Source organism: Rattus norvegicus, chromosome 9, assembly GCF_021556685.1.
Source record: "Rattus norvegicus strain SHRSP/BbbUtx chromosome 9, alternate assembly SHRSP_T2T, whole genome shotgun sequence".
Classification (NCBI taxonomy): domain Eukaryota; kingdom Metazoa; phylum Chordata; class Mammalia; order Rodentia; family Muridae; genus Rattus; species Rattus norvegicus.
This window is the reverse complement of record NC_141542.1, coordinates 32,949,612-33,021,700: the sequence shown is the minus strand read 5'-3', so window position 1 is coordinate 33,021,700 and position 72,089 is coordinate 32,949,612. Positions and strand designations below refer to the sequence as shown.

At 44.5% G+C, this 72,089-nt stretch overlaps 3 long non-coding RNA genes and 1 pseudogene across 7 annotated transcripts; 3 read left to right on the top strand and 1 right to left on the bottom strand.

Annotated features, from left to right (window-relative positions):
- Window positions 1–14,131: 14,131 nt before the first annotated feature.
- LOC120094841 (uncharacterized) lies at window positions 14,132–22,301 on the bottom strand. The gene is made up of 3 exons (XR_015629040.1): window positions 21,705–22,301; window positions 17,609–17,713; window positions 14,132–15,101 (listed from the first exon to the last, which is right to left on the bottom strand). It is a non-coding gene; the product is annotated as an uncharacterized LOC120094841 (long non-coding RNA).
- Window positions 22,302–37,117: 14,816 nt separating this feature from the next.
- Window positions 37,118–63,353, top strand: LOC148003641 (uncharacterized). Of its 5 annotated transcripts, none has more exons than XR_015629036.1 (6): window positions 37,118–37,231; window positions 48,770–48,900; window positions 50,422–50,674; window positions 60,300–60,406; window positions 60,828–61,663; window positions 62,387–63,353. It is a non-coding gene; the product is annotated as an uncharacterized LOC148003641 (long non-coding RNA). The 5 variants fall into 5 exon arrangements; XR_015629035.1 differs by having other exon boundaries at window positions 60,300–60,615; XR_015629038.1 differs by lacking the exon at window positions 60,300–60,406.
- Window positions 52,421–54,169, top strand: LOC148003642 (ATP synthase F(0) complex subunit g, mitochondrial pseudogene; annotated as a pseudogene).
- Window positions 63,354–63,559: 206 nt separating the features above from the next.
- LOC120094840 (uncharacterized) lies at window positions 63,560–70,676 on the top strand. The gene is made up of 3 exons (XR_015629039.1): window positions 63,560–68,886; window positions 69,196–69,410; window positions 70,352–70,676. It is a non-coding gene; the product is annotated as an uncharacterized LOC120094840 (long non-coding RNA).
- The last annotated feature ends 1,413 nt before the right edge of the window (window positions 70,677–72,089 follow it).

The following is a 72,089-nucleotide window of genomic DNA, read 5'->3' as shown; positions in this document are numbered from 1 at the left end:
CATGTGGAGCATGGAGGTCAAAGGGCAACTTTGGGTATAGTTTCTGCCTCACTGCATACCCTAGCATTTGGTTCTCTTGTCTCTGCCTCCCCCTCTATAGGAATGCATCATTACGTCTGGCTTTTCACGAGGGTTCTGGAACTGAACTTGGACTTATACGTGAAGAGCTTTTAGCTGCTGAGCTGTCTTCCTGACCCCATGTCTTTCTTATGGGTGCTGTTAAAAAGGAATCCCTTCCATTAAAGATGGCTGACAGGCTGACTAGTAATGTGACCGCTAAAGAACTTTCTACTGCTGGCCCCGGATGCTCCTCTTCCCAGTCAATGTCCCAGCTCACCGCAGAAGATCCCAGAGACAGAGTCTTCAAATCCAAAGAACACGGAGGTTTGATGAACTCTGTAGATGGCATGGATCCCTCAAATCTCCCTGGCCCGTAGACAGTAGGAGAGGGGGTAGATGTAGATGAGGTGAAGACCCAAGCCTCTGGTCAGAAATGTTAGGATTAGAGCAAAGCACTTGGTAGATAACTGGGAAACCACTGTGATCTTCACTTGGAAGACCGTGGGCCCATTTGTGAGCGGTGTTACTGGAAGTAGCCATTTTCTTTTCCATTGTGAGGTTGATTGCCCTAGGACCGACATTGAGATAGAGTCCGAGGAGACAGACCCAGGAAGAGTATGGTAATAACATTTTATTTGAGATTCAGAAGGCTGGAGTCACACTTAGCCCTGTATGGGACGACCGCATCACTCTCTCCAATGCTCAGGGAAGAGAAGACAGGAAGAATGTAAAAGCCATTTTGGACTTGATATAGCTGTTGCCTTCATGTGGTTACCTGCAGGCAATTGAGCTGTCGGCATTCATCAAAGTGTGTGGGAGGGTCCCCTGAGGTCCCGTCCTTCCCCGCAGGACTAATGGAAGTTCATGTTTGCCAAGGGAGTAGCTACCATCGTCTGAGGTGGTGTAGACATTGACAAGTTGCCCATGCTCCACCTATGCTCATACAAGCAACTTGCCTTAGAAGACTGAATAAGTCACAGCCAAAAGGAGACGTGAAAGGAGGAGGGGCTCTTCGTTAAGACGAAGGGTTTCAAGTGGGAGAGAGGGGAGGATAAGACTACTAGAGTTCATCATACACATGTATGAAACTGCCAAAGATGAGAATAATGAAAAGCAGCAGCCGCTGTCTCCAGGAGTGAGTCGGAGGTGGCCGGCAGGAACCTGGCGCTTACCAACAGAAAGGGTGGAGACCGGACACCTGACAGCGACGTTCTCTTCCCTCCACTAAGTGATTTTTACAGTTTGCATGTTGATTCGGGAGACCGTTATCCTGGGACATGCTTCAGGATTTCAGACCAAATTTAAAGCAAGTTTTATAGACTATTAGATACTCCCCAAGAGATGGACTTCAGTCAGGACCATTTCCCAGAACTTCCCACCTGAGAGTGGCCTCAAACTGTTTGTTGCAGGGGCTAATAGGGCAAACCTATAGGTCGCTGTACTGTCCCATCATGCTTTGTTATTTCCAAAGAACTACAATTCTCAGCATCAGAGGAGGGTTCCTGGGCAGGTGGGGCTCGCAGGTTAATTTTGGGTATTACAAGACAGATACCAAAATATTATCTACGATGCTATTTCTTCTTTTCTTTATTTATTTCCGATTACACATGTTTGCGTGTACATGAGAGAGCAAGTGCCCACAGAGGTTAGCAGGAGGTGTTGGGTATCTTGGAGATGGAGTTACAGGCGATTATGAGATAACATGTAGATGCTAGGAACCAAACCTCGGTCCTCTGGAAGAGCAGTCGGTGAGCCAGATCTCCAGCCCTATCAACCTGCTGGCTTGTTTTTTTAAGACAAAGCTTTTATTTTTATTTTTAATTGCATGTGTGTGCGTGCCTGTGTGTGTGTATGTGTGTGCATGTGTGCATGTGTGTGTGTGTAGTATGTGGTGTGTGTATGTGTGTGTGTATGGGTGTGTGTATGTGTGTGTGTATGGGCGCAGTATCCAAAGAGATCAGAAGAGAGCATTGGATCCCTTGGAGCTGGAGTTACAGGTAGATGTGCCTCCTTGGAAACCAAACTCAGGTCCCCTAGAAAAGTAAGAACCGTGGACTTCACTGAGCCATCTCAGTAGCCCTTGCCTTAGCGCCCACCCAAGTCCTTGCATCTAGTCTTTCTGTAACCATCGTGGTATAATTCACAAGTCACACATGCTCACAGAAGTCTTTTTATCAAAAAATATATTCATTGAGAATCCTGGCTATTTTCTGTAACTAGCGGGTCGGGGAACCAAAACAACAACAAAAAAGAAAAACAAAAAGAAACAAACAAAAAACCAAGCCAATAAAAAAACGTGGGGTTGGGGATTTAGTTCAGTGGTAGAGCGCTTGCCTAGGAAGCGCAAGGCCCTGGGTTCGATCCCCAGCTCCGAAAAAAAAGAACCAAAAAAAAAAAAATAAAAAAAATAAAAAATAAAACGTATATACTCAAAAGCCAAGAAAAACAAAACAAGCCCCCCAGCCCTGATTATTCATCAAGATAAGAAAGAGAAACGCCCAACTCCTGCCTGCTGTGATTGGCTTGGTGAAAAATAAGAGTATTTTTTCTCTCAGTCCTTCTTTTGCGACCAAATGAATAATGAATTGATTAAGCATTTGCTAGTGGGCATGCCCCTGCAGGGAGCCAAGAAACAAACATGTCTCCTATGGGTATAACCCAGCCCTTTCAGTTTCATCACAGGATCTGAAGTGATTGAGGGCTTTTGCTTCCCACTTAACCTGCTTCTTTCCCTGACTGATTCTCTGAACTTCCCAGGGCTCTACTGGAAAATTCGAAAGACAGCTTTGCTTTGCCTTCGGACTTCCACCTGAAGGAAAGGTTCAACGGTTGTTGCCGCCACAGCCCTCAGGTCCGGCTCCGCCTCGCAGAAAAGTAGACATTTGACCTCTGTCTAGAGCATAGACAAGGCAGGAATATGCCCTCACTTTTGTCTTTTCTATGGGAGAGGCCTCCTTCAGGGCACAGCAAAGTAGGTCGCAGGTTCCGAGATGGGCGTTTTCAGGGGGAAACAATTTTATTTGAGGTCTTGGCAAGGAGATGAGAGAAGGAGGCGTACCACCTTGTGTAACAAAAGGCATTTCCCATCCTTAGACACACCCAGATGTACACCCCCACTCCCGTCAATCCAGCTGTGCTTCCAGGCACCCCACAGCCTGCGTCTCATTTCCACTATTTCCTCTGTCTATCACAGGGAAAGCCTCACTAAGCTCCTTCAAACACAGTTCCTGTTACTAATTTTGCCCCAAAGGGCACCACAGTGATTGACTTAATGCTTCCCTGCGGCTGACTCTCTGTGTCTGGGGTCAGGGTGCGGCTGGATGGATTTTCTTTATTAAGGATGGTGGGAATCCTCTTTTGAGCTTTGAAGTCTCGCCTTCGTTTTAAAAAATTTTTATTTTATGTTATTATTTTAATAACTACAAAGGGACAGGAAGTCTCTTTTTACTCCTCTGGGGCCTGCCGTTCTCCAGGGGCATGGAAAATGTACATGCTGTTAGCCCCCCAAGCCTGGGACCCGGGCTCTGCTGGGTTGTTTTTCTATCCCAGCAAAAACATCTGCGTGCAAGAACAGCAGCTGGTCTGCCGCTGCCAACTGCACGTTCACAGTACCAATGTAAGCGCTTTCCTTAGAGGTTAAAACCCCCAAAGCGCTGTTTATGTTTGGAGGAGAAGAGATGCTCCAAAAATAGTTAAGTGGAGAGTTTAAAGTCTCTTTTTCAGATGTTCTGCGGCACACTGACCCGGTGCACTGGTTCTTAGAATCTGTGCTCATCCGCAGGTTTCTGTGCCTTTCGCCTACAATTCCTGACTCAAGAATCTGTGTTTATCATAAATCCCCAGATGAGAGAACCACTGGTCTGGTGTATTTTCCCCCAGTCTGTTATTGGCTGCAGAGTGTAATACAGATACAGGGTTTGTTACCAAGGAGATGAAGGTCTCATAGTTTGTTGCAATTTCTTATTACCCCAGTCTCTAGAGCAAGCTACTTAACCTTGCTGGTCTCTGTTCCCTCCCTTGGTTGACAATCATTTCTATGGAGATAATTTATATCAGGATCCTAATCATCTTGTTTCATGGAAGGCTCATGTTTATAAAACGTTGACCTCTCTCCCTATCCAATCTTTTTTTTTTTCTCGTCATTTAAAGAGTCAGTTTAGGGGCTGACAAGATGGCTTAGTGGGTGGAAGGACTTGCCACCAACCCTGATGATAGGAGTTCAGCCTTTGGGACCCACGAGGTAGAAGGAGAGAACAGACTCTCTGATCTGCACACATTTAAATTGGCACATGAGCCCCTCCCCCTCAAATAAAGTTTCACACACACACACACACACACACACACACACACACACACACACACACACACTCTCCATACACATTAGGAAATGCTGGGGAAAGATAACAGATTTATGCATCTCTCTCTGTGGACTGAATTGGTGACTGTGGGTGGGGATGGGCCCTGGCTACTGGAACCTCTCAGAGCACAGTGGGCCTCTGGGAATTGTAGTTCTCAGTCTCCTGGTACCATTCCCCAGTCTAGCACAGGGGAGCTAAAAGTCCAAATAACAACATTATTGTCTCTGGTAAGGACTTGGTCGTGGTGATATCGTGGTAGGGGTTTGTGGATTCCAATGTGTGCTTGTTCGGTCAGTCTGTCTGCCCCTTGGGCTCTGATTTTTTTTTTAATCTTCTATCCAATAAGGTCCTGTCTTGTTTCTTCAGATCCCAACCTGTTTCCCGTTTCCTTGAGGAAGCTTTGAAGTATGTGACTGGATGTGGATGTTATAAACTTGTACTGAGTTCTGTACGAGTCTTTATAGTTTCATTTGATTACAATCCAATTAATATAAGTATCCTCCCTGAATGGCAAGATCTGTGAAGGCCAATTCCATGCTTAATCTCTCCCCTATACCTGTGTGGTGTGAGCATCCTGGGATGGCTTTCTTAAATTTTGACTTTCCATGAGACAGAGACTATCCTATGAAAGTGTGCAAGTCATAAGTGTGTGAGATTATAAAAAATAGCAAGTGCAAATGAACCACGTTTTCTTTATCTATTCTCCAATTGAGGGACATCCGGGTTGTTTCCAGTTTCATGCTCTTACGAATAAAGCTGCTATGAACATGGTTGAACGAGTGTCCCTATGGTAGGGTGGAGCATCATTTAGGTACATGCCCAGGAGTGGTCGTACCTGGATCTTGTGGTAGAACTATTGCCAATTTTCCGAGAAATTGCCAAATTGACTTCTGGAGTGGTTGTACAAGTTTGCACCTGCAATGGCGGAGTGTTCCCCCTTGTTCCACATCCTTGCCTGCATTGGCTAACTCTTGCGTTTTTGATCTTAGCCATTCTGATGGGTGTAAGGTGGAGCCTCAGAGTCATTTTATTTGCACTTCCCAGGTGACTGAGGACATCGAACGCTTCTTTAAGTATTCCTCTGACATTGGAGGTTCCTCTGTTGAGAATTCCATTTAGCTCTGTACCCCATCTTTAAAATTGGGTTATGTGTTTTCTTGATGTTTAACTTCTTGAGGTTTTTTTAATGTATTAATCCTCTGTCAGATGCAGGGTTAGCGAAGATCCTTTCCCGTTCTGTAGGCTGCTGTTGTGTTCTATTAATGATGTCCTTTGCGCAATAGAAGGTTTTCAGTTTCATGAGGTCCATTTATTGATTGTTGATCTTAGTGCCTGAGCCATTTGTGTTCTGTTCAGAAAGTTCTGTCATGTACAAGTGCCTTCAAGGCTATGCCCCACTTTCTTTTCTATTATATTTAGTGTATCCAGTTTTATGTTGAGGTTTTTGATCCATTTGCATTTGAGTCTTGTACAGGATGATAAATACAGATCTATTTGCAGTCTTCCTCATTGACACATCCAGTTAGACCAGCAACATTTGTTGTTCTTTTTTCCATTGTATGGCTTTGACTTCTTTGTCAAAAATCAAGTGTCCATACGTGTGTGGGTTTATTTCTGGGTCTTCAATTCAATTCCATTGCTCAGCTATTAAAAACAAGGACATCATGAAATTTTCAGGCAAATGGATGGAACTAGAAAAATGTCATCCTGAATAAGGTAACCCAGATCCAAAATTATAAGTGGATGTTAGCCATAAATATACATACAACATCCTCACAGTATAATCCACAAGCCCAGAGAAGCTAAACAACCAGGAGGACGCAAGGGAGGATGCTTAATCTCACTCAGAAAGTGTGTCAGTCAGGGTTTCTATTCCTGCACAAAACATCATGACCAAGAAGCAAGGTGAGGAGGAAAGGATTTATTTAGGCTACACTTGCACGTTGCTGTTCATCACCAAAGAAGTCAGGACTGGAACTCACAAAGGGCAGGAATCATGAAGAGGTATTGCTTACTGGATTGTTCTCCCGGCTTGCTCAGCTTGCTCTCTTATAGAACCCAGGATCACCAGCCCAGGGATGATACCACCCACAATGAGCCCTCCCACCCTCGATCACTAATTGAGAAAATGCCTTACAGCTGGATCTCATGGAGGCTTTTCCTCAAGGGAGGCTCCTTTCTCTGTGATAACTCCAGCTTGTGTCAAGTTGACACATAAAACCAGCCAGTATAGGAGGGGAAACAAAATAGTCATTGGAGGGGGATGAGACGGGGTGGGGAGATAGACAGTGAATGGGGGATCAAGCGTAGGAAGAGCAGGGGAGAGGCTGCCAGGTGAGTGAATGAAAATTTGTGGCAGGCGTGGGGGGGCATTTCTAGGATGCACCAGAGACCTGAGATGGGGGAGGCTCCAGGAGACTATGCGAGGCCTCTAGCTGAGATTCCTAGCAGTGGGGGATATGGAGGCTGAAGTGGCCACTTCCTGTAGCCAGGTAGGACTCCCAGTAGAGGGATAAGGACACCAACCCACCCACAAAACCTTTGACCCAAATTTGTCCTGCCTATAGTAAGTACAGGGACAAAGATGGACCAGAGATCTAGGGAACGGTCAACCTATGACCAGCCCAACTTGAGACCCATGCCATAGGCAGGAACCAATCTTTAAGAATTAATGATACTCTGTTATTCGTGCAGAGAGGAGTCTGGCATAACTGTCTTCTGAGAGGTTCCACCTAGCAGCTAACTGAAACACATATAGAGACCCACAGCCAAACCTTAGACAGAGCTTCCGAAATCTCGCGAGTTCCAGAAGGGATAGGAACTCCACAAGAAGAACAACAGAGTCAACTAACCTGGACTCCAGAGACTGAACCACCAACCAAAGAGCAAGCATGGGCTGGACCCAGGCCCCTTGCATATATGTAGCAGAAGTGCATCTTGGTCTTCACAAGAGTCCCCGAACAACCGGAATAGTGACTGTCCTTGACTCTGTTGCCTGCCTGTGGATCCTGTTCCCCTAACGGGGCTGCCTTGTCTGGTCTTAATGGAAGAGGCTGTGCCCAGTCCTGCAGTGACGTGATGTCCCAGAGTGGATTGGTACCTAGGGGGGCCTCCCTTTCTCAGAGGAGAAAGGGATGGAGGGAGGGAGGGAGGGACTATGTGAAGGAGTTACTGAGAAGAGAGGAGGGGAGCAAATTGGATGTAAATTGAATAAATTAATTAATTAATGGAAAAAAGTAGCAGGTTTATGAGGGAGCCATTTACATTGGGTTTTCTGGAATTATAACGAAATACTTGAGGCTAAGTATAGGAGAGAAATAGAATTATTTTATTATAGTTTTGGAGATAAAAGTCCAAATAATAGCATTATCTGTGGTAAGGACTATTGTAAGTGACATTGTGATAAGAATTTGTCAATTCCTATGTGTGTAAATGTGTACAGTGTGTGTGTGTGTGTGTGTGTGTGTGTGTGTGTATGTATATATGTATGTATGTATGTGGGGTGTCTATGTTTGAGATGGATGTGGATGTTCTGTGTGTATTTGTATGTGTGTTGTGTATGTGGAGGTTATGTGTGGGTCTGTGTGTGGGGGATATGTGTGAAAGAAACAAAGAAACAGAGGCGGGGAAAGGAAGTCAGGGTCAGACCTATATGGGGACAGTAAGGATCCCCTATTTATATTTACCTTGTAAGGGTTAAGGTGCCCATTATTTTTTAACATTGCCGCCCAGGAACCGACTCCTAATCCATGCCCTTTGGGAGACACATTCAAGTCATATCCAATACACAGTGCCATGCTTTGGCCAGAATACTGATAAGACCATCCACATGTTAGAGGGGAGTAGCTGACAGTTCTGGCGTCTGTATCGCAGTATAGCATCAGCTAGCATACAGTGCCCTACTGCCCTGAAGATGCCCTGTGATTGGACTGAAAACTTGATCCAGATCGGTAGCCTTTTGACCCGGTTCTCTGTGCCTTATAGATCATGAGAACTATAGCAAACAATACTAACGACGTGGTTCTTGTTAGCGAGGATGGGCTTATAAGTAAGAAGCTGCCAAGCACATCAGCCCACTGGAGCCTGGCATAAAGCGCACCGCAGGAGTTCCTTGGTGTGTTTGGAATAAAGTAATTTGTTACAGCTTTTTTATGGAGGCACAGGGAAGCCTGAGAAGCTATGTGGTTCTCACCAGACCTCTTAGCCCACTCATGTCATCACTCACTCTGGCGAGTGGTACAGCCCTGGGGGAGTGGGGGGGGGATCCGTTTCTCTGTCTCAGCAACACAGGCTCAGGCACTTCCTGATTCGAGTTGTGAAGCCAAACGGAAGTGATGCGTATAGCTTTCAGAAAGAAATTTGAAGAGCCAATACGGGACCTTGGCTTTCCCAGTGATCATGACAGAGCCACAGGCTGGTATTTGTTTTCCTGGTGTGACTGAATCTGTCCTAAGAGCAACACTTCTTTGTATGAAGATAAGAAGTTACTGAGGCAGGATTTCAATCCAGACATGGCTGGCTTCACCCAGCTTAATCAAGAAGAGAAAACAACTGGCCGGGCTTGTTGGCGGCATACGTGTGAGCCCAGCACTTGGGAGGCAGAGGCAGGAGGATAAGGAGTTGAAGATCAGTCTTGGGTGCGTGCGTGTGTGTGTGTGTGTGTGTGTGTGTGTGAGAGAGAGAGGGGGGGGGCAGACAGACAGACAGATGGACAGATGGACAGACACCTCCCTTGGGACCAGGCTCCTGTCACAAGCACTGACAGTCCTGATGCTTTACAAATTGTTTCAGAGGCCTTCCAGAGATACATAGGAAAGCTTTGTGATTATTTTTAGAAAGCCAATGTAACATTGTACCAAAATCTTATAAAGATAGCATTGAAAAGAAGAAAGCCAACATCCGATCTCATTGAAGAAGTAACACATCCTACAACATTAAAAATTATGTAATTCAGCACAACATTAAAATATACCAAGTGATAATATCCCCTTTTGACAATCAACGACAGCGCCTTACCCCATACACATTATGACTGTGTACCATGTTAAAACAGGACAAAGCAGGGGTTGGGGATTTAGCTCGTGGTAGAGCGCTTGCCTAGCAAGCGCAAGGCCCTGGGTTCGGTCCCCAGCTCCGAAAAAAAGAAAAAAGAAAAAAAAAACAAAAAACAGGACAAAGGGGAAAAGAGTGCATTGCCTCAGAAAATGACCCAGCAACATGTGCTGATTACTTACATATTTTTCTCTCCTTGACGAAAGCTAGCTAGCATCATCTGGGAGAAGGGAGCAATGTCTGTTGAGAGCTTGCCCCGCTCAGGGTTGACCTGTCACGAGGCGAGTCTGTGGAGGCATTTTCTTGCTTTAATAATTGATGTGGTGGGGTCCGCACCACTGAGTGTGAACATGCACTTGAGACCGGAGAGCAAACCAGGAAGCGGCACTCCTCCATGGTCTCTGCTCCAGGCCTGCTCTGAGTTTCTAGCCTGAATTCCCTTCATTACAAACCATGTACTGTAAGGTGAAGAATCAAAACTGAAAAAAACAGGCACCATTTCCTCCTCAAATTGCTTTTAGTCATGGTGTTTGTCAGAGGAGCCGAAAGCCAAGTGCAATGCTGCATTTAGTGGGGCTTAGCCACTAGTGTGACATAACATAGTCTGACTCTAACAGACAGCTACTTTCTTTGCCGAAGAACAATGAATACTGTTATTTCAAACTCTGAGTCCGGGTTTGCTTGGGGTAAAAAAACCTTAGAAGTCGAGATCCCCCAGGCTCAGTGCCACTCTCATACCTGAGTGCCAGGCACAGCTGCAGACATCGCAAAGTATGACTTAAAAGATACATGCTTTAAGGAGGAACACTGAGAAAACAAGTTTAAAAAGTGTTAAAATAGCAAGAAATTCCACATACGCATCAAAATTTGCAAACAAGGGACAGATACACAGTCACACAGACACACAGACGCACAGACACAGTCACACAGTCAGACACACAGTCACACAGACATACAGACACATAGACACACAGACATACAGACACACAGACACACAGATACACAGTCACACGGTCACACAGACACATAGACACACACACAGACACACACACAGACACATAGACACACAGTCACACAGACACACAGACACACACACAGTCACACAGACACACAGTCACACAGACACACAGTCACACAGACACACAGTCACACAGACACACAGACACATAGACATACAGACACACAGTCACACAGACACAGTCACACAGACACACAGTCACAAAGACTTACAGACACACAATCACACAGACACAGTCACACAATCAGACACGCAGTCACACAGACATACAGACACACACACACAGACATACAGACACACAGACGCACAGATACACAGTCACACAGGCACACGGTCACACAGACACACAGACACACAGACACACACACAGTCATAGTACACAGACACACAGACACACACACAGTCACAGTCACACAGACACACAGACACACACACAGTCACAGTCACACAGACACACAGACACACACACAGACACAGTCACACAGACACACAGGCACACACACAGACACACAGACACACAGTCAGACAGACACACAGACACACGATCACACAGACACAGTCAACAGACACAGTCACACAGACACAGTCACACAGTCAGACACACAGTCACACAGACACACAGACACACACACAGACACACACAGACACACAGTCACTCAGTCACACGGACACTCAGATAGATATCAAGCACTGAGTTTCTTTCTTTTGCTGAAGCACTATGTAGTCTCACAGTGTAGTCCAGGCTGTCCTCCAACTCATTCTACTCCTGACTCAGTTTCCCAAGTGCTGGGGTTCCAGGTGCACTGCCACCTTGTCCCACTGAAATATTAGTTCCCGAGATTGTCCTTATTTAGTGAAGGACAGTGAGACTTCAGCGATGGAGAAGAAGGTGAGTGTGTCTGCCTGACTTGCTGCCTTCAGACAGCCTATGGCTCAGTGTTATGCTATGAAATGTCTCCCACTGGCTCATGTGTTAGGTCTCCAGTTGGAAGCACGTGCAAGGCTCTAAACTCAACCCTCCAAACTACAGTAAAAATCATAACGATAATAGCAATAACAATACTCATCCTCAGTGGATTTTTCCTCGTAAATGCATTAGACAAAGTCTGACTGTCTTTTTTTATTATTATTTTTATGTTCATCCCCAGAGCAACTTAGTGTTAGTGAGAGTGCTATTAATGAAAGAAAAACATAGTGTCTAGGCTTCGGCGTGGACACTAGCTCTTTTTTGAAAAATGTGTGGGTGTGTCTGTATGTCTGTGTGTGCATGTCTGTATGTGTGTGTGTGTGTGTGTGTGTGTGTGTGTGTGTAGGTGGCATGTACATACTATGACATATATGTGGAAACCAGAGGACAACTTGCAGGAATTAGTTCTGTCCTCGAACCATGTGGGGTTCTGGGAATTTGAGTCAAGCCATTAGGCTTAGTGTCAAGTGCCTTTGCCCATGGAGCCATATTAGCCCAGAGAACCAGGTTCTTCTTCCACATTTACAAGACACCAAAGCTAAGGACACTGGAGCCATATTAGCCCATAGAACCATGTTCTTCTTCTACATTTACAAGACACCAAAGCTAAGGACACTGCTGAGTACATTTAAAACGCTGTAGAGCCAAAAACTTGGCTTCCTGTGGATTTTCTCCTGCCATCCCTTTCTTCTGCCTTTGGGATCCTTTCCTGATGATGTGAAGTTGGTAGAGAAGCCCACCGTGTGGACAGGAATGCCTCTGAAATGTGTTTCCAGTTCTGAGTCGTAGTGATTGAGAACAAAGGGAATTGTCATACAGTTGGGAGTTCTTTGATAAGGTTTGGTTGTAACAAAGCACCAAAAACTGGGCTAGGGAGATAGTTTATCAGGTATGTCCTCCCGAAAGCCTGAGTTGGATCTCTGGAGTCCACAGAAAATGCTGGATGTGGAAAGGCAGATGCAGTGACGGGACTCTGTAACTTGGGCATTCCCGGGGTGAGAGGGGAAGCGAAGGCGGGAGAATGGCTAGCTCTGAGGCATGCGGTACAGCAACAGGAAACAGGGAGACTGCCTCAAAGCAGGGTGGGAACTGACCTACACAAGGTACGTTCAAGCAGACATTACACACACACACACACACACACAAACACACACACATACATACACATACACACGCATACACACACCACACACACACACATACACACACAGACACACATACACACCACACACACATACACTCACAGACACACACATTATTAAAGCTGATAACAATTATTAGACTAAGTAGAAGGAACAAGAGACTACTGTAGCTAACACAATCCAATTCCCAATTTACCACCTACTACCTACATTCCCTATCTGCAGTGTGCTAATTTTGAGAGGGAAGAACGTCCTCCTCCCAGAGTGCTTATAAAATATGTGTCTCTTCCTCCCAATAGTGGTTTTCTAAAAGGAACTCAACTCAGAAGATACTCTGTTTCCCTCCTTTTAAGCTTTCAGAAGACTTCCTTTTGTGTTATTTTTTTGAGACTGGGTTTCATGTAACACAGTTGACCTCAAACTTTGGATCCCACATCCTCTACTTTCTGAGAGCTATGATGACACCACCATGTCTGCTTTACACGGTGCTGGGGACAGAACCCAGGATTTCCTGATGCTAGGCACGTGGTCTACCAACTGAGGCCTATCCCTAGCCCTTGGATAACAATGTGTGCTGCGAATCCTTCTACCAAAGAGAGTTTATAGTGTTAGCTTCCAGATTACGCTGGACAAAGAGTTCTAGGGAGGTATCCTTCTGCTTCTGAGTGTGGGTATAGATGTTGCAGGACGGTAGGATGTAGTCAGAGGAAAGGATTCTACCTCTCTGAAGGTCTCACTATCCATCAATCTTGCTGCTATAGCTCTTACCCTGTGGCACAAGGACATACCCTCCCACCCAATTTTGCAAGCCAGACCCCAAATCATTGTAATGAGGCTGTGAAGGGCAGCTAGCAGTTGCCTCCTGAGTTGCTCCGGATTCGTTAGAGCTGAACTATTTCTCATCTGTAAAACTCCCCTTAAAAGTTTATTTATTTTATATGAGTGCATTGTAGTTACCTTCAGACGCACCAGAAGAGGGTGTCAGATCCCATTACAGATGGTTGTGAGCCACCATGTGGTTGCTGGGAATTGAACTCAGGACCTCTCTGTAAGAGCAGTCAGTGCTCTTAACCGCTGAGCCATCTCTCTAGCCCCTCCTATGAAACTCTTTTGCCTATATTTTTGTCTTCTAGTCTTGTGGCCCTAGCAAGCCATTTTTGGAGCTCATTCTTAGTCCCACTCCCATATTCTCACTTTAGATTATCTGAGATGTTCAGGGCAGCAGTGAACCTCCTTGAAAATTTTTCTCTCTTCTCTGATCTCTAATGGGGTGCAGATTTCACCTTCTAGTCATCTGGGGTTCAGGTCTTGCACTCTCTTTCATGCAGTTCAACTCCCACTTAGCATCCTAAGTAAGTGATTACAGGGAAGGGTTTTGAGCTCCTTCGGAAGTCTGTGCTGCAAGCATAGATCTTGTGAGTAGATATTTAATCATCTCTTGTTAAATCCATGTATGAATGAAGCTCTTCCCGTGTATTTCCCAACCTTCTCCCTACACCATTGAAAGGGAAAAAAAAAAAAAACACCAGAATTTAAATTCTTCACAATTCCCGCAAAGGGGGGGACTTGTTTTAAGTATGAAATTTCCAAGACTTGAATTCATAATCAATGTCTGATGTAACCCAACATTCCCAGAATCACCAGTTGGGTTTTCCACAGGAGTGTGCATTCCTCTTTTATACAAATGTATGGTGGTGGTGGTGGTGGGGGTTACAGGATAGGCAGAAGTGAAATATATTTGTTAATTTCCTGTCACTGCGATGAAACACCGTGATCAAGGCAACTGACAGAAGACAAAGTTTATGTGGGGTTATGGTGCCCACGGATTAGAGTCCACAGCTTGGAATGGAGGCTGCAGGCAGTGGGAGCAGAAACTGAGGGTTCACATCTCCATCAGAGAGAGCATGTTGGGTGCTTGCTGTAAGGCATTAAACCCCAAAGTCCAGCACCCAGGCCACACCTCCTATACCTCCCTAAACAGTGTCATGTACTGGGGACCATACATCAGACATCCGAGTCTGGGGAGGGCATACTCATTCAAACCACTACAGAGAGCTAATTTATTCTGTACACTGTTCTTATGGAGGAAGCTGACAAGTACCACTGTTTTCACTCCCACACACAGTAGGGCTGCCACGAATAAAATGCCTATACTTGCTATCTGCTTTCCCTGTTTGTGTCCTTCCATACTTCGTAGAACTTTCCTCTTCCTGGCTGCACATTTCCCTGCTGCCCCTTGCTGTGAAGGGGGGGCTCAGTGGGACTGGATGTGTGTCTCACCATGAAGCAGGCTCAGTGCTATGTGTCTCATCCCACGCTCCAGAGATCCTTCCTTGTCCCACTCCCCATCAGGAGTTGCCGTATTGAGCCCAATCTGGTAACTCTGGTTTCTTCTTTCCAGAATATTCTAAGGCATGCAATGATGACTGACTGGCTGCGGATGCTCCGGGTGTTTTCCCATACCAGCCTCTCTTGTGGTGACTCCATCAAACCCAGGTCAGCTTCTGTAATCGAGAGGATCCACTTAATTAACTGTAATTAGTCTCCCTTCATTTCCAATAAATTTCTTCCCAAAACACCACTTGAGAGACACACAGCTTCCTATCAGTTAAATGCCCCCCCCCTTCACCCCGTCTATTTAATTCCAGGAACTGAATTTACTCAGAGACGTCATTGCCCAACTTCATGTCTAAATGTTTTAAACTCAACCTTTTCAGTCTGGCACTATGGGCTGCAGAACCCAGCCCTAGTTTCCATGGTAGAAGATGTCTGTGCAAACAGCTCATCTGGGCTCCGCAGGAGTTAGAATTAGTGCCTGGACCTCATGGCCTCTTCTTCTGGGATCAGCCCCTTCCCCACCAACAGTTTTGCTAGACTGAGCAACTTGGGCTTGAACATCTCAAGCCATTCTTTGAAGGATGCCTCCTCCTCTCTTTTAAAGACTCAATGCTGCTGGACTAATCTGTCAGTGAAGCGATATTTAACTCTCTGACTTACAGAAGAAAAACACAAGTTTTGTATTGACCCTTTGGGAAGGATACATCTTTAAGAAATTATGGGAGAGAATAGTTTCATTTAGAAAGAATTTAAGTTTTTTTTTTCCCCTCTCGGACATGTCATGGTTTAATATCAGTTATCCAGTTTTCTTTGTGCTACTCTCAGAATTCTTCCTGAGAAGCTGCTTTAATCTTTTGCTTTGTTTCAAAGCCTGCACTAGACTAAACCTCTTTCTCTCTCTCTCTCTCCTCTCTCTCTTTCTCTTTTGTTTCATTTGGGAATGACTAATTAGTTTCTCAAGACCCCAGACCAGTGGGTAATATCCACAGACTCCCCTACAGAGCCTTTGCCTCCCAGTGGGTTGTGCAGAGGAGGGAAATGTTTTCGAAGTCACATCAGCTTGAAGAGCAAGTTGGTGTTCAAAGTTGCTCTTTGGTTCCTTCAGGGAAAAGCTGTAGTGTTCCGAAGTTCAGGGAAGGAGGGTGAGGAATATTTCCAGCCAGAGAAGAAAGTAACATGAGGGGAGAAACTGCTGAGAGCTGTAGAACTCCAATCACATGCCTGAATGTCTTCTTTTCATTTCATCTCTGCTTATTATTTTTGTATGTGTATGGTATGTGCACTTGTGTGTGTGTGTGTGTGTGTGTGTGTGTGTGTGTGTACACTTATGCCTGTGAATTCAAGTGTTCACATTTTACTTCACATATAAAGAGGTCAGAGGATAACCTTGGGTATTGTTCATTTGTTCGTTGCCTTTCACCTCCTCTCTCTCTCTCTCTCTCTCTCTCTCTCTCTCTCTCTCTCTCTCTCTCTCTCTCTCTCTCTCTCCTGCATACACCACACTAGTTAGCTCAGGACCTTCTGGGAATTCTCCTGTCCCTGCCTGCCCTATCACTGTAGGAGACTGGCATCACAGACATGCTCTGACTGGCTTTGTATGGGATGGAGGAATATGAATCCTGTTTCCAAGATGTCTATGTGGCAAGTGCCTTACCCACTGAACTAGGACCCAGCCCATTGTACTTTCAAGAGACACCTACAAATCTGATTCTGCTCCCCTTCTCTTGTCTACAACGTGCCCTCCTCTTGATAGAGGCACTGAAATGTGTCACTAGGGACCATCCAGTTTGCTCTGAATGTCAGCTCATGGCCCCTTCTTATGAAACATTCCAAACCAGTGTCTCTCAATACCACGGTTCATTGTTTTCTGACTTCTGTTTCCTTCCTTCCTTCTTCCCTTCCTTCCTTCCTTCTTTTTATATTTTGCTCTTTGGGGGCTGGGCACTTTCAGAATTGTCTTTGCCAACTCTTAAGAGTTTATCTCCAGATCTTTGCATTGAGTTAGACAAGCTCTTTTAGGGACAAAGCCCTACAGCTTACTGGAAGGCTGCAGGCTTGTCAAAAGAGAGTTAGTGTACATTCAAAGTTAGTGTTTCTTTTTATTTCAGCTGCAGATCTTTGGAGAACAACTTAGGACAGAGCAACTAAGACCATTGAGTCCATTGGACCTAGGTAACCTCGAGTAAACTGGGCTTATTAGAATTTCAACTGAAGGCCTCAGAGGTTAAGGACTCGCTCTCAGAGACAACATAGGTTCAGTTCCCAGCACCCACATAGAGCAGCTCAACTGACTATAACTCCAGTTCCAGGGGATCTGTCACTTCCTTCTGGCCTCTGGGGTTGCTACATGCACACCTTGCACATACAGTCAATCACACACACACACACACACACACACACACACACACACACACACACGAATAAAAACAAATCAATATTCTAGAATATGAACTGAGCATGCCCATAGGTGATTGTGTCCATTAGCTTTCCTCTTTGGACATGTTCTCTGTCACCTTTAACTTGGGGTGCTCAAACATATCCCACCCCTCTATGTATCTTCCCTAGTTTGGGGAGAGCATATCTGACTGTCCCCAGTAGTCTCCTACTTGCTGCAGGGAGCAGATCTTTCTTCATTCTTTAATCTGCCTGTTGTGCTTACTGGTTTCCTACTCACCAAGAGACTCAGGTACAGAGTGATCTCCATCTCTCAGGGTCAGCCTGCTGCCTCTCTCAGTTATTGGTCTAAGAAACCAAGGCCTTCCAACTTTTCAACCAGCAGCTATGAGTAAAAGGAATAAACGTTGATGCTCTTTGCAGTCTAGGGATTCAGATAAAATGCTTGCCTTATGCATGAAATATTTTTAAGCAGTTGGTTGGTTCTGCCCCCTGAAGCAATGTTTCTCCAAGAAGAATTCTTTTAAGTATGATTGTGATGCTGACAGCACCTCGCATTCCTACCATTCTTTCTAGCAAAGCCCTTTTAATGTTTCCTTTCACTTCACTATCTGGGAGATGAGTTAGCTCAATGTTAGTTTTGCCATTTACATGTGAGGCTCAGGTAAGACTATCGATGTGCCCAAGGATCCAATACCAGGAAAGGAAATGGAATCAGTACCTAGACCTTTATTTCAGGACTCTGAGCCCTGGCCTCTACTGTGGTCAGGAACATAGTTCAATCATAAACTAAGTCAAAAGCTCTCCCACTGCCTGCCCAGTATAAGGCAGTTAAACTCTCACAAGGCCGTGGGGCAAAGACACTATCACAAAGGTCTTGGGGTAAATAAACACAGACAGGTTGATAAAGCGTGGGAATCAATCTCTAAAGGAGGTGCCGTAATCTCTCGTTGGTGGAGGGTTTACCTGAACGAACAGGTTTGAAGTTATTCCTGAAAGCATATTAAACCAGAAAACTGTTTGGCAATCCGGATCAAAGACTTTAATGAGACATGATCCACAGTAATTTCCAGCAAATCACTCAATGGCCCTGAAGTTATTTTCCTTGTCTGTAAATAATAGGGTCCGGGGGAGGATTCAGTGGTGCTTTGTAAAATGCCAGGCACAGGGCACATTCAGTAAATATTGCCAGTGATTTCGGAATGACGGTGATAACATTTTCCCGTGTAAGAGGAAATAATGAACACGTAGATTTAGCAACAAGGATGTCGTGTGTCGTGCTTTAAAAAGTCACGGTGAAAAGTTGGAACCAACTTGATGTCCAGCAAGGGGGAGTTGCAGAAGAGGGTTTCCTGATATTTCTAGGTGCTAGATCACTAGATAGTCACGTAAAAGAATAAAAGGAAATAAATATGTTATTGCCCATCAAAATGGTCATAGATTTGTTGATTTTAAGACAGGGTTTCTCAATATAGCCCTGGATCTGTAGACCAGGCTGGCCTCAAACTCAAAGATCCATCTGCTTCTGCCTCTCGAGTCCTGGGATGCAGAAGGCTTCCACCACTGCTGCCTGGCCATAAATTTTTAAAATATATTTTTCTATTAATTCTTTACAAGTTCCATACACGTGTACAGTATATTTCGACCATAATCACCCCTACTCCTCTTCCCAACACCTTTCAGATCTCCTACCACCATATTGCCATCCCTTACCAAGTCCAATTTGTACAGTTCATATATGGGTGTGGAGTCATGCCATTGAAGTCTGGTTGCCTTGCCAGAGGCCACTCTTAAGCAAAATGGCCTCTCCCTGACCTGGAAGTCCCTCAATTGTTAAAAGCTCCTCAGCGAGGGCTGGAGACTGGGGAGCCCCGTGCCCCAGCGATGCTGACTTGGTCTTGGGCAGCTGCAGTGAGCTCATGAGGCAGCGTTGGGGGAGGGGTGTGTGTAGACATCCCTTTTTGTGGCCGAGTATTCCACAAATACTCATTCTCTGCACTCGGCTGTGAGTTTTTAAAACACATATAAAATATGAAATCCTTATTTTTAAGTTTGCTCCCTTTTTTTTGTTGTTGTTGTTGTTAAACACATACATCTTATGTATAGATATAGAGTAGCTTTAAAAACATTATGGACATTATGTCAACAAAACTGACATTTCAGGGAGAATTGGAAATGCTTTTTTTAAAAAAATGTTTTATTCTTTTTATTTAAACCATTCCAAAAACAAAGGCAAGCATCATGTAAAATAAAATTTTGGTTTTTTTTTCTTTAAGTTTCTGGCTTTCTCGTCTCTGTGAGTTCCTTCAGTCTGTCAGCTGTGTACTACAGGGCACCATAAGCAGACCTGATCTATTGAATAGTTGACCGGTCGCATTCTTTTCAGTGTTGACTGTGACCAAGGCCCTGGTTCTAAGCACTTGATGTACAGATAAGCCAAATGAACAACAATGCCCTTCAAAAGCTTAAATGCGGGAGCTGGAGAAATGGCTCTGTGGTTAAGAGCACTGGCTGCTCTTGCAGAGGACCCAGATTTGACTCCCAGCACCCACATGGCAACTTAAAACCATCTACAGCTCCAGTCCTGAGAGATCTGACACCTTCATCTGGCCTCTGTAGGCATCAGGCACACATGTATACTTACATAGGTGCTGCATACCTGCAATGCTAGGTATATATACATATATGCAAGCAAAACACATACACATAAAATGCAGTCATTTTTTAAAGCTTCAATTTGAAGCTAGGCATAGTGTTTTTCGGATTCTAGTGTCTGAAGCAGGAGGGGGATGAAACTGAGTTCAGCCTGGAAGAAGACCCTGTTTTAATTAAAACAAAATCATGCATTTAGTGACCTGAACAGCACAATCACAAGAGAAGGAGAGTAGACCCAAATTTCTAGAGAGACAGCACTCAGTCCCTCTTCTGAGAATCCCTGCAGACTGTCCTCCAGCGACATCATCGACTTCCATCGATTTCATCAGAGGCTGCAGCGCTGGCAAAGTTCACAGTCTGCTCAGAGGTAACCTGCTGTGTCAATATTGGTAATTTGCACTTCATGGTGAGTCACTTCCAGAGAGCAGATTATCTACCCTTGAAGGGGAAAGGGCTGGGAGCGAAAGTGAGCTGAGGAAGACACAGGTGGAGGCATCAGGTTTCAACAGCTTCCGGCCTCCACAAAGGAAAGGTCAGGAATGTGTGCTGGGGTGGACTGGAGCCCAAAACAGCCATCGTGGAGGGAAAGCAGAAAAGCAGGGTCAACCTTCTCACGTTTTTCCAGGTAGTCATAACTAGTTATTCTAGGTCTGGAAACAAACGCTACCTTCTGTCCTCCCCATTTTCTTTCCTTCTCCCCTGGCTTCTGTTTTTATAGCTCAGGAGCAAACTCATCTATTAGGAGTCGTTTTCATGTGATCTCTGTCTAAAGTTGGATCCTCCCCACACCACACCCCACTTGACCTCCCTCCCCCTACTCCCCAACTGCCAGTTGGGGAAGTTCTCTGAATTCTCACGCGCCCTTAGCACATGACGTTTCTCTGTTACACCAAGGCACTGGTTCATTTTTACACTGTGTTGGAGAACCCCATTTGTCTTACAAGACTAGATGATCATTAAGGTCTGGTCTCTATCTTTGGGTCTTGATATGACTTAAAAACATGAAGAAGACATAAAAAAATAAAACAATCATTATTTGACTGGAAAGATTGTTCATCATTAAGGACACTAACTGTTCTTCCAGAGGATTCCAGTCCAGGTTCTATTCCACACCTACAAGGCAGCTAATGACCATCTGTAACTCCATTTCCAGGTGATCCACTGACATGTTTTGGCCTCTGTGAGCACTGCACGCATGCAGAACACAGACATGTGTATAGGCAAAACACCCATACGGATAAAATAATAATAAAGCGCAAAACTTAAAAAGGCGCTGTTTGTCGTTCATGGTGGAACAGTTTGGCCAACTTTAAGGGTGAAGTGTTTGTTTGCAGAATTGAGCAGACGAGTAACCAACAGCAGATTCGCACCACGTGAGTTCCTTCAGCACCACGTGATTTCCACACAGATTGCCGGAACAGGTAAACCAGATCTCCAGACACTGCAGTCCCTCTCCTGTCCCTCCCTCTGGGTCATAGGACTTGGACAGAGGTGATGTCCATGATCTGAGAGAACTTGAGACACAGGGATGGTGTTTAACGAAATAATAACAGAGGTTGGACTTGGTGATTGGACTGGCCAGACCAGGCTGATGTGGTTGTAATTGTCTAATCCTCTTGTGGGTATAAAAATAATCATTGATTTCCCAAGGGAAGGGGACAACCAGGAGAAAAGAAATAGGCATAGATGATAAATGTTCCAGATTCTCGTTAAGTGCTTACCAGTAAATTGAAGTCCGTGTTTCACGGCGTACTCCACAAAGTCATTTCTCCCCAGCCAGATTCAACAAGTCTTTGAAGTCTTCTAAACTCCAGCAGGGAGACAGTGTTGAGCCTCTAGCATGCTTATTTATAGACTACTAGACTACATGAGAGCTGCCCTTAAAATTGCTGGCGTACATTCTCTCACTTCCTATCACCTAAATAAACTTCACCCACGGTGTGGGTTCTCTAATCCCTTCCTCATCCCCGCTGTATCCTCTACCCTTTCTTATTTCCCTGGCAACGATACACCACTGAGGGAAGGACAGAAGGCTTAAAGAGAGCACCAGTAAACTGTCTGAGTGAGTGATGGCTCGGCGACTGCAGGGGGTTAGCTCTCACTTGCCTTTTTGAGTATTCCTCATCATTGTCTCTTCCAGTGTCCTGGGTTGTGAGGTCCTCACGTCTATCCACACTATCCAGACAGGGAGGACATGTTTTTTAAAAGCTAGCCCAAAGAGAGAGCAAAGAGCTCAAATTAACTCTTCCTAAACCAGGAAATTCGCTCTGCACTAATTTTTTTTTAGGTAATTTGCATTTGTCTGCCTTTATTATCACTGTTTATTTCCTGCATTTTAGGAGTTCCAACAATACCAGATACCAATCAGAGAGAAAGTGGCAAATGTCATCATCTAAAGACGGCCTGGCTTAATGTTTCCCACGGCAGTGTGTAGCCCCAAGTCAGAGAGAGCAGTTTTTCCCTTCTGCTGTTTTCTAACTCTGGAGATTTTTTTTTTTCCTTTCTGAAGCCTTTATTGTTGTTTAGCTTCTCATCAAGACAGGAGGCGTTAGAGGCTGCACAGCTACAGAGTGCTCTGTGGGGATTCATTTGTTTTGTTTTGGGTTTGGCTGTTTAGAGAAGGCTAGCTTTGAACTCAGAGACCCACCTGCTTCTCCCCAGTGCTGGCCTTGCAGGTATGCAGCGCCCACATAGCCGGCCTCCTTTACTGATTGTTTGATAATTACACAAAATAAAAAGAAAAATGGAAGGCGTTTTCTTTCTTCAGCCATTCAGTTCTGTGTCCAGCACTGATCTAGGCTTTCTTTTGGAATACTTGAGTGGAGAGACCAGAATACCTCGTACCTGCTCGCTGGGCTCTTCACAGGAAGGTGTACATTTCAGTATTTGTTTGGCCAGTTGCAGATCTTACTGCTGATTTTGTGATAAGAAAACAAAAAAAAGGACAAAACCCAGGAAGTTCCTGGTGTTTCTCGGATTCACCTTATCATCTGTGTTTAAAGATTGGTGGGGACACTCTGAGCTATTTGTACTTTGCCAGATCTCCAACTCTGAAAGCGGGGTTTTAGCTGGCCGGTTTTCCTCCCTCACCCTCTGCCAAGTGCTTGGCCCTCTAGAGAATAATTTGTACTTTTTGTCCCCACATATTAAATACAAATAAAGAGAAGAACATGCCATCTTGAGGCATTGGAGTCTATTAAGGATGTTTCCCGCAATCTGGACAACTCCACACCTTTGTTCTTAATACGTAGCATTATTTACTCAAGAAAAATGGAGGCACCACCCACGTCAGCCTCCGAGTCTTGAGAGGGAGGCTCTGAGATAGCTGCCAATATTTTTTTTTAAAACTTCTTTCTAACACCCCACTCCGTCTCTCTATGTATGCATGTGCATACACTCGTAGGTACACATATGACTGTAGTACCTGTACAGGCCAAAAGATGGCATCAGATCTCCCTGGAGCTAGAATTATAAATGGTTGTGAGCTACCCTATATTGCTGTTGAGAATTAAATCTAGTTCTCTGGTAGAGCAATACTCACTCTTAACTGCCCAGTCATCTCTACAAACCAACTGTTTTTTGTTTGTTTGGTTGGTTTGGTTTGGTTTCTCTTAGATGGAATCTCAGACTAGGATTGAGGCTTGCTGAGTGCGGTAGGCTATCTGGCAATCAGGCCTCAGGAATGCAAGCATTTACCTCAACTTCTGATTTCTTCTTCCGTCCTTCCTTCCTTCCTCCCTTCCTTCCTCCCTTCCTCTTCTCCTTCCTTCCCTCTTTCCTTCCTTCCTTCCTTCCTTCCTTCCTCTCTCCCTTCCTTTTTTCTTTCCTTCCTCCCCTGTTTGTTCGTTTGTTTCTTTCTTTGTTTCTTTGTTTCTTTTTTCTTTCTTTCTCGCTATTGCAAGCATGATAAGGTCTAAATGAAAATGACCAGGGTCAGTTTCTGCTTTGTCCCGTGACAAGGGTTCTCCCCAGTCAACCGCACTTTGCTCACAGAATTCCTACTCCACTGAAAGGAATACACATTTCCCTACATGCAGAGCTGCACAGTGGCAGTTGGTCCCATCGTGTGCCCAGAGAGTGAGAGATGGGTAACCTGTTATCCACCTCCTACATAAAGATAGTTTCAGTGATCTTCCAAGTGTTTGTCACTCACCCAGAAAAACTACAAAGCCTCACTACAGAGCATCGGAAAGGAAGACAGAAATATCCAGAGAGGAATTCCAATCACCTGTTCCAGGCAATAGCAACCGCAGAGGGAAGCTTTTTCCTCTCCTCAGCCACAAGCTAGGCTTTCGGATTTTCACATTATGTTTTATTTTGTGTTCTACCTACTACACATGGGTGTAAGCTTGAATGAGCTTCTCGGTTCCCTTCCCACAATACAAGAAATTTCTCAAACAAGGTGGTCACACCAAACTCACGATGGCAGTGCCTGCACCTTTTCTGGGTGTTGCCTATTGTCCTTCAAATGTCCCCAAGCCTCCCAGGTACCAGTTCAGGTTGTTCAGGTGAGGTCCCCCTAATGCTGGTTCCCACTGAGCTCCTACTTGACCCTATTCAGTATTGTGTCACAGTTGACCTTTTTCTTTTCTATACAGGTCATTCCTGAGGAGCCCGAGAAGAGTCCGCTGCATGACTGTTGAGCTCCTGTGTTCACATTGTGCCTTATGGAAAGATGCTTCAGCTGCTGGACCTGAGGCAACAGTTCTCTCCAGCCTGTAACCATTTGTTTTGGCTTTTTGTCAAATCCCCTGGAGCAACTTGCCCTCAACTTTTTGTTTTTAATTCCCTCAACTCTTCATTTATTTCTTGTTACATTTTCATCATTTTTTCTTACTTGTTAAGAGAAACCAAAGAATTGATTCACCTATATATTTGTTTTCTCAAATATTCCTCTGGGACTAAAGTAAAACTAGCCTACACCCGTAAGAGAAAGATGGCTCTTAGGGCCTCTGGGCATCTTCCCATTGTCTTGACTGGTGTGCTCAGAAAGTTTGAACTATGACCCTAGGACACGGTTGATTTTTGGCTCCAGTGTTTACTCGTGAGCCAATCTATCCATTATCAGCCCAGCTTTCAGATTCTACAGCCCTTCTAGCTTCCCTAACATAAAAACATAAGCATTATATGCATTTATGAAGTATCATGCTGTGTTCCAATAATATTTACATAGTTTGACCTCAGTTGTGCCCTTAATACTCTTAATACCTGTCTTAGAGTTTTACTGCTGTGAACACACACTACGACCAAGGCAACTCTTATAAAGACAACATTTAGTTGAGGCTGGCTTACAGGTTCAGAGGTTCAGCCCATTATCATCAAGGTCCATCATGGCAGTGTCCAGGCAGACATGGTGTAGGTGGAACTGAGAGTTCTACATCTTCACCTGAAGGCTGCTAGCAGAAGACTGACTTCCAGGCAGCTAGGATGAGGGTCTTAAAGCTCACATCCACAATGACATACCTACTCCAACAAGGCTAGACCTTCTAATAGTGCCATTCCCTGGGCCAAGCATCACCGTACCTTAATTAGAAAAATGGGAGCTGCCCCTCTTTCAGCTGTCTTAGTTGCTATAAGAAAACTTCTCAGACTTGTTCATTTACAAATAATAGAAATGAACACTGACGATTCCAAGATGACCTCAGTGGTATCAGTGAAGGAGAAAGAAACTCGTGTGTGCTAAGCAGAAGGAGCTGCCAAACTGGACATTGATGGGGAGATTTCACCCCCAAAGGTATTGCTGCCAGATTCCAGAAGCTACAACTGGATTATAAGTCCATCAGCATAACAAGAAGGTGCCCTGCTTGGCCTTGATATAGGGCTGGCATCTGACCTACCTTTCGACTACTGCCATTCTTAGGAGGAATGACACATGAGCAGCAGCAACACAATACCACTGAAGAGGGACCAGTGTCGTGGGCACTCTGCACTCCTGTACACAACAGCCCGCACCACTCCCATGTGTAGAGAATTCACTTAAGGCCCAATTTCTGACACAGAACTATTACCCATTAAAAGGTGATGGAAACATGTGAAAAGAGAGACAGTGAAGGAAGGAATTCAACAGGAGATAATCATATTGGGGAATTATGCCAGCCTGGGAAAAACAGAGGACATTTTTTCTCTTATTTGTAGTTCTAGATTTTATATGAACACAAAAAATTGTATATGTATATACAACACAAAAATAGAGGTATGATCCTAGAGGTATGATTCACAGAGGTGAGCTGGAGAGACAGAGAGATGCAGAGACAGAGATGCAGAGGACCAGAGTTTGATTCCAATCACTTATATTTGGTGGCAACCAATCTCCTGGAACTCAGCTCTAAGGAATGTTGATGATGTTTCTGGACTCCTAGGTCATCTGTACACACACACACACACACACACACACACACACACACACACACACACACACAACTAAAAACAAAACCAAACCTCACAGACCTGTGGAGAAACCTTATGACCCAAGAGTCAACTCCTGAAGCCGTCAACACAACCTCCAGCAATTCGCCAATGAGCTTCAGGTTCACCCTTGTCTGAGCTCACCCTTGTCTGAGCTCAATGATAACTCGTTAAGACCATTTGGTTAGGTGTAGACAGCAATGCATGTATAGGGGCATACATATCGATGGATGTATGTGTATAGAGATACGAACTTGAATGTGTTCTTTGCTTGAGCTCCACTTTATTTACCAGGTCAGGATCTCTCACTGAATGTGGAAGAGGGACTCTCAGTTAAAGAGTTGACTCTGTCAGACAGGGCTGTGAGCACGTTCATTGGTACATTTTCCTGACTGATAATTGATGGAGGAATTATCTGTGGGCAATGCAATCCTCAGACAGGTAGGCCTGGGCTGTGTAAGGAAAAATAGCAGAGGAAGGCAAAAGGAGCAAGTCAGTAAGCAAAATGTCTCAGTGGTCCTAAGTTCCTGCTTTCTGTTCCTGCCCAGTCTTCTCTTGATGATGGACGATGAGCTGCTAAGATGAAATAAACCGTTTCCTCCTGTGGTGGTTTAAATATGCTTGGTCCAGGGAGTGGCACTATTGGGAGATGGGGACTCATTGGAGTAGGATTGGCCTTATCCGAGGTGTCTCTGTGAGAGTGGGCTTTGAGTGACTCCTCCTAGTTGCCTGGGAGACAGTCAGTCTCTCCTACTTGCCTTCAGATCAAGATGTAGAACTCTCAGCTTTTCCAGCACCATGTCTGCTTGGATGCTGCCAAGTTCTCACTGATGATAATGCACTGAACCTCTGAACCTGTAAGCTAGCCCCCGTTAAATGTTGTCTGTCATAAGAGTTACTTTGGTTGCCATGTCTGTTCACGGCAGTAAACCCTAACTAGCGAAGACATCTACCAAGTTGCTTTTGGGTCATGGTCTTTAACCCTGAAACAAGAAGCAAGTTCGAACAATAGGAAAGGCCACTCCCTCATAAAAGGCACCTTCTTTGACTTTTGACATGGTAGAAGGAAGTCAGTTGTTAGGGCTGGGTTTCTTTAGGGAATTTGTGTCACTCATAAGAGCACAGACCTCAAGGCCTATGCCTCCAAATGCTCCCTAGTGATTAGGCCCCAGTACACAAATTTTGGAGGAGCATTGATATTGGGACCCACAAACGATGTTTGTCAAATAGGTATGCAGTGAGATATGTTAGTCTGAAGAGCAGATTCTGGCTATTTTCTTATTATTAATAGCAGAAACTTGAACATGAACGTTGACATGAACATACACAGCTTCTTGCACACTAATCTTACATTTATTTGTAATATTTTGTAGCCTAACTTTTCTGAGCTTTAACTAAATATTCCTTGGGCTAGCAAGAGCTCTACAGGATCGAACTGGAGACTTGGGCTTGCCTTTAGCCCGTATGAAGTCAGATGAACCATTTACCTTTGCCTTGCAACATGTAGCAGTTACAATTGGGACACCATAAAGGACAATTAGTGATCTAGATAATAAAAAAAATGATATTATTAGAAGAGGGTTTTCATCTCTTAAAAATATTATTTTTATATATTTTTAAAATTGTGTGTATGCCCATGTCTTAGTCAATGTGCCATTGCTATGAAGGGACACCGTGACCATGACAACTCTTATAAAAGAAGACATTTAATCAAGGCTTACTAAACTCAGAGTTTTAGTCCACTATTAACATGGTGGGAAGCATGAAGGCAGACACGGTGCTGGAGGGGAGCTGAGTTCAACATCCAGAGCTCCTAGCAGCAGGAAGACAGAGAAGCATGAGGCCTGGCTTGAGAACCCAAAGCACAGCCCCGGTGACACACTTCCTCCCAGAAGGCCACATCTATTCACAGAAGGCCATACCTCCTAATTCCTGTCAAGTAGCACCACTTCCTAATGCCCAAGCATTTGAATATATGAGCCTATGAGGGCCATTTTTATTCAGACCAACCCAGTAGGCTTGTCTCTCTGTGTGTATGTACTTTTGAGTGGAGGTGACCAAAAGTCCAGAAAAGAACATTGGAAGGTAGATTAAAGCAGGTGTGAACCACCAGACATGAGCGCTGGGAACCAAACTTGGGTCTTCTGGTAGAAAAGTATATTCTAACAACTGAGTTTTTTCTCTAGCCAGAAGAGTTTTAATTTTTGTGAGATAAGACACTTGGGACAAAATATTCACATCATGTCTATGATATTGAGTGACGGTCAACTCATTATTCTCTTTTTGCACTGTTGATAAGAGTAGCATTAGATCAAAAGGATTTGAGTAGAAGGAAAATTACTTTTTCAATGACTATTTTCTAATTAAAAAGAAAAAAGAAGTCTAGGGGTGAGGGGTTGGAGAGATAACTCAGTGGTTAAGACCTCCTCCAGAGGTCCTGAGTTCAATTCCCAGCAACCACATGACGGCTCGCAACCAACTAAAATGTGATCTGATGTCCTCTTCTGGTGTGTCTGAAGACAGCTACAGTGTACTCACATTCATAAAATAAATAAATACATCTGTAAAAAAGAAATCTGAAATAAAATAATCCTGAAGTTTGTCTTACCTGAAATGTTCATAAATTTTTAATAGATCAGTCCTCTATGTAGTGATTAAGACTACTGGCTTTTATACCCAAATGTCTGGGCACCAAGCCTATGAACCAGTTGGGTGTCCAGGGGGGATTAGCTCTGAAAAATGGAGATAATAATAAATAATTTGCAAGGTGCTAGGCAGGATTTAGTAATGGTTGCCATTTCTTGAGCAAATGCTGCTGCAACGTATTTTCTGTCATTAAGCACTTATCTTCAACAGTAGTGGCAAGAGTGTTTTGAATAGATTTAAGTCCATTCGAGCCTAGAAGTCTTTAAGATGTGCTTTGCCCTACTTAGCGAAGTCTACCCAGCATTTTGGGTCTGTAAAGATTTAGGGGACATGGCGAAGACAACAGGTTTAGGCTTGAAATAAATAGTTCATAGGAGGGAGGGTATTTCAACAGAAGGTATCTGGCCACAAACCTTAGTTAAGAATTGAATTTGTTTGAATTTGTTAACAAGCGCCTGCTAGGTGAAGTCAGCTGGAAAACTGTAGCTTAAGGCCATAATTAAAGAGTAACTCTAAAACAACAGGAGATTGGAGCTACAAAGAGCAGATGAGAATGCCAAGTCTCTCAGTAAGACCTGAGAGTACGTGGGGTTCAGATGGAGAAGAGGCGGGGAACATTGCATTTGTGGCCCTGGGATGAACCAAGTGAGAAGGGGATTTGGATCAAGCAAACAAAGAGACAGAAGTTCATGGCCAGCTAGGGAATCAAGAAAATGTGTGTGTGTGTGGGGGGGGGGGAACCCTGAAAAGTCTGTCATTCTTTTTTTTTTTTAATTTAAAGATTTATTTACTTTACATGAGTACACTGTAGCTGTCTTCAGACACACCAGAAGAGGGTATCGGATCCCATTACAGATGGTTGTGAGCCATCATGTGGTGCTGGGAATTGAACTCAAGACCTCTGGAAGAGCAGTCAGTGCTCTTAACCACTGAGCCATCTCTCCAGCTCCATCTGCAATTCTTGCTTATGCACAAGAAAGCAAAGTTATAGGACAAAGTGTTGCCCTTTAAGACAGGATCTCCAGAACAACAGGAACTCCCAGTGGGTGTGCAGGCTACCTGCAGTTCAGCACTTGAGAGGCAGAGACCGGATGCCTCCGGGGCAAGTTAGGTAGCTGATCAGCCAGAATTGATAAACTTCCAAGTTCAAGGAGAGATCCTGACTCAATAAATAAAGTGGAGCCCAAGCAAAGGACACAATACAATTCTTATCTCTATGCACATACATCCACAGATATGCATTCCTGTCTACACCCACATCTCACACACATACACATGCCCAAAGGGAGGGCAGGGATAGAGAGGTAGGAGTAGACAGTCACAATCTACTGGGATGGAAGCCTCCATGGCACAGAAATAGGGAGCTGGGTAACCAAATGGTCTTAAGGAGTTGTCATTGAGCTCGGAGCAGGGAGAACCTAAAGTTCAGTTGTTGAATTGAAGGAGGTTGTGCTGACGGCTTCAGGACTTGACTCTAGCAGACAGACAGGGTTGTGAGGGTCTCCCAGGCCTGTGAATTGTTTTTTAGTTTTTTGGGATTTCTGTGTGTGCATCTGTGTTTTTATGTGTGTGTGTGTGTGTGTGTGTGTGTGTGTGTGTGTGTGTGTGTGTGTGTGCGTGCACTTCAGCATTCGAGCATGCTTGAGTGTGTAAGCAGGTGGCCTTGGAGGCCAGAAGCATCATCAATCCTCTTTAGAACTGAGTGAGATTATTGTCCACCAGATGTGGGTAGTTGGACTCGAACTTTGACCCTACCCAAGATCAGTTGTGTGCCCTTAACCACTGAGCCATTTGTCCAACTAGCTTCTGTGAACCATTCTTCTAGGATTTTAAACAGGTTCTCACAGTGAATTTTGGAGGAGTATCCCCACACATTCCTGTCAGGGTGAAGGGAAAAGTCACCAACCGGAAACACATCAGAATACTCATATGTTAACAAGGACAAGTGTCAGGAAAACCACGTAAGCAGAGGCTAGCCCACTGTGAGTTTACCAGCATCTAGCAGACCTGCTAGCATCTACCAGCCCTGTGTAGACATTCCGTCCCACTCAGATGGGAAAAACTAAGAACAGTTTTCATTACATTCTTTATTCACATTTTTTAAAGATTTTTACATTTTATTTTACCTTTTGCTTGCATGTGTATCTGTACCACGTGAGTTCAGTACCTGCAGAGGCCGGATCCCCAGGAACTGGAGTTACAGTCAGTTGAGAGCTGTCGTGTGGATGCTGTGAATTGAACCCCTGTCCTCTGTATGGATAACAAGTGCTTTTAACCCTGGAACTATCTCCCTAGCACTCTTGCTTCGGTAAAGTCCTATTTTCAGGAATTTTCTTTGACTACCAGAAAATTACATGGCATATTAAATTATATGGTGGGGGTGGGCAGGGAGGCGACACAGTTTGAAGAAACAGAGCAAGCATCAGGACCAGATTCAGATAGAACAGAGATGCTGGAGTTATCAGACGGGATTTTAAGTTACTATGATCGTTATGGTTTGTACATGCTCAGCCCAGGGAGGGGCACTATTAGAAGGTGTGGCCCTGTTGGAGTGGGGAGTGGGCTTTGAGACCCTCATCCTAGCTGCCTGGAAGCCAGTTTTCCGCTAGCAGCCTTCAGATGAGGATGTAGAACTCTCAGCTCCTCCTGCACCAGGCCTGCCTGGATGCTGCCACGCTCCTGCCTCGATGATAATGGACTGAACCTCTCAACCTGTCAGCCAGCCACGATTAAATGTACTTTTAAAGAGTTGCCTTGGTCGTGGTGTCTGCTCTCGGCAGTAAAACCCTAACTAAGACAGTGATTAATAAAATGATTTCCAGTTCCATCCACTGTCCAGAAAAAAAAAAAAGCAAATTTCAAATGTGTCTGCTGACCCATCTCTAGGCTGGCTTTGCTGTCATGTACGGGGGACAGTGATATGCAGGAAGCAGCTGTCAAGTCTACACTGTGTAACTTTAAGCTCCTTCCAGTACAAATAACCAGATCACAGGACACTTGCAAGATCATCTGTGCTGATTGATAGATACATTGGATCAATTAATTTGCAGCCCCAGAAGCCATCTATGACAGTCTTTGCTTCCCTTATTGGCTTTTAAGAATGTCTTATACTTTTTGTTTGATAGTTGGTTTGTGGTTAGCTGTTTCTCAATCGATGCCCACGTGACTGGGGTAGCGAGTTAAAGATGTACGTTAGTGTATTTATTTGTGAGCTTTTACTTTTTTAGCTCTTATATATCCTAGGTATTAATCCTTTGTCAGGTTTAGCTAGCAAGGATTTTCTTCCATTACATAGGGTGCCTCTTCATTTGGCTATCTCTTCACTGTGCATAAACTTTTTGATTTTATGCAATCCCATTAGCCATTTTTTTGGCATCATTTCCTGAGTGATTGGGATGATTTTCAGAAAGTTCTTGCCTGTTTATGCCTATACCTTGAAGTGTTCCAGCTTTTCTTCCTCCAATAATTTCAGTTTCAAGTCTTACATCAGACTTTTCCCCCCATTTGGAATTATGATTATTATTATTAAGATTTATTTATTATATGTCTATAAATATACTGTAGCTATCTTTAGACACACCAGAAGAGGGCATCAGATCCCATTGCACCTGGCTTCAGCCACCATGTGGTTGCTGGGAATTGAACTCAGGACCTCTGGAAGAGCAGTCAGTGCCCTTAACCACTGAGCCATCTCTCCAGCCCAGAATTAATTTTTATACAAGGCGAGAAAAGGGACATCTAACTTTATCCTTCTACATGTAAATATTCAGTCTTCGTGGCACTTACCCGCAATCCCTGATATTCTGTCTTCCACTTGATATGTTGTAGCAAGGAGACTTTCTACTGTGTTTACTTGGTTAACTAAGATTTTCATTTTCAACATTTTAATTTGCTTTTGTAGTATTTCTATTTATTGTTTCAATTTACCCTCCATATCCTGTATCATTTTCCTTATTTCATTCAGCAGGGTTCTTTTTTTTTTTCCCCCAAATCATTCAGGAATATATCAGCTCCTTTTCTGTTGCTGTGAATAAAATATCATGACCTAGGCAGCTCACAGGAGAGAGTTTATTTCCTCTTCCGGTTCCAGAGGGCAAGTCTCCTGTGATAGTGAGGCATGGCAGCAGGCAAGCTTGGTGGTTGCGGGAAAGAGTTGAGAGCTCACGTCTTTTTTTTTTTTTTTTTTTTTTAAATATCTATTTATTATGTATACATCACGCACCTTTCTGCCTGCATGTGCACCTACAGGCCAGAAGAGGGCATCAGACCTCATTACAGATGGTTGTGAGCCACCATGTGGTTGCTGGGAATTGAACTCAGGACCTCTGGAAGAGCAGTCAGTGCCCTTAACCGCTGAGCCATCTCTCCAGTCCCGAAAGTTCACATCTTGAACCATGGTCTTGAAGCAGAGAGAGCAAACTGGGAGTGCTGGAGGCTTTTTAGTCTCAAAACCTACCCCCCAGTGATACCTCCGGTAAGCCATGCCACTGAAACCTTCTCACACAGTGCAGACAGAGGACCAAGCATTCAAATGACCAAGGCCTTGAGGGCCACTTCTCATTTAAATCACCACAGGAGTTCGTTGGTGTTCTTCGTGATTCCATTGATCAGTATTACAACTGTTCCTCAGACTGCAGGCAGGCTTTCTACCATTCTCTCTTTAGAAGCTATCAGTGTGGAGACTGTAGTTGTTTTTGGAGCAATCATGTAGCCTTGGTTGTTTTTTTGTTTGTTTTTTTGTTTGGTTGGTTTTTTTTTGTTTTGTTTTGGTTTGGTTTTTTATTTTTTGTTCCTTCCTTCTGTGATATGACTTCTGCATCTGGGATTAAGCTATTGGTTGGATTTTTTTTTTCAATCATTGCTCTTCCTTCAGTTGAAGTATTTGCAGTGACCTGGTGGGACTAACATGTAGTAGGGTTGAGGTGTAGTTCTGCCCTACGAGGCTAGGCGATCAGTAGCTAAGCCCTCAGCACATACGAGAAGGCACAACCTTTCAGCAGCAGTCTTTCCAAACAGTGTATAGTTCACAGAGAAAAAAAAAGACGCTGCTCAGGCTAGCTTGGACAAAAGAGCTTTATTTTGTAGATACAAGTAGACTGAACTCTACATAATTTCTCTCCGCCTCAGGTTTATGGGCTACACCTTAGGCTACCCACAATGCTTTACCTCCTGCTTTATTCTCGTGCTTCTAGATTCCGCTTAGCTTCAGACTTAACTTATTCTAGCCTCTCTAGCCTCTGGCTCAACCTTGTAACATTTTAACTTAAGTGATTGGAGCCAACTGCGTGTCATCTTGATGTCTTCGAGTTAAAGTTTATAAGGGAAGAATTTTAATAATAGCTCCTAGTCATGCGCTGGGCACAACTTCTGTGTTCAGCGGGGACCCTGTGATTGGCTGACTTTAGACTAGTGCTTCTCCTAAATCCACTGACTAGGGGCAGTAGAGTGAGTTGCCTGGTACATGGTGTACTTCTTCAGTGTTATTGTTAGCGCTGGTTCAACATGAACTTTCTCCTGAAACGAGAAAGCATTGGTAGAAGCGGAGGGTGTCAGATCACTTAGTTTAAGAACACAGTGCGATTAAGGGATCCGTACAAAATGTTCAGCGTGTAGTGAGTACCCATAGAAAGTTAACGTTCCTTCGGAGTTGGAGAAGTGGAAGCAATTAGGTCAGGGTTAAGGGTAGTCCCGGGACCAGCTCACTCAGGTGTCTCTTTTTCCTCTTGTCTGCGTGGCTTTGCTTTATCCAATCCACCTTGTCCCCGGGCCACCTAGTCCTCGGCCCCTGCATTTGTCTATTTGGCCGTACCTACATGCAGCAGGCATTCTCATATTTTGTTTTCTTCTTTCCTGTTACCGGGCTCTCTCCTGGGTAATTACAATTACCCATGGCCACCGTTTTAAAACCTGGTCCGCAGACTGGAGCCTCCTGGGAGGTGAGAGGCGGAGAGCAAACAAATCCCTTTATTGTGATGTGGAAGTTGGGTTTTGGTCAAAACTCAGTCACGAGGTCATACTTCAGAGCATGTGCGGACACGTGCTCAGCCCAGTTCGAGAAAAGAGACCTAGAAACAGCTGAAAAAGAAAGATGTGGGAAGTTTGGCTTTTACCAAACCCCAGGTCTATCTGTGGCGTTCACAAGATGTGGAATGGATTGAGCATCATGGTCCTTTTAGTTCCCTCTGCCTGTAATGTCCCTGAGGGGTCTCCTCTCTGCCCCCCAACAATGGTTCTTCAGCATCACCTTCTTAACTTTAAAGGGAGAGTTTCAAGGTCTCTTCAAGAGTCCTATGGCCTCTGTAAGTCATCAGCTGCCCATCACTGTAGAAGGAAGGCTCTTTGTTAGTTCTCTCTGTGGGGGAGGGGAGAGGTTTTCAGAACAAGAGCTTAGTCTTAATTGTCAGTACATTCTTAGCACCTAGCTAAGGAGGAATGCTGAGATAGGATTCTCAGACAGATATCCCACACAGATCTGCTGTTTCCTAAAGGTAGAAATGAGAGTGGTGCATACATACATGCATACATACATACAAACATACATAGTATGTGGCCAGCTTACATTTAGCTCTTTATAGCATAAATGATATAATTGTCATGAAAAACTTACAAGTAGGTTTTTCTTTGATTGTTTTTTACTTAAAATATTTTTACATGTATATCTATCTATCTATCTATCATCTATCTATCTATCTATCTATCTATCTATCTATCTATCTATCTATCCATCTATTCACCCCTCACACCCATCCATCATCCAATCTACCCACCCTCCCATCCACCAATTCATCTGTCCATCTGTCTGTCTGTCTGTCTGTCTGTCTATCTATCTATCTATCTATCTATCTATCTATCTATCTATCTATCTATCTATCTATCTATCTATCCATCCATCTATCCACCCCTCACACCCATCCATCCATCTACCCACCCACCCTTCCATCCACCAATTCGTCCATCTGTCCATCCATCTATCTATCTATCTATCTATCTATCTATCTATCTATCTATCTATCTATCTATCTATCTATCTATCTATCTTGTATGGCAGTGTGGCCATGGAATGAAGGAGAAGGTCAGAAGGTAACTTGGTGGGATTGGTTCTCTCCTTTTACCATGTGGGTTCTTGGGATTGGACTCAGGTCATGAAGGTTTGCAACAGACACTTTTTCCTACTGAGCCAACTTGCCAGCCCTCTCCTCTCATTCTTATTTTTAAAATGAGAAGACTGAACCACAGGGAAATTAAGAATTTCTCTAAGTCACAAGTCACTGGGACTAGGCAACTGGAGCCAGAGAAGATCCATACATACTGCACTAATCGACTTCTTCAGTGGTGGCCCATACTGAAGTAGCCAAATGCTGAACATTTTCCAAGTAGACTGCTCACAATGGGCTCTATACCCAGCCTTATGCTCTTATTTCTGTGTTTCCAGTTTTCTTACTAATGAAAGTGGCCTCAGACATCCTGCCAGGGAAGAGGACCTTAAATAAGCTCACTGACTTAGGAAGGAAGGTCCTAGCAGGAGTGAGATACATATCATCGTCAGCAAGCCAAAGCCAATGGTCGTACACTGCTCACTTGTTCCTTCTGCATGAACGTAGGCATTAAGGATAAATGTGTTAGGTTGGAAAGAGTGTAACTGGAGAACTGCTATTATATTATCTTTTAGGTATAATTCTATAGTCAGGAATAAAGTCAATTTAATTTACTTTTTACAATGTGCTAGCATTGCTGATGGATTTTCATGGCTAACCCTTGCCAGCCTTTGTAATCTTTAGTTCTAAAAAGCATAACTTTCCCTTTTGTCCTTTTCACTGGATACCAAAATCATGAGTATGTTGCTCTGACACTTTGGGCTTTCTTACTGTCTTCTGGAAGGTTCCCTTTCCTCCCCTTCATAACTGTTTGCCAACCGCAGCACCTGAACCCGTCTGCTTTCTTGAACCCTAAAGTGGAAAGGTTTGTGTGTGGTTTGTATGAGTTTGGCCTAGGGCGTGGCACCATTAGGGGGTGTGGCCTTATTGGAGTAGGTGTGTCCTTGTGGGTGTGGACTTTAAGACTCTTGTCTTAGCTGTCTGGGAGCCAGTCTTCTCCTAGCAGCCTTCAGATGAAGATGTAGAACCCTGAGCTCCTCATGCACCATTCCTGTCTGGACACTGCCATTGCCTTGATGTTAATGGACTGAACCTCTGAACATGTAAGCCAGCCCCAATTAAATGTTGTCCTTATAAGAGTTGCCTTGGTTATGATATCTGTTCACAGCAATAAAAGCCTAACTAAGTCAGCTTAATTTTCTCATTGTCTCTCATCCAACCCCTTCCTTCCAATGGCTGTCAGATTTACAGCTTCTCTACCTAACCCTTTTTCTCCTCTCCCAAACAATAATAAAATAGTTTTTTAAGCTTACCTTTGAGTTAGTTTATAAAATCTTTTATCAATGAGACAAAGAACCCATCAAAGGGAATCCCAATTCTATGTAAGCCTTTTAACATAATAGAAATAAGATGCACACAGTGTCTTTGGCTTATAATACCAGCACTTGGGAGGAGAAGGAAGGAGGAGCTAAAGTTCAAAGTCATCCTTAGCTTAATAGTGACTTCAAGGATAAAGTGGGATGCATGACACAAAAACGACCCAAACTAATAAACAAAGGCCAAAATTGTTGGTATCTCTGCGTGCCACCAATGAGCGTATCTACATTAATGTTACATTTGAATTTCTTTTATTCATACATTTCTGTCATATTTTCAACAGTTATAGGGCAGCTTAACATCACAATCATCTGAAGCTAGCAATAAACCCCACCCATTTCTTGTAACATGCAGAACATGAAAGAATATAACTCTTCCAGTATAAACTTGTAATAAACATAATATATTGGGTGAACATTGATATGCTAGTAAAGGTTTTCCCTCTGTCCCCTTAAAGGTCATGCTAAAATAGATGTCTCCATTTCTTTGGTTCCAGATTTGGGGGTACAGAATTTAAGCATTTGAATATAAGCAACACCAGGCCAAAGCCCTTGGTATTTTTCTCTCTGTTTTCTGGTCTCAATTTTACCCAGTATTTCATCACTCTCCAGTGTTCTCCTTCCTTCCTTTGCAGCACTAATGTGTATTCTCTGCCGTTACATGACGGAAGCATGCCGTTTGACTTGTGATTTTTCAGGGGGGTTAAAATTAAGAGATTGCCTTGAGTCTCAGAGTTTGGACTTTTAAAAAAATATGGTGCTATAAAATGCTACAGAAACTTTCTGAAGTTGGACTAACTATATTTTGCTAATGGGGGGCAGGGAATGGAATGGAGTGACTTCAATGGAAAATACCTGCTCTAGGCTCTAGTATTTGAAAACTTAATCGGCAATTGGTGATGGTGTTTGCGGAGGCTTAGAAGGTGAGGCCTTACGGAAGGGAAGGGATTAAGCCACTGGAATAGACTTTGAGAGATTAAAGCCTCGGTTCACTTCAGTTTGCTCTTTGCTTCATGTTTGCAGTTGAAGTCGTAATCTCTCAGCTTCTGGCTCCTGTCACGTAACTGCTGCTTGCTGCCAGCGCTCCCTTGCATAAAGGACTCTGGAACCATAACCCAAAATGACGTCTTCCATGGTTACATTGGTCATGGCATTTTATCACAGTCACACAAAAGTGACTAACGCAGTGACTGTGGAGAAGAGACCAACTGAGATGGAGGAAAAATGAAACATTGCCACCGTGGCTTTTGTTTGTCTTCAGTTCAATATTTAATTTATTCATGTGCGTTTGCATGTGTCTATGTAGTATCTACATGGGTGCATGTATGTGTGCATGTGTACAGATGTGCATGTGTGTGCATGTGCACTCACTTAAACAGATCCACATAGAGGCCATAGATTGATATTAGAATGTCTTTCTTCAATGTTTTTTCCCCCTCTACTTTAGTGTTTCGAGACAGATTATCCTACTGGTCCCTCACTAAACTTGAATCTTGTCATTTGACCTGTTCCATCTGGTCTCTGAGTCCCCATGATCCTTCAGTGCTGGAGTTGCAGATGGACCCTGCCGTATCTGGCTTTTTTTCTGTGTGCGTTCTGGGGATCTGAACTCAGGTTCTCATGCTTGTGCAGTAACTAAGCACTTTATCCACTGAGCCAACGCCTTGATATTTTTAATGAACCAAGTGGAGGAAGGTCCGTGTATTAATACACAAAAATTAATACACAAAATTAATACACAAAACATTAAAAAGAATAGCTAATGAAACATCAGAATCTGGATTCTAACTGGGTTCAGCTCAGTAAGTTAGATTAGCAAGCAGGTGACATCCAAACAGTGCTATTGGATATAGTTAAACTATTACTTTTAGTCAGACAAGAATCAACACGAAAGAACCAAAATTGTCATAAGAAGACAGTTATTTGAAAAAGTCAAGCTGACTCTTACCGACCAGAAAGACAATACAAATCAGCTGTAATCTTTATATAGCTACAAAAAAAATTCAATGTGACATTAGGTTACATTAAGGGAACAATGTGACCAGAATAATGCATCTGATTGATTTAGAGATTTTTCTAACAGTTGGGATATTACATTTTCAGAGGGAAATGGATGAACTGAAGCATTGAATTCTTGGAGACCAATCACGTTTGAGGGATGCTCGGTGGAACCATGGTTGTCCTACTGCAGAAAGGAGTTTGCGGGGAGGCTTGTAAACTTAATCTCAAAGACTAAGATCAGCTTCAAACTCAAGAATGTCTTAGGGAGAGGGAGACTCACAGCCCCCTTCCAGTCACTTCTATAATTTCCTTTCCTCTAGTTTATGCTAGAGATAGGAGAAGTGTATGACTTTAGCATATGCATATTCCCCTAGTTTGCTTTCCCCTGCTGTGATAAGCACAACAACCAAAAGCAGCTAGGAGAGGAAAGAATTTCTTGAGGTTTGATCTTTGCTGTCTATTGTAATGCTAAGTGTGGGCCCCTAAGACCTGGAGTCTGCACGTGACCCTGCCCCTCCTCCACCCCCCCTCCGGGTTATTTCTGGTTGGTAAATAAAGATGCTGACAGTTAATAGCTGGGCAGAAGAGACATAGATGGAGTGTAGGTTTTTTAGGCTTGGGTTGCAGGAGAACCATGATAGAAGAGGTTGGAGAAGACAGGAGAAGCCACCATGGGTTAGGTGAGCCCTGAGGGCCGCCCAATGGGAGTTAAGAGCAGCCCAGATGAAACATAGTAAGTAGTAAGTAATAATTTGGGGCTATTGATAGGAAAGTGAATTCTAATAACATAGAGTAGATATCTGCCCAGCTCTTGTGCTGTTTAAGATTTATTGTAAATATAAGGTCGTGTGTGTCTTTTATCCAGGAACTAAATGAACAGGCATGGTAGAAACCCCCAAGTCAGGATTAAAAAATTCTACAAGAATTTATTTTTTCTTGCATTTCCTGGTAGCAGTTCACCACCGAGGGAACTCAGGACACTATGCCAGAGCAGGAACAGAAGCAGAAACCAAGAAGGAATACTCCTTCCTGTCTTGCCTCTTCTGGCTTATGCAGCTGCTTTTCTTTCTTTCTTTTTCTTTATTAACTTGAGTATTTCTTATTTACATTTCGATTGTTATTCCCCTTCCCGGTTTCCGGGCCAACATACCCCTAACCACCCCCATCCCCCCCCCCCCCATTACCACCCTCCCACCAACAATCAGGTTCACTGGGTGTTCAGTCTTGGCAGGACCAATGCAGCTGCTTTTCTTATACAACCCAAGACACCTGCCTGGGGTGGCATCACACACAATAGGATGGGCCGTCCCACATAAGCACGAATCAAGATGTCCCACCGACATGCCCACAGGCAACTCTAATACATACAATTCCTCAACTCAGGTATCCTTCGGCCAGGTAACTGTAGTTCCTGTCAAGTGGACAAAAACCACCCAGTATACATATAAATAATAAGTTTTTAGTGCTATATTGCTAGGTATCCATTATATTCTTCTTGCTGCTTCCGGTGACAAGTAGCAGCTTTCCTAGTGATCCCATCCACCTCAAGTCCTAATAATTTTAAAAATATTTTTATAATTTTTATACAATTAAATATTTACGAATGTTATATTTTTATAATTAATTCTCTATTCGAGAGTTATCCTTCCTAGATGCAAATGTAAGGGCTAAATAGATGGTCTCTACAACGACTCCATGTTCAAGGAACCCCTGAGCCCATTTTCTTGTTATCCCTACATCCACAGTGGTCTTCTACTCCCTCGCTTAATTACTCTGTTAGAGTTCACAAGCAGGCAATCAAGGTCCAAAGCACAGAGCTACCTTACTCTTCTTCCCTATGCTCAGGAAGTTCTAAGCTCTGAATTGCAGCCAGATTTTATTCATCACACAGTGGCTGGCTCAACCGAAGGGCGTGAGTAGGAACTGGTGCTTTGTGTCCTGGGTGGCAATGGCGCCTCCTCAGAAGCAAAGCAGAGATTATACACATGGCAGAGGGTCTGGGCCAAATCCGAGGAGCAATTCCTACCCTCTGACTGCATTAGAATATTCAACTCTTTAATCCTTGAAGGCTCCCTCCTGGAAAAGGGTCTGAAACTTTAAACTTAAATTAATTAAAATAATTAATTAAATTTGAAATAACTAGAACCAAGTAATAATGACAGGCAGATGAAAATATCACCATTAACTTCGTATGTTAAGTAAAAGATTATTAATAAAAAGAATAAATTTTGCAGAACCTTGAATGGATCTCATGAGTTGGGTTTAGTTCTTAAGAGACAGGAAGATGACCTAGACGATCCTTCAAATTGTCCTCAGTCTAAGGGATGTGTCTTGTGAAGAGCTGTGTATCTCACATGCAATCGTAGGTGATGGGAATTCAGCGTGAGGCCAAATGCCTTGTTTTGCTGTTCTCAGCCCCCTGGGTTTTCAAACTGGTCAAAGTTGGAAGATGGAGAAATGAAGTGAAATGTCTGCAGTTCAGTTTATCCATACTGACACTCAATCAGTTTCTAACATATATTGTGAAAACATCTAGACAAAACTAGGGGTTGAGGGAGTTGCCCGAGTTCACTGTTCATCTCACGGCTTCATGTAAGGGCTTAGGTGCATCGAAGAACACTGGACAAAATAGAGAACTAGCCTCTGACCGTCAGTGTCTAAGGCTCTCCATTTCAGGTGATCTACCTTGAACATTTCATCCAGCAGGTCAGGTTTCAACAGACCTGGTGACTTTGGAAGCTTGCACTGTGGTACCTCGTCAATGTTGTACAAGAAGTTCCTTGGCAGGCTTCCTCTGGGAACTGAAGACATGTGTGACCAACGCATTACTCCAAGATTCTGATTTTAGGACATAGGGTCAAAGTTGTGGAGTCTGGGGATCTGCGTCGTGTTGAGAAACATGAGCTTGTCCCATTCTCTTGCCATTGCTTCTGATATCTACTGCCAGGGTCACTAGAAGGCCTCATGAAGGCCTCTCCCTGCCTTTGCTGCAGAGGTGTCTTAGAAGGTGCGTTTCAGATATGAGACTCCTTGGGCCCAGGGAGTCTATAGTTGGAGGTCCATTGCATCCAGAGATTTTGAGAAACTGTTACAGGGTGTTCCTGGGCTGGGTCTTCATGTTGGAGGGCTTTCTCATAACTCTCAGACCTAAGACAGACTGTTAATTGGGGGGAACTTGGCAGGACAGGATGTAAATATTTGCCTGTTACATTGCCGGAGTCCTGATTCTACCCAGGGTTGGGGTTTTGGAAGTGGACACTTACGACAACAAAAACAATAAAAGTTCTAATGAAATAAGGAAAATGTTTGGAGCATGCTTTCCCAGGGTCCTGGTGTATATCAGCTGCCAGCCATATTTATGTTATAAAATTCTTTGCAAAGATGCTATAGTCAACACTATTTTAATGTGTTATTATCAACTACATTTTTCTAATACAAAAACTGATGCTTAGTCACGAGGATTCATTCTAGGGTTACATAGCTACACAATGGCAAAGGACCTAAAGACAGGATCCTTCACTATCTTTCCTGGAATTACTGCTGTACATAGAAGGTCTCTTAACTTTGTCCTGGTCCCTCAGTTGTGGACTCACTAGTTGGGAATTAGGCACAAGATGCCTAAGATTTTTCTCATGTAATCAAAAAAGAGAAGGTGACAGTGAGTTGGGGAGGGGCGACCAGGGGGGAATAATTGGTGCAACTACAGACTCAAGTGTGAAATTCTCCCCATCCAAAAATCAAGTTATAAGGAGGAGAATCTCTCTCATCTCATAATTCATGGGAGGACATCTGAGAAAATTAGAAAGAAAGAAAACTAGAGATTGGTGGCTCCTGTTGGCAATCCTTGCCCTCAGGGTTCTAAAGCAGGGTGATCATGAGCCAAAGGCCTCCCTAACTATACTGAGTATGTAGAACTGTGGTGGTTTGAATATGCTTGGCCCAGGAGTGTCACTATTAGGAGGTGTGGACTTGTTGGAGGAGGTGTGGCCTTGTTGAAGGAAGTATGTTACTGTAGGGGTGGGGTTTGAGTTCCCCCTTATGGTTGCCTGTGGGCAGTCTGCTTCTGGCTTCCTTTGGATGACGATGTAGAACTCTCAGATCTTTCTCCAGCACCATTCTCCTGCCTGGATGCTGCCATGCTTCCTACTACACTGATAATGGAATGAACCTCTGAGCCTGTAAGCTAAGCCCAGTTAAATGTTGACCCTTTTAAGAGTTGCCTTGGTCATGGTGCCTTTTCATAGCAAAGGAACCCTAAGACAATAACCTTTATAGAAATTCCAGAAGGGACAGTGAGCTGTAGGCTATAGGCTCTCAAGTCTGAAATGTAAATGTATTGCCAAAATAGGTAGGAAAAGGAGGTCTCAGGACTCCGAAGGCTGATCTTAATCTTAACTGGTCTAGGACTGCCAACAGACGGGAAAGGGCATTCACATTTGTAGTGTCTCCTTCTTCTTCTTCTCCTTCTCCTTCTCCTTCTCCTTCTTCTTCTTCTTCTTCTTCTTCTTCTTCTTCTTCTTCTTCTTCTTCTTCTTCTTCTTCTTCTTCTTCTTCTTCTTCTTCTCCTTCTTCTCCTTCTTCTCCTTCTTCTTCTTCTTCTTCTTCTTCTTCTTCTTCTTCTTCTTCTTCTTCTTCTTCTTCTTCTTCTTCTTCTTCTTCTTCTTCTTCTTCTTCCTCTTCTTCTTCTTCTTCTTCTTCTTCTTCTTCTTCTTCTTCTTCTTCTTCTTCCTCTTCTTATTCCTCTTCCTCTTCCTCTTCCTTTTCTTTCTTTCTTTTTTTTTTTCGAAGCTGGGGACAAAACCCAGGGCCTTGCACTTGCTAGGCAAGCACTCTACCACTGAGCTAAATCCCCAACCCCCTTCTTTTTGTTCTTTAAGAAAGAAAGAAGCCCTAGCAGGGCACTTAATGGAAAATGGCCTTGAACTTCTGACCCTTTCTGACCCACTTCCCAAGTACAGGAGTTCCAGGCACATTCCACTGTCCCTGATCTTGAATTGGAATCTTCTTGGGATCCTCATAGCTTTATACCTCTGATCTGGTCACAAGGCAAAAACAGAGGGTATTGGCCGTGTTTCTGTCTGGGAAAGAATTCCAGTTGGAAAGGGCATAGTAAGGGAAGGCAAAGATAGGAAAACCAACTCTGTGAACAAGAATTCCTGAAAAGAGAGTTTCAGAGTGTCCTCAGAGACTGGCAATGATTGGGACCTCAGCACCGTGGAGAGATGGACTGCTGGGGGTCCAAAGGCAAGTTACTTTATTATGGGTACCTTTCTTTGTCTGCTTCTGGGTCAGAACTAACATTCTGTGACCAAATATAGAAACCTTTTTAGAATCTACTAACTTGGTAGAACAGTAGTACCAACTTCAAAATTACAAACATTATCGGATACCATCTTGGGCCTGTCTCAACAATGAATTTAAACTTGCCTTGATGTGTCCACTTATGTGCTCTATAGAACTTTGAAACTGCTTCTACTGCGGAACATGGAATTTAGGGTAACCTAAATCTGTGTTCCCCAGCCATGGTCACAGAAAATGGCTCCAGAATAAACTCTCTCTCATCCCCCTTAAAACAAGAACTGTGATTTTTTTGGGTTGATAACTCATACCGTGTCAAGATGTAACAGAAACTGGGGCTGAAGAGATGGCTCAATTGGTAAAGCGCTTGCCTTGCAAACAGGAGGGCCTGAATTTTGTCCTCCGAACCTATGGAGACTTCAATCACTAAAAAGTTAGGGCACATTCGTCATGTCAATACTAGGGTGGTAGAGACAGGAGGACCCTCATGGGCAGCCCATGTTTCAAAGGATATTGACAGGAAATGAAACCTGAAGCTAGTCATGGTGGGGTGTGCCTTTAATCCAGGTGGTTGTGAGGCAGACACGGGTGAATCTTTGAGGTCAGGGCCAGCCTGTAGCAAGTTCAGGGCAGCCAGGGGTACATATTAAAACTCCGTGTCTTAATTTGGTTTCTATTGCTGTGGTCCTGAGCAACCTGGGAACTGGAAGGACTTATTTCACCTCACAGATCACAATCCGTCATTGAGAGAAGACAGAGCAGGAACTCAGTGTAGGAGTCAGGAACTAAAGCAGAGACCATAGAGGGCTTGTTCCTCCTGGATTAATTAGTTTGCTTTCTTGTACAACCCAGAACCACCTGCTTAGGGAGTAGTACCACCCACAGTGAACTGAGTCCTCCAAAACCAATTATTTATCAAGAAAATGCTCTATTTGCTTGCCTACAACCCAATTTTATGGTGACATTTTTTTTTCAGTTGAGATTCCCTCCTTTCAGATAGCTATGTCAAGCTGAGAGAAATCAAGTAATCAACACACCCTGTCTAAATAAATAAATAAATAAATACACTTGAGGTTGACCTTTGACTTTTATGTACATTTGTATACACACACAACACACACAGGGCACACATAGCACACAGAACACACACAGCACACATACACAACACATGCAACACACACACCACACATACAACACACACATAGCTTGCATGTGCTTATTCACACAGATACACAGATGGCACAACAGAAACATAAGGACTTAATGCCCAGCCCTTCAGCATCTTCCATTAGCATCCCTATGTGGGGACAAGTAGAGGTAGTATCCAAGAGGAGTGGCTGCTTTTTTCCTTTTCTTCTTATTATTATCTATTTTGCTTAATGTTTCATCCTGAGCAACTTTTGCATCAGAGACTAGACTTCAATAGGAAGATAATTTTAGCACTTGATTGCCTTTTGTAGTTTGGGTTGTGAAATTTCCTGTGGCACACAGAACAATCCACTTTCTTCAATTTTACACAGACATAAACCCAATTTCACTTAAAGACAATTTTTTTGAGAGCTCTTCTCTTCCCTCCGTGGTAGAAAATTGTAGGAGATTTTGAGTTAACAAACTTTACTTTGACTTCAAAAGATACAGTTAAGGGTACAGTGCACAATATTCTAATAAGCTTTATCAGCTTATCCAAGAGGAGAACCTCAACTAAGGAATTGCCTAGATCAGAGTAGCCTGTGAATATCTCATTGCCTTCATTGTTATTTGATATAGGAGGGTTCTGTCCACTGTGGGTGGCACTATTCCCTGGGCAGGTGGTCCTGAACCCTATGGAAAGCTAGCTGAGTATAAGTCACCGTGAGAAAACAGCTAGCAAGGCACATTCTCTGGCTCTTGCTCTGGCACACTTCTTGGCTGGGTTAATACTTCATGGAATAGAAAGCAGGCTCCCTTCAAGTCCCTGCCTTAACTCCATCAGTGATGAACTATGACCTGCAGTTTCCTCAAAAAAAAAAAAAAAAGACCGCAAAAAACCTTTTTCATTTTATAACAATTTTGGCCAGAGTGTTTTATCACAGCAACAAAGATATAATTAGAACAGACAGTAACATAATGTAGGGTTTTTTTTTAAAGGAAGGTGTTATAGGTCTCAAAATGGGAAAAAAAGGGGGTTGAACTAGAGTAAGAGTCATGAGGTCAGAGACTTCAGGTTGATGACCCATGAGAACATGATTCTCACTCAAAAACTACAGTAGGAAATAAAAAGTGTATTGCAAGTAGATAAACTGGATATTATTCCATGGACTTTTTTTTCCAGTTATGGGCACTGCCTGCACACACACACACACACACACACACACACACACACACACACACACACATATATATGTATGTATATATTCATACATACATCAATGCCTAAAGAAGAGACCTTGATTTTGAAGGGGAGTTTGTAGAATCCGAGAAGAGTTGAAGGTTGGGAAATGGGAAGTAGAAATGACGTAAATACACTACTGAAAACAATGCCACTAACAACTAAACCAAAACCCAAAGCAAACAGTGCTAATGGTTAGTGGTGGTTAATTGACCTAAATTCCTCTGGTGAACTGAGAAGGTATGGACTGGAAAGTTGGCTTCACTGATGATACCAGTAGGCTCTTAAGTTCTGAAAGCTTCTGAGAAGGTCAACATACCTCTCTGAGTGGTGTCTGTTGCTTAGAGATGGCAAAGTTATCTTCCACCCCCAAAGTTCTCCCTTAAAGCTTTATTTCATTTAGTGTGACATCAGCAGGCACACGAAGAACACTTCAAAACCCTCTTAAGGAAATCAAGGTCACATTTCTAGTCTATGAACAACATCCAAGATTGACCTCTGGCTTCTGTGTATGTTTGCACACATAAAAATATATTTCTATTCAGCCAGAAAATGATTTTCAACATAACGATATTAGCAATGGGGTGAAGGTGAGTGTCTACAAGTCCAGCTCTCAAAGTAGAAAGATCAGGAGTTCAAGGTTATCCTTGGCTTCATAGAAAATTCAGATTCAGTATGGACTATGTGAGCTCCTATGTCAAAGGGACAACTACCACCTCAACAGATAGATTTACAACTCAACCTCTATACCGACAGCTCTTGCGCCATGCCAGGTGAACATGGTCTCTACTTTCAGAGAGACTGGAGCCTTCCGTTTGAAGAATAATTTCGCTTCTTCAGATGTCTCTCTGTGGGACTGCAGATGTGGCTCAGTGGTTAAGAGCACTGGCTGTTCTTCCAGAGGTCCTGAGTTCAATTCCCAGCAACCACATGGTGGCTCATAACCATCTGTAATGGGATCTGATGCCCTCTTCTGGGTGTGCATGAAGACAGCTATAGTGTACTCACATACATGAAATACATTTTTAAAAGTTGTTAGATATGAAACAAACAAGCAGATGCCCATTTAATTTCCAAGTCACCTTCATGAACCCTGATCTAACAGAATCTATTGCTCAACTGTGATTGCCACAACCGTGGATGTTGGACATGCACTGTTATGTCTACTGGCCGATATAACTGTATGCACTATTATTCCTCATATTATTCCTAAAGAAACTGTATACATTTCCAGATGTTTCCTAGATCATAGAACTCCAACACCTGCCTGCCTGGCCCCAGCGCCAAGGAATTTCACTGCATTGCATCATAATTTATCCAAGGACATATGTTTACTGAAGAATGTTGTACCACGTGAAGCAAACATCCTTTGGCGTCTAACTTTTGTGAAATATATAATTTAGAGTTAGGGTGGTTCACCCCACTGTGGCCCTGCTGAAGTAATGGATAGAGAGTATTTCCAGGACTCTGGATGTGGAAGGTGGGAGTGATGGTGGAGGCCATTGAGGCCTAGTCTTTGTCTAAAGACCCTAACCCCTCCGCCTCTTATAGCCTCTATTCCCATTCTTAAATCCTGAGGTGACCCTCTCTGCTTTCAGCAGAGCTGTGGGGACTCCCCTCTACCCTCTTGGCTCCTGAGGGTGCAGCTCCTAATCAGCCGAAAGGAACAACAAGCACAAATGGAAACACTGCACTTGGGAGTCCCTGGAACTGCGAAGAACTTCTCCAGGTCAGAGATCAGCAATTTCCTTTTCTCTCTCGATGAAGGAACAGGCTGTAAATATTGTCATCTGTGAGAACCACATGGTCTCCAGAACTAGCGTGTGGCTTTGCTGTGGAAGGCAGGAGCTGGGGTGGGCGTTTCTCTGACATCGTGCTGGATTGGGCCTGTGGGTTGTGGCTTCCCAACCTTTCCTTCAAAGTCAGCAACTGAGTCCTCTGCACCAGCAGCCACAGAACAGCATTGCTCTGTTTTCAAAGTTTCCTGTCACCTTGAATACGTTTTCTCCCCTGCTATGTGCTCACAGGCTTTAAAAACCATGAAAAGTTCTTGTCCATCTCATCCAAAGGCTTACATACGCCTTCAGCCAAGTGCATTATTGGGCTGGGGCTTTGGTTTATGGATATGTAAAGAAGTGAGTTTACACGGTGCTATGGCCAGGCCCCTCACCACACTGTGTGTTTTGTCTCTCTCATGCACACCTTTGTAGGACAGACATCTGTGGAAAACTTTTCTTCCTATAGATACATAATTCATAACAAAGCTACAAAAACATCACCAGTTGAATAGTCACAGTACAATCACCAATTGGTCTCTCTTTGTTTTTGAAGATGGGGTTTCTTCTTTGTAGCTTTGGCTGTCCCAGAACTTGCTCTGCACACCAGGCTGGCCTTGAACTCAAAGATCCACCAGCCTCTGCCTCCTGAGTACTGGGACTAAAAGCATGTACCACCACTGCCCTGCCCAATTGTTCTTTTTTAATGCTCTTTTTGGTGTGTATACACATATGGAGGCCAAAGGCTAGCCTCGTGTGTTGTGCCTCACAACACAGTCTACCATTTTATTTTCTTTTTTGAGAAAGAGACACAAAGGACCCAGAAATCACTGGCTGGATGAGGCTGCTTGGCCATGAATCCCCAGGGAGCTGCCTCTCTCACCTCAAGTGTGCTAGTGTCAGAAGCAAACGCCATCATGTCTGGCTCACTTTATCTGTGTTCTGGTGATGTAACTGGGGTCTCTCTAGCCCTTAAGTACATTAATTTTTTTCTCTGAATTGTAAGTAGAGAGTACGCACTAATTTTATCCTCAGGACAAATGAAAATAATACCCTCCCTCCCCCCGTATATTCTAGAAGAAGAAAGATTTTTGAAGAGACTTGGGGTTTGGGAAGAAGTACTGGGGAGAAAAGCAGGCTGGGAATCTTCCCATACTCCATTTTCCAAGGGAAGGTTGGGTGTAAATACTGGGAACACTGAAAGACAGCATTGTGGTTCCTTTTTGGAATTCCTTTGGGGGAAACACAGGGACAGGGAGCAGAAGTGTCAGGCTGACAAATGACCTTCCCATGTTCTGTGCTCAGAAGACGAAAGATTGCTTTAACTACTTGAATGGAGGAAAACGAGATTTAAAACAAGCTCCTGGCTGTGCGTTTGTTTCAAAAAAAAAAAATTGCTAACACACTCTCTTTTCCTTAGCTCAGGATGATTTCAGCCTGATGCAGTAACCCCAAAACCTGTGTTTTCCCCAAAGGCTGTGGGAAATAGGAATGACAGAAGACCTGGCCTGCTTCTCATCATTACTTCCTCATAGCTGACCTCTGTTCATGACAAAGGTCAATAACAGACTAACTCAGAAATCCCTTCCTTTGGAGCATTGTCTACTCTTCGGGAACACTACATACACCTTGGGAAGATGCTACGCTATGGGAGCACTACCTACCTACTGGGAGCACTATCTTTTCAGAATACTGGCCAAACCATGGGAACATTATCTATCCTTCAGGGTGAGTTCTATTCTCTGGGAGCACTGCCTATCTATTGGACAACTGTCGATCCTTTGTGAGCTTTGCCTCACACAGTGATCCTCTTCGTTGGCTGCACACGAGCCACACTGGGGTATCTATTGGCTACAGATCTCAGGGGGTAGACCCTGTGTATGATAGTCACTCAGACGGCGCTATTACAAAGCAGATGTTAAGAATGGTCCAAAGGCAGAGGATCTGCCAGTCTGGACAATTCCCCGTGTTGTATGCTGTGACAGGAATTCTCATGTTAGTCATAGACTAGGAGGAAGAGCTCAGTCGTGCCTTTGGAAGGGATGGTCTCTGAAAGAGTCACACTAGAAGGGATGCCCTTGCTAAATCAAAGAAAGACGGGTAATTGTTTACCGAGCCAGACAAAGGAGGGCGTGTTAGGGAACATTCCACCAAAGGAGTGAGTCGTGATAAGGCAAGATAGTGTGAGGTGTCGGGGTGAACCCTGAAGCTGTGTTGAGGAGGATGTACAGTCCATCTGTCTGCTTGGATGAAAGCACTCCACAACTAGGTGACTCAATTACCAGAAATTCATTGTGTCACACTTCTGGATCCTGGGATTTCCATCTTAAGGTCTGAAAGGTTGGTCCTCTTTTCCAGTGATGATCTTTTTAAGTCTTCAACCCTCCGTCCTTTGTGAAGCTACAGAAAGCTTCTATGTCCTTAGTGACCTATGGGCATTTCTACCAAATGACCCTTATCACCATCAACTTGGGCTGTCCTAGTTTACTTTCCATTGTTTTGATAACTACAGTGACCAAAAGCAATTTAGGGAGGAAAGGGCTTTTTAACCCTACACTGTCATTATCAAGGGAAGTCAGAGTATGCACTCAAGGCAGGAGCTTGGAGCAGAAACCATAGAGAAATGCTGCTTACTATTGTGGAATAATTAATATTTTATATATTTTTTCCAACCCAGCTAGTTCCCCAGGAATTGAGAGAGTTCTAAGGATTTACTCAAACAAGCTTAAAAGCACAATAACTGGGCAGGTACCTTTAAACTAATTTTCTAAGCTAGTCTAGCTACCTCCTAGCTACACATCCCAAGTGATTTGCCGGTATTTGTCCTTTGTCCCTGACTGGGCTGAATCTACTCCGTCAGGCTGAGTTCTTGATGGGTTATTTCTCCACTGCTGATGAAACGAGCCAATTCAAGCCAGATTAGATTACATATTAAAGGCAGATTTATTGGGAAGCTGCTCTTGGATGAGTTCATTGCCCCCAAGGACCAAGGCCAGGGAAATCACCATGGGGAGAGAAATGGAGAAAGGGCACCAGAGTGCAGAGTGAAAAGAGTGAGAAGGAAAAAGAAAGGAGAGACTAAAAAGTCTAGATTATATAGGAAAGAGCCTCTGGGGGTAAGGGCAGCCCAACCCCTGGGCTGGAAAGTTTAGGGTTGGGGACAGGCTATGCCAGATAGGGACTGAGGGAACCTGGAGGCTAAGTGTGGTATGATATGTAAAATATGCAGCTCAGTCTCTTGTCCAGGGATCCAAAACCAAACAGTTCTTTTACTGTATCCTCTCCTCCCATTTCTTCTCTCTTCCCATTTTTTTCTTCTTCATGGTTCCACCTCTGACCCCAAGCTTGGGAAGCCCAACCCTACCTACTTCTGCCCAGTTATTTTTTTTAACCAATCAACTCTAAATTGGGGAGCAAGGTTTCCCCAACAAAGGCCTGTGTATGTGAGAATGCACTCCTCTGGACAGCAACCAGATCATGGAGTTCAGAATTGAGCATCTGTATACATAGCACCAGACCAATCCCAACAGCTGCCTTACTCACCGGTACATGCTCAGTTAGCTTTCTGATATAGTCTAGACACACCTTCCCACAACGGGCTGTGCCCTCCCATGTCAGTCCGGATAGTCTCTCACAGACATGGTGTCTTCATTACTACTGCTCTATTGCTGTGAAGAGACACTAGGACCAAAGCAACGCTTACACAAAGACAAGATTTAATTGTAGGCTTGTTTACAATTTCCGAGGTTAGCCCGTTATCATCTCGGTATCATGGATACGCGTAGGTGTGGTGCTGGACCTGTAGCTGAGAACTCTACATCCTGATCCACAAGTAGCAAAAACCAACTTGGGTCTAGCCTGGGATTTTGAAACCTCAAAGCCCACCTGCAGTGATGTGCTTCCTCCAACAAGGCCACACCTACTCCAACAAGGCTACAACTCTTAATCCTTCTAATCCATTCAATTAATACTGCTCCCTGGTGACTAAGCATTCAAATATATGGGCCAATGGGATCATTCTTTATTATTCTTATTCAAACTACCAGACATGGTTACAGATAAATCTGATCAAGGCAACTTTTCAATTGAACATGAGTCTAGCACATTGGCCAGTTTTGTCAATTTGACACAAACTAGAATTTTTGTCTTTTTTTTTTTTAATAACAGACCTCAATTGAGAAATGTCCCTACTGTGTTGGCCTGAAGGCAAATCTATAGTGTATTTTCTTAATTGACAATCGATGGGTTTGTAGTCGTGGGTTGGATAAGAAATGCAAGCCAGTAAGTTGCCCCCTCTTCAATGGCTTTTGCTTTAGTTCCTGCCTCCAGGTTCCTGCCCTGCTTGAGTTCCTACCTTGACTTCCTGTGATGATGAACTTTGATGTGGTACTATAACCCGGAAGTAAACATTTTTTTTCCCAAACTTTCTTTTGGTCTTGATATATTACCACAGCCATAGAAACCTTAACTAAGATATTCTGTGTAATGTCAAGTAGACAATCAAACAACCAGGGACACTACACACACCCAGAATAAATTCCTGTGGACTAAAGATGTCTCCAATTGTATTTTAAACATTACTATTCTTGGCAAATCCCCTCCTTCCTGTCAGTGCACAGGCGCTAATTTTGGAGGCCATGATCCACGGTATTTTTGGCTGCTTCTCCTGCACCAGTGAGATGGCATGGCACTGGCTTAAAGGCCACTGTATAAAAATGTCAGAAGTCAACACTCAGCCAGTGCTTCAGAGTGATGTACCTTCCACCTTAGATCATGGCCAAGTTCATCTGTAACTTGGCAGAGAAGACACCGTCAATGGTGATCGCTGCTGTGACTTACTCAAAGTCTTGATTAGTCATATTTTGGCACTACACCAAGGTTGAGCTGGCTCCCCTAACCCCTGGTGAAATCACTACAGCTATTCAGAGCATGAAAAAATAATTCACAGTGCTAAAACTGGTAACTTCAAACACCTTACAGTTAAGGAGGCTGTGCTGAACGGTTTGGTGGACACTGAGGTGTGGATATGGTTTTACATCAGAGAGATCATAGGCAAACATGGCATTGTTGGCTATGATGTTTGAAGACCCATCGTTAACTTTCAATTTGAGTTCTTATTTGAATGTTCTTGGACCATGTGTAATGAGACTGCCCTCTGAATAAAATACTAGCTGTGGAATAAAAAAAATGTCAGCAGTCAGAGTGTGAGAGAAGGCAAGTGTCTTTGGGAAATTAGTGGTCTGGGTTTTCCTCAAGAGAACAGCTATGTAGTGGCTAGAGATGGCTCAGTGGTTAAGAATGCTTGCCGCTCTTACAGAAGAGCCAGGCTGGGTTGCCAGTGCCCATAGCAGGTGGCTCATAACTCCAATTTCAGGGGACCTGACACCCTCTTCTGACCTCCACATGCTCTTGCATATACATGGTACACTTACACACATGCAGACTCACATACATACAAATAAAATAAGATAAAATAAAATATGCAAAGGGAACTGTAATAATTTCCCCTCTGAATATTTTAACATTCTCCAGAAGGTCTCCAGGAGAGGACAGCCTAAGCACTGGAAACAGTGGGACCCCTTTCGAGTGCAGCATGTTTTTGTGAACTCTTTAATGGGATCCTATAAAAGCTAGTGTTCTTCACCTTCCTCCTTCCCAGGACCTGGCTGAAAGCCCATGTCTCACAGGTCAATGGGCCAAGAAAGCCCCTTGAATGCCATGTGGGAGAGGGTTGCAGTCAGTGCTTCAAGAGTTGATTCTGACTGAGCTTCTGAATCTTCCTCTTGAAACAGATGAAGTGACAACCAAGTTAAGTCAACCAGCCCTTCTGTTGGTCCCAAGAAGACAAAGTTTGTTTCCTCAGTAACAAGAACCTTGTTTGATCAGTTTGAAGGTAACCAAGGAGTTCGCTCCATACTTCGCTGCTAGAAATGCAGAATCCAGTTTTCTACAAAGGGAAGTACATCATCGAGAGATCAAACAATGTGCTCAGAACATCTTAGAGTGGGCCAGGGAGATAGTTCATGCCTTAAAAACACGAAGTAACTGGGTTTGGGTCCTGGCGTTAATGTAAAAATGACAGAGATGGCAGTGTGTGTGCACTTGCCATTCCAAGTCAGAGACGAGGCTCCTTAGGGCTCACTGGCCAGCCGATCTAGTCTAATTGTTGAGCTCCAGGCCAGTGACAGACCCAGTCTCAAAGGAAGTGGACAGTGTTTCTGTGGATGGCATATGAGGTCTGAGGTTGTCATAGGTGCATGCACCTATACAGACAGTCAGACAGACAGACACACAGACAGATATACAGGCAGACACGCACACACGCGCGCGCACACACACACACACACACACACACACACACACACACACACACACAAGCATAAGAAAGAACATTACCCAGCCCCTACCACTGGAAGAGGGTCCACTGGTAGCATCACCACCTTTGTTGCAACCTCAGCCCCTGCTAGCCGAGGACTGGGGATCTGCAGTGGGGAGCTGCTGGCTCTGCAGCTCTCATTCTTACGCTCTGTAGCTTCACCTGACCCTAGCCGAGCCCCTCTACCTCATTCCCACATCAGCACCAAGTAGCCCCAAGATTGGACTTCAAGCACGCTCAACTATTCCAAACCTGACGTATTGGGCTAACAGCAAAGATCCAAATATCCACTCTACAGAGGCGGGGCAGACATCCGCACCAAAAGACACCATGAAGAAGATGGTCTTGGAGCTTGTTTGAGGATAAATTGGAGTCTTGGGGTTCCATCTCAGCGTGAGGTGCTTCGTGTACAGATCCACCTACTTGCTATCTTGATTACGAAGACTCTGAAGTCTCTCCTCACAACTCTGCTTTCCTTTCAGACGGTAGACAGCGTCACTGCTCTGTGACATTCCAAAAAGAACAAAGCTTTGCAAGAGGCCACACCTACTGCGAACCTCTGGGCAACTCTTGGCTGCCTAGGAGAAACAGCGTTTCCATTTCCGAGACCTGAAATGATCAGGAAACTTGAGAACCCTCCTGGTCATCTCCCTGTCCTGGGGCAGGAGTGCAAATACGTTTAGTCAGTCAGGCTAATTTTAGAGATTGCAAGATCTGGCAATTCTGTGACTCCCTCAGAAGGGCACCACAAGCCACCCTTGCAAGGTGTTCTTTATGTCTTCGTCTAGCCTAGGTGCCCTTGGTTGGGAGCAGTCAATCCTCTGCTTAAGTGGTCAACAGTTCTGATCAGTCCTCAGATCCAGTTTCTTAATCTTACACATCTTAATCTTTTCTTCAAATCTTGGAAAACATTTTTAGACATCTAACAAATTAGTTTATTGCAGACTCCTAGGATGTTCTTATTGAATAGCATTTCTCTGACGGAGATGAGTTCTCTCACAAAAGCTCCCCTCACTGCTATATTTTATAGCAGGGGCTCACAGGCACAGGCTTGTAAACCCAGAATTTGTGAGACAAATGTGAGGGGTTAGGAATTTGAGGCCATTCTGGGTTACATAACAAGGGCTTGTCTTAAAAATAGCCGGCCCCCAAACTAGGGGCTACAGAGATGAGTCACCACTTAAGAGTCCCTATCCAAGCAACTGCGTAACCAGCCAGGTGTCTGAAAATAAAATAAAATAAGGAAGGACATGGCTGCTTCTGGGTATGAGAGAGAAGAAAGTTTATTGTAGATAAAAGGGAGAGCATAGCCAGAGACAGAGAGAGAAAGAGAAAGAGAGAGAGAGAGAGAGAGAGAGAGAGAGAGAGAGAGAGAGAGAGAGAGACAGCTGGGAGGGTCCAAACTGAACATAACCCTCAGCCATTTGAGCAGAAGGGGAAGGGACGGGAGAGGGGAGAGAGGGGAATCAGGCAGAGCAGTAGACAAGAGGTAAAAAAGGAGTGAGTAGCCAAAATGGCTGGATTATATAGGGAAGAACATCTGGGGGAAGGGCTGCCCAACCCTGGTGGTGGTGGTGGTGGTGGCGGGGGTGGAATGGGTAGAGGGCAGAGTATGCTGGCCACATCCTGTAACAGGTAGGGACTGAGAAAGCTGGGGAGCTCCTGTCTGCCAGGTCCACTTTGATGTGTAAAGTAGGCCTCTCAGTCTTTTGTCCAAGGGTTTGAGACTTAATAGCAAGGTCACTGGGGCTTCACAACTCCCAAGACAACTCAAGCTATATAGCCAGGGAGAGAACACACACACACACACACACACACACACACACACACACACACAATCTTTCTTCTTCTCTCCTCTCTTTCACATGCATACACACACACACATGACACAGACATACAACACTAATAGATGTTTTAAAAACCAAAAAGACATATACATTTTTAAAGACAAAATGGTTCTTCACCTGCCCAGAGAACTTTTATTTTGTATCTTAGAGAGCAATCATCCTGACAGCAGTGGGCTATGTCAGCCGTGCAGACAGAAGAACCAGGTCAGGGGCCAGTCACAGGAGGAGAAAGGCATCCTAACTACCTTCTTGGCCTTTAGGCAGCCAATGGGTTTAAAATACCACAAATCGATCATTGATTTTCATAATGACAGCCATAAGTCATCCAGAAAATTTGTCATCGACAAAGGGTTAGACCATAGGAATTGTCGAAAGAGCTGGGCAACTGTGCTAACTCCAGAACGCCGTCCTAGTGGATGAATTCAAGTCAGTTTAGTTTCGGCTTGAAAGGAGGTCAATTAGGAATTTATCTGATTATATTGTCATGAGAAGGTGAGTCAAGAGCTGCTTTTGTTAACGGGTCCTTTCGCAGACCAGGGAAAGGTGAAGTGGAGCAAAGAAAAAAGCTTCCTTGGGCCATTAGGAATAGCTGAGGGCTGGGAGGGAGAGCCCCACCATGAACTTTTATTTGAATTTCCACAGAAATGGCACTCAACTTGAAAATGTTCGAGAAGCTCTGGGGTATGCCTAGTATATTAAGTACTTCAAGCCTTGTTCCTCCTATGCACCAAGGGAATGAAAACTCAAAGTTCAGTTTAACAAAAAATAAAATTGCCTCACAGGGGCTGGAGGAATGGCGCAGGGGCGAGAGCATGCACCTCTCCTCAGAGGTCCCAAGTACCTGGGAGCAGTTTACAACTTCTCACAACTCCAGCTCTAGGGGCAAACACACACACAAACACACGCACACATAAACACACACACACACACACACACACACACACACACACACCATACACACACACAAACACATGCACACATAAACACACACACACCACACACACAAACACAAACACACACACCACACACACACAAACACATGCACACACACAAACAGACACACACAACAACACACACACAAATACACACACATGCATGCGCACACGCACACACACACACAAACAAACTCTCTCTCTCTCTCTCTCTCTCTCTCTCTCTCTCTCTCTCTCTCTCTCAATAGTAAAAATAATTTTTTAAAAGAACCAAAGAGTTCCTGACCATTGCCTGATGACATCTTGACTTTTAGCGTGGGCTTTGAAGGACTGACTTTTGAAGAACCGAGAGAGGACACATTAGAACCTTTGGGCCAGGATTGTTCAAGAGCTCAGCTTTGGTGAATTCGCCTTCCTCATTAAGATCTTTTCTGTTTGCATCTCTCTCTCTCTTTTTTTTTTTTGGAACTGGGGACCGAACCCAGGGCCTTGCGTTTGCTAGGCAAGCGCTCTACCACTGAGCTAAATCTCCAACCCTTCTGTTCGCATCTTAATCAAATACTGAGCTTATCGATACCATCCCACACCCGATCTCATTTAAGCCCTGCCCACTATTGTGATCATCCCTAGCGAGTTATTTATTCTGTATACTCTTCAGAAACATTTACTGAGCGCCAACAACATTCCATTTTAGACCGGAAGAAAACAACCCAAGAAGGTTGTCTTTCTGGGAACCTATCTAGTGCTTGGCTGAATTGATTTGTTTTATTTCAAAATGAAACCAGGGCCCAACGGGAACGGAAACAAGAAGTCAAAGCCCTTCTGAGGCAGGAGGAGGGCCTGGTGGTAACTAACACTGTGTGTCAGCAGGAGGAACTACTCCCTACAGATGTCCATATGTTCTGAGGCCCAGCTGGCCACCGCTGGAATCAGACATCTGTATTTCTCAAGGGCTCTCTCAATGGTTCTGATGTGACCTGTCTAGAGTCGGTTTCCAAATGCTTGTCTTAGGACCACTGACCCAGAAACTCTCTCCTCTATGTCTGTCAAAGTTCCACAAGATCCAAAAGGCAGCTTCAGTGGGACAACTGGAAGAAACTTTCAGAGGGATAACTCGCAAATTGTGTGCCAGGGTCTCTGAAGAATGGCAGAGAACCCCGAGGTGGGCCATGCAGTTGCATAGCAACTGTTGTTATTTTAAACTTGGGAGGTCAGGGGATGTTTCCCAGAATCAAGAGACAAGATAGGACCCCCTGAAAGACCAGAGATCATTAGTTGAAAACTGTAGCCAGCAAATCCAACTAGAATCTGGAAGGCCAAACAGCTACTGCCCATGACCATGTAAGCCAGTCTATGGTCAGCAAACAGGATGGACTGAGCTGGAGGAGCACTCACAGGAAGAGTCTAGACAATGCTTCCTTCAAATCTCGTGCAAAATTGTTTTCCAGAGGGCTTCATGACTCCTCACTATCTCTATTGCCAGAGACAACCCAGGCAATCAATGCCAAGTTTTTCTTCTTTCTTTTTCTTCCTCCTTCTTCCTCCTCCTCCTTCTTCCCCTTCCTCTTCCTCCTCCTCTTCTTCCTCCTCTTCTTCTTCCTCTTCTTCTTCCTCTTCTTCCTCCTCCTCCCCCATCTCCCTGTCTCCCCATCTCTCTGTCTCCCCATCTCCGTCTCCTCCTCCTCCTTTTTCCTCTTCTGCTTCCTCTGCTTCTGCTTCCGCTTCCTCCCCCTCTTCCCCTCCCCCCTCTCCCTCCCCTTCTCTTTCTCCTTCTCCTCCTTCTCTCCTCCTCCTCTTCTTTTTTTCATAGATATCAATGAGTACTCTATATATTATGTGTACTGTGATGGATTTTTTTTGTCTCTGCCTCTAACTTGTGTAGGTGTAGGAGAGAGTTTATGTTTTGACTTTCTACAATCTGTACCGCATTTTAAAAAGCTGTTTATCATCATCATTAGTACGCGTGTATATGATATATATGTGTGTGTGTGTGTGTTGTGTGTGTGTGTGTGTGTGTGTGTGTGTGTGTGATGTCTAAATGATATGATACTATAGCATGTGTATGGGGACCACAACCTTGCAGAATTACCTTCCTCTGCTCACATTCATGTGGTTCTGAGGGTCAAGCTCAGAAATTCAGCTGGCTTGGCAAGCACTCTTCACCCTCTTCTTGCCATGCCTCCTCTTTACTTTTCCAGAGAGGGGGTCGTTTACTGAACTTGGAGCTCATCACTTCAGCTAGAATTGCAGCTAAGCAGGCGTTGGGAACCCTCTTGCCTCTGCTTTGCCAACACTGAGACTAAAGGTACCTGTCACTACATCTGGCTTTTACATGGGAGCTGAGGATTTGAACTCAGCTACTTATGCTTGCACGGCAAGGACTTCCCCAACTGAGCCATCTTTCCAGCACCTTGAAGTAGAGAACACTTCAAAGTTTTACAGCCTAATTGTTTTACAGCCAATGAAACTAATTTACAGATTATGCAGCTGGCCAATCACACAGCAGTAGAAGCGGTAAGTCATGATTGGAGGTCACATCACATATCTTACATGAGAGCCCGTGTTATCAGCCTCTATGCATTTTCCCAGAAATACACACATCCTACTCACTCTGGGTAACTTCAGTGTGTGTGGTAGGTAGTTTTGTTTTCTTGTACATCATGTTGCTGTCATTCATAAGGATGTTTGTGTTTATTAAATATTACATGTTTCTTCTTCATATCCAGGAGGCAAGCTGGGCCTTGTGGAGTAACTATTTTCTGCATCCATACTTCGGGGATTAAATCCTGGATTTGGTCCACTTTTTTCTATGCCCTGCATAATGAAGAATGCAGCTCAGAACCATTGTGGCGGTTTGTTCAGGGATGAGGGTTTTCCCAGGACTTGGCTATTTTAACATTAAGGCTGGGACAGATCCTGACGTGGCTGTAGTGGTTGGCAGTTGTCATGTTTTTAAAGCAGTCTAAATTTTATAATGAGAAGGCCAGACATTCTAGAACCACATTTTAAAGAATTCACTAAAAATTAAAAACATGTTTAGAAAAGATACACAAACGGTGAATAAAGAGTTAAATATATCTTTCTTCATATCTTATGAGCCTGGGATCTGTTTACTCTCATAGCATCATACAACACAATTTACGATTTAGGACCATCTGAAGCGCCGAGGTCATGCGACAAGACAGGGAATAGGAACTGGAAGACGGTTTGTTCCACGCCAGTCAGCGTGGCGTGTGGAGATGTCATGTGACAAAGGATGCAGTCTGTCACAACAAAGCCCAGAACCACATCTCCTCTAACTCTAGTCCTAAGCATGTGACACTTGTCTCAGCACATGTGGTGTTTATTTCACTGTGTTGTAACCACTTGTTTGTTGTTTGTGTCCCTTGCTAGATAGAAAGATCATCGAGGACAGCATGTAGCTGTCCCGGGATTTACAACTGTCCCTGTTCAGTGGTCCTAGCACAGAGACTGTTGAAAACATCTTGGGCTACAAATTGTGTCTGGGCTTTCTGGATGCAGAACAAAATGTGACTTTAGAAGCCATGTCTGAAAACATCAGGTATTCAAGTGGGCATGGGAAGGCATAACTCCCCACACTATAAGGGTTTCCTGCTAAGCAATTTCTTACCTGCTTCCAGGATCTCTCTGGACTCTCCTCTCCCACTCCTTCACCTGCCTTCTTGATTATCTTGCTTCTGGATCTCATATAGCCTTACTTCATTCTTTTTTTTTAAAATACTTATTTATTTATTTTATGTATAAGTACACTATAGCTGTCTTCAGACACACCAGAAGAAGGTATCAGAGCTCATTACAGATGGTTGTGAGCCACCATGTGGTTGCTAGGAATTGAACTCAGGACCTCAGGAAGAGCAGTCAGTGCTCTCAACCGCTGAGCCATCTCTCCAGCCCCGCCTTACTTCATTCTTATTGTTTGGCAGGATGCTGGAAAATGAGTTGTTTTATTTTTTTAAGGGAGGAAGTAATTTAATTCACTTAAGTGGCAAGGCTTCTGTAGGAGAACATCGAAGAACTGGTGTAAATACATATGTCCTGAAAAGGTGGTAAGAGGACCATGGGGACACAACTCACTTTGTCATGCATTCCTGTTGTGCAGAGTGAAGAGCTAGCATGTAACATGTCCCGATGATTTTGTTCTATGGCTAGCTGTGACATGATTAATGATCATTTCCAGGCGTAGGTAAGGCTGAGGTACGGCCAAAGTCTGGATAGAGGCAAGATCTTTACAACCCTAAGACTGGTGTCCTTTGCTATCTCGCAGTCCTGAAGCCTTCCAGCTCGCAAATGTCTGGCTCCTGGAAGGCCTGGCTTCTCCCATTTTTCTGATACGAACCACACTCTAAGTGAGAAGTATGGGCTTAGCTTCTGGAGAAAGTCTCCCAGTGCCTGGAGACAGCGGCTGAGAGAAAAGAAGAAACGGCAAGTTGCAGAAAGCATGGCTTGGGGCTTCTTTATCATTGGGGGAGAAGATACCCACTTACAAGTGGTATTAAAGCCTGTGGTTAGATTTCACCAGTATAAATTATTCACGGAGAACTGCCAAGGGTTTTCCCTCCCTGCATTCTGCACTCCCCTACCTTGCTAGTCTAGTGGGTTTTTTGAAGACCAGCGCCCTCTGGCGGTTGAAGTGAGAAAAACCCCTCTAGGAAGAAAATAAAAAGGAGGAAGGGTTTTTGCCCTTGCCTGCTCTTACCTAATGAGGGGCTTCGGAGAGAAATACTTTCTATTGCTACCCTGAATGTGAAGTGTCATGTGACCATGGGGCTAGTGGTATTTGAGGCTGCTTAACCGTCTTAGGCTAATGTGGCCTTGGCAGTAACGCCCCCAGTGGTAGAACATCCGGTGGAAGAGGTTTCCAGGGCATCTGGAGAACCACGTTCACTTTTTGTGTTTTCTGTAGGGAGGTACGAGATAGAACAAGACTCAAGACTAAGCTGGGTGTGGACCTGAAACATCTAGTACTTGGGGGGCTGAGGCAGGTGGATCAATGGGAGTTAGAGGCCAGCCTGGGCTGCATAGTAAATTCTGGGACAGTCTAGGCTTCAGAGTGAGATGATGTCTCAAAATGAACGATTTAAGGCTTGTCAAAAAGAGACAGTGGGCAATGGTGGTGCACACCTTTAATCCCAGCACTTGGGAGGTAGAAGGAGGATCTCTTGTCAGTTTGAGGCCAGCCAGATTCCTATAACAAGGTCCAGGCCAGCCAGGGTTACAAAGTGAAACCCTGTCCTGAGGGATGATGATGGTGGTGGTGGTGGTGGTGGTGGTGGTGGTGGTGGTGGTGGTGGTGGTGGTGGTGGTGAGAAGGAGGAGGAAGTGGAAGAAGAGGAGAGAGAGAGGAAGAGGAAGGGGAGGGGGAAGAGGGGAGGGGAGGGGGGAAAGGGGAGGGGGAGGGTGAAGAGGGGGAGGGGAGGATGAATCCATATGACAGAATGGCTATATGATTCTTGCCAGGCGTCTCTGCGGGGGCTGGGGAGAAAATGGTCTAGCATTCGAAAGGCACTCACTCCATACAGGAGTCAAACTGACCTCACTGATTTCCTTAAGAAGAGGAATTCTGTCCCCTGCTTACTTTCAAGCCCTTGCTTGAACTTCCTGGTACTTTATTAATGTGTCACTCGGGCTGTCATAGAAAAGGCCACTTTGGGGGAAGAGCCAGCAGGGCGGGGCAGAGATGAAGAGCTCGCACACGCCCGAACAATCTCTTGCCGGTGGTGAATGCTAAGGCTCAGAGACAGGACACCAGGCTCCTTGCCTCCTTTTCATTCCTCCTAACAGAGAATTCCAAAGTTCAGACCCACAACTCGGTCTAAGAACTCGGTCTTTGCTACACCTCCACGTCTCTCAAACACCCGTTTGGAGAGTGGATTATGATTCTGCACTCCAGTCACTGTGATAGATTTACCATGCCGACGACCAGATCTCCGTCTGCCCTCTTCTGCAGCTGAAGGCTTGACCTGGATACTGAGGCAGACAGCAATGGGCAGACCACGCAGAGTCTCTCCATCCACGCTCTTTCTGAGCTTGTCGGTTCAACTTCCAGCTGACTGTGTGGGTGTATGCTTGATGACTTCGTCTGGAGACATGAACTCTCTAGGGTCCTGGGAACTTCAGGCTAGTGGTGCTCTGGAGATAAATAGAGCACTCCTTACCAGTCTTCAGCTTGTATTCACATCCACTACATCACTTATAGACCACAGGAACAGCACCAAGTCTGGGGTGTTGGTGAGGCCATGCCCCAAAGGCAATGACGTAGGACTTTTACATTAGCCTGCTCTTGAATTTCATCAAGGCAAAACTGGACGTGAAAAAGCCAGTGCTAATTACTGGAAAGAATTCTCCAAAAAAAAAAATGTTTACCGTTGCCTCGAACAATATGATCTGCCATTCATTGTATGAACTCTCTCAAGAATTCAAACTTCTCGTTTTCAGGAGACTTTTATCTCTTCAACTAAATCCCAGAACCTCAGAAAAGGGTTCGTATTTACTTCTGTCTCACTGGATCCCAAATGGCCATCCAATTTACTGTATTACATCACCATCGTCTCTCACAATAACCATGGGCCAGAAATTCAGGAGAGACCTCTCTGGGTGAGAGCTCAGTCCTAGAAGATGGCTATGATGTCACAGTCATTGAAAGACTTGACAGAGGAATGGCCTCTAGGACTGCTTCATGGCGTGCTTAGTGATAGGACCGTGTCACAGTGAGACTCTTTATGGAGCTGCTGAGGGTCCCTGTAGCCTGGCTGTCTACACCCCTGCAGGTGAACGATCTACGGGGCCCAGTTAGCAGCTGCATGTAGTATGTTTCTGACCTGACCTCAGGAAGCAGGCTCTCTCATGTGTTCTGTGTCCCATGTTCACACATGTCAGTCCTGATTCAGGATGAAGAGACCTCATGAGGTATGGATGCCAGGAAAGGGATGAGGATCACCAGGGGTCATCTTGCCACCTGGTTATTATGGGATTCTAGGAACATTCCATAAGAGGTTTGGGGTCAGGGCCACTGAGATGGTCCAGTGATTGAGAGTGCTTGCTGTATGAGTTTGATTACTTGAGTTCAGTCCCCAGAACCCTGAAAAAAACAAGAGACACCCCCCAAGACAAGTCTGAAGAAAAGAATGGATTCCTGATTTTCATACACATCCATGTGTGCGCATTCACATACACACACACACACACACACACACACACACACACCCCACACATAGACACTAGCAAAAAAACATATGATAAAAGAGTTTTTAAGAGGAAAATACACGGAACAGCAGAGCATTTAAACTGTACTGAGATGGGGTATTGACTCTTAGGCCAAAAAAGATCTAAAATAATTTTTTTAATTGTCTAATTCTCCATCATGCCACTTACCCCAGGAGGCAGTGACCTATTCCCTTTAGGTCAAACAATTTATAGCTTGCAGAAACCCCTTAACAACAAGTCCAGGAAATTGCTATTATAAAAAACACCTCTGCTTCTCAGGAGGCGTGCTGAGCCCTCAGATGGCTGGCTTTCTTCTGAGAGTCAGAGCAGAGCTTGGTGAGAGCATGGCTACAGGCAGGTGTTTTCTGGGGCAGGATGTGGTTACACAGTGGCGCTCTTTGTCATAGTCTGGGCAGAGGGATTCCACTGGCCTGACTGCTACATGTTTGCTTCCTGGGCAGGAAGACCCTACTGCTTGGTGGACAGGTCTGTCCAAAACAAATCTGCTTGTTGTACCCCAATCCCCTATCCCTGTACTGAACCCCAAATGCTGTGGAACAAAGGTGACCCACAGACTCGATCCTCAGCTACCACTGCTTCTGGGGAGTGTTTACATTCATTACATACTAGCTAGCAAAGTCAAGGTCTTTCCCCTGTAGAAATGAAATCATAAGCACAGAGGGTGCAGCACTGAATGACAGCAGAGAAAATGAATGGTAGACTGACATGTAGAGCCATAGCCATGAACCAGGACCTCCAAGGTTATTGTGTAGAAAGAAAGGGATTTCTTCTTCTTCTTCTTCTTCTTCTTCTTCTTCTTCTTCTTCTTCTTCTTCTTCTTCTTCTTCTTCTTCTTCTTCTTCTTCCTCTCCTCCTCCTCCTCCTCTTCTTCTTCTTCTCTTCCTCCTCTTCTTCTCTCCCTTCTCGCTCCTCTCCTTCTTCTTCTTTTTCTCCCTTTCTTTCTTTGTTTCTTTTTTCTTGTTATTTAGAAACACACACACACACACACACACACACACACACACACACACGGGGGGGGAGAGAGAAAGGGGGAGAGGGAGAGGGAGAGAGAGAGAGAGGGAGAGGGAGAGGGAGAGAGAGAGAGAGAGAGAGAGAGAGAGAGAGAGAGAGAGGAATATGGTACTCTCTTTAGTGGGCAATAGGTTAAAGCTATTACTTTTGAGCTTTCTTCAAAGAACTCTCTGAGGTTAACATTATCTGCCTCTGCACTCTGCAGAAGCATTATGGCACACTCCTCCCATTTTACAGACAGGTTTTCACAGACCATCTATTCCTTGGCATTATGCTTATTTCCATGGAGCGGCCTGTTTGGTTATTGACGATTGGCCTGAAAGATAAGCGTTGGAAGGCCTGAAGGGTCACATCCATAATCCTGGACCCAGGAGACCGAGAGAAAGGAGGTTCTTTGAGCTTGAAGCCAGTCATGGCTACATGATGAGTTCCAGGCCAACGTAGGCTATAGAGTGAGATTCTGTCTCGAAAATCAAAACAAAACAAAAATAACCAAATGAATAGTGAAGTTTGTGAGAACATGCCTTTGCCTACTTTGCTGTTTGCTATCCCTGCCCCAAACCTAGAAAATAAATGGCATTATGTTTTCTTGATAAATAATTGTAAAAAAAAAAAAAAAGGTTGTGCAGTGTCTTAATTAGGGTTTTACTGCTGTGAACAGACACCATGACCAAGGCAACTCTTATAAGGACAACATTTAACTGGGGCCGGCTTACAGGTTCAAAGGTTCAATCCATTTTGATCAAGATGGGAACATGGCAGCATCCAGGCAGGCACGGTGCAGGAGGAGCTGAGAGTTCTACATCTTCATGTGAAAGCTGATAGCAGAATACTGGCTTCCAGGCAGCTAGGATGAGGGTCTTAAAGCCCACACCCATAGTGACACACCTACTCCAACAGGGCCATACCTACTCCAACAGGGGCACACCTCCTAACAGTGCCACTCCCTGGGCCGAGCATATACAAACCACCACATGTAGCAAGTCAGTGGTAGGGTGTTAAATCACTTCCCAAGTCTTCTGAGTTCAGATTTGACACACCTTTCGCCATGCTATCCTGCTTCTCTGTAATCTGCATCAGAAGTTATGCTATTCTGGAGTCTGAGGCAGGAGAACCACAAGTTCAATCCCAGCTGGTGCTCAAGACACTCACTCAGAATCACAAGGGAAGACAGGGATGAGGATAGATCTCAGTGGTGGAGCCCTTGGCTACCACGCATGAGGCTCTGGGCTCAAGTCTCAGGGCCAGCAAACGAAAAGAGAAGCCAGATGCCTAGACCTTAGGAAAATGAGGCTTCAGGGTTGCTCAAGCCTTCTGATATTTCCTTACTCAGCTCGGGTTTTTGCTGTCATCACTAAGCTAAATGTCAGGCTCCAGGGTGAGTTAATGCTGAGGTTAGCGACTGCCACGTCACCCTCGTGTGTGGCTGTTTGGCCTCTTAGTCAGTGGGTGTGGAAGTGCACGGTGCGTGCCTCAGGATGGTGTAACCTGCCGACCCTTGTCCATGCTACCTCCGTTATCAGTGTGACCACAGGAGCAATAGTTTGGCAAGATTACACGTGACCTTCAAGACTGTGTTAATGTGCGTTTCTACCTGGGAAGAGCTGGAATTTAAGGCTCTGATCAAAACACCCACATCAGTACTGGGAGGAAGCCCTATGGAAGGGCAGCAAGGATCTCAGCCTCTTCTTGACTTTATCTCTCGAGAGCTGAATGTGAAGATGCCCAGGATTCAGTAAACCCAGTTAAGTACTCAGGAATTTCCATTTGGGAAGCAGTAGCAATAACTCCCTGAGAATCATTTGCTTCTCAAGCCAAGAACAACCCAAATATATCATCAGGAAGTTGACCCTTATAGGACGACATACTAGCCAGATACTAGCCTTGAAGCAGCTTCGAGGAAGGGTCTTGTTCTGACTGAGAAGGAACACATGCTACCATGCAAATAACTCAGTTGTGCTCCTCCTGAGGACAGTGTGGGAGCCCGTGTGTAGGTGGTGCCCTTAGATGGGTTCCCTATCCCACCCCCAGGAACTAGCCTTCCGAGACCTGTGCCTGGTGCCAGAGTGTAGACCAAATGGAGCCACTTGCTAAGCTGCTTATGAACCGCATCAGTCAGGTAGAGCATAAACCCGGGACTTTGGCGTCCTGTGTCTAACAGATCTGTGATTACGCAGAGGAAGTGTCCCCGTCCATTCTTATGCTCCTGTGCTATTTCGTTAGTCAGGGATGTAGCATAAAGATATCTGTGGAGGAAGACCAGCAAATAGAATCAACCAACCAGGACCCTCGGAGGCTCCCAGAGACTGAACCATCAACCAAAGAGCAAACTCAGGCTAGACCAACCCCTCCTGCCCCACTTATACGTAGCAGACATGCAGTTTGGTCTTCATGCGGATCCCCCAACATGGAGCAGGGTTGTCCCTGAATCTGTTGCTTGCCTGTAGATTCTATTCCCCTAACAGGGCCGCTTTATCTGGCACAGTGGAAGAGGATGTGACTAGTCTTGCAGTGACTTGATGTATCAAGGTGAGGTGATACCCAGCAGGGGCCTCCTCATTCTCAGAGGAGAGGGGGGGGTATAGGAAGAGGAGCAGTGTGAGGAGGAGACTGGGAGGAGGGAGGTAGACTTTGGAATGCAAAGTGTATGAATGAATGAATGAATGAATGAATGAATGAATGAATGAGTGAATGAATGAATATACAAATAAATATTCCTGTGGAACCAATGGGAAGAAAAAATGCCCCAGAACGTAAGTTCGAATCCCTGATCTGCTGTTAATAGACCGTCAAGTCTTGAGTTTGTGAACTGGTCCAAATCTCCTCTTCTGTTTTCAGGCACCATAGCAACCATCTTTCAGGATGCTGCTGAGCGTGGGCAACGTTGACGTGGCCACTGCAAGGCGTCAGACAGAACTAGTATCTTCACACTTGACAAGGAGCCACACTGTCACTAACAGTGTTGTGTGGCCGCCCTGTGGGTCAGTGCTCCGGCACACAGGGCTCCCTGGAAAGCGATGGAGATGAAGGAGCTGGAGAACATCTCTGTCCCGGTGAGCGGCTGGGCTGTCACCTCTGCTGAGCACGGTGCTTTGCTCACACGGCTTACCGAGATGTTACATTCACACCCAGTGAACCTGGCTTTATGAGTATTTTTATGAAGTGCTGATTGCGATTATGATTTTTGTTTTGACCTTTATGTGTGTGTCCCTGTGAGTTGTGGGCGCCTGCAAGGATCAGAAAATGGTATACGATTCACTGGATAGAGTTCCGGGTGGTCGAGGGCCTCCTGAAGTGGGAACCAAACTCAGGCAGAAGAACCATCCTCAAGAGCGCTCAGCCTCCGAGCCAACTCCCCAGCCCCCTTGGTTGTTATGTTTCCAACACACAGCTCAATGATTAGAATCCAGGGAAAATAGGAAACAATCTCTGACTCTGGGGGACTGAAAAGTCTATTAAGGATCTTGTGATTCTTTTGACCATCAGAATCGTCTTCCTAAAATAGACATGATGTTCTGGTTAAAATAAAAACAACATATCAGATTTAATGAGTATTTCATTTGCAGAAGCACGAAGGAGAACAGAGGCAGACCCTAGAGTGCTGGGAAGATCAAATGAGATAGATAGTGACGGTCAAAGGGAACCAGACGATACAAACCACAGGTTAGATGTGCAGCGTGGATGTGAGGCTCCATTCGATGTTATTTTGGGGATTTGTCATTGCCGGATACCCCTGCTGCACTGACCTTGTTCAGAGATGAGACCGGCAGCCTCTCATCGCAGAAGGCAGGTGCTAAACGTGTATGAAAAGAGGTTCTGGGGAGTCGGCTCAGCTCTTAAAGGTCTGGCTGAGGAAGCACAGGGCCCTGACTTCAGATTGCAACCACGGGCGTGAAAATCCAGGCACGTGGCTCACCTCGGTAACCCCAACGCTGAGCATTGCTCTATCCGTTCTGGAAGATTGTGCAAATGGGTTTGTTGTCCTCTTTTGCAGGCTAGCAGTGACAGAGAGGAGGACCGAAGACGGGGAAGATTTTATTGTCCTTTAGGTCACGAGAAAGAATTGCATTCCCGAAAGTCTGGGCTGACAGACTAAATTTTTGTGTTCGTAGTACATGTGTCTAAGTGCCTAGAACTTAGAGAGCATGCTAAAAATATTGGCTGAGCTAAAGATGTGGTTCTTTTCAACCTTCAGCTACACCCACCTATTTTTCCATTAGAGATGCCTGACCAACAGTATTTTTGAAAATTCTACTTCTCATCTATCAAGTACCCCCTAGATACCTACTCTCATAGAAGTGGCGTTTTAAAAATAAATACTGTAGACAAAAAGAAATGATTTTGCTTTGTTTGTTTGTGTCTTTCTGGAGCCCAGCTGGCCTAGAATTCATAATGGAATTCACTATTCCCTGCCTGGCCTTGAACTTGTGACAATTCCCCCCTTTCAGCCTCCAGAAAGCTGGGTAAAATGGGCTTTGTTTGTTTCTTTGTTTGTTTGTTTAGATTACTGGGGTTGGAGGCACTTGCTCTTGCAGACGCTCTGCTCTTTGTTTCCCGGCACCCGAGCTGAGCAGGTTATAACTTCCCCTGACTCCAGCCCTAGCTAATCCAGTGTCTTCTTCTGACCTCTCAGAGAACCTGCGCACAAGTGACAGACACTTGTAACGCGTGCGCGCACGCGCGCGCGCGAGCACACACAATCTTTAAACAAGGGAAAAGAATAGGCAAGAGCAGATGTGAACATCTTAAACGACTCCCGAGAGACACAACCCCTCTACTCTTCATGAGAACAAGAAGTGAAACAGAATTCATGAGGGACAGCCCAGATTTAGAGACAGGAACAAGCACAGGGACATGTTAACAAACAAACAAAAGGGGCCAGGGTTGCTGGAACAGACTTATCAGCAGCCAGAGTGTTAATGTGCTCCTCGCGGGCAGTTCCCAGGAAGGCTGAAGGAGGGGAGTCCCGGCCACAGCCGCTACCAGCAGTGCTGGGAGCTAATTCAGATCATTCAGGCTAAGAATGTTGCTAAGCACACCGGCCGAGATGATACAGAAGGAATAGGGCAGAACATTTTCCAGTTCACATTTCAACCCGGTGTTTCGGCACCTGCGGTGCTGTGCTGGGAGGAGGTAGTCGTTGTGTAACGTGGCTGCAGCCAGACTATCTGATTTTTCTAAGGAATGCTCCTGGGGTAAGATTTCCCAGTCATTGTTGTGCATTTCAAAATCAGTAGTTCTGAAGGCACGGGGGTGCCTTAAGGAGTCCACTCCAGGCAAGCCACGAAATTTTGTTTAGACAAGGGATTGCAAAGCCCAAGGAGGTTGTGAGGCTGCTAATGTTACTGGAACCCCAGACCACGCGTAAGCACGTGGGAAACCCCGTTACAGAGCTTTCTGGAACTGCCGTAGCTGACGCAGTTCTCAAGGTAACAGAGCCTTGCCCTGTTCTGATTCTGTACCTCTAAAACCTGACCTTTTACAAAATGAGATTATAACTGGCAAAGAAATTCTTATTTGGAGCTCGTTTGGTTCCAGGGATGAAAATTGAAAAACAAAGTAACTGTGAATTTAAGCCTTGTCGTGCTTACTTTTTGTTTTCGTTTGTTTCGGACACTGTCTCAGAGACCCCAGGCTGGTCTTGAATTCCCTGGTAATTGAACACGATCTTGAGGTTTTTCCCATCTTGCCCCCACCTCCAGAGTGCTGGGATTACAGCTGTGTACTGCCAC